This window comes from Atractosteus spatula, chromosome 10, assembly GCF_055471065.1.
Source record: "Atractosteus spatula isolate fAtrSpa1 chromosome 10, fAtrSpa1.hap1, whole genome shotgun sequence".
NCBI lineage: Eukaryota > Metazoa > Chordata > Actinopteri > Semionotiformes > Lepisosteidae > Atractosteus > Atractosteus spatula.
This window is the reverse complement of record NC_142715.1, coordinates 25,654,894-25,718,602: the sequence shown is the minus strand read 5'-3', so window position 1 is coordinate 25,718,602 and position 63,709 is coordinate 25,654,894. Positions and strand designations below refer to the sequence as shown.

Below are 63,709 nucleotides of genomic sequence, written 5' to 3'. Positions count from 1 at the left end.
GGTAACCGAGAATGAGCAAAGGGTGATGGCACTTTCTGCTTATTGCATGAAACTATCTCCAGGTTATAAAAACAGCTCAAAATTCTGACACTGAGGTCTGAGAGACAGACTATCAAAATCCTGAACTTCAGGAAATTTAACTGTACCATTTTTAAAATATGACCCTGTAAACATGGCATGTCCCTCCTTCCTCATTACCAAAACATCTTAAAATTCCAACACTAAGGTAAGAGAGACAGAATCACTCATCATGAACATTTGTAATTACGACACTTCACTGTTGCATTTCTGCGTTGTGACATTCTGAACATGGTATGTTAAAGTATATAGAATATCTAGATCAGGTCAATCTAATTGCAATACATAGTGATTTGTCATTGTCTTACTTCCTGAATGTACAAAACATTTTTTCAGTGATTATGACATAAAATACACTTCAATGTCAGAATAATTAATCATGGAAAAAATGCCTGCAGTGGACATTCATAGTTGTGATTATAGGAATGTTATATACAGTATCAAGTGGGTAGCTGTTCCTGCATGCGTAGGCTGCAAAGGAACAAGTAAAGGGTTATTCCATGCTGAAAAGAGAAGAAAAGAATCACAACGTTTTGGCTGTGGAGCCTTCTTCAGGTGTGAGAAAGACAGGGCAGTAAGCAAAGATAATTTTCTTTTTATCTTTGCTGACTGCAGTTTATCTTTGATGACAACATCAAAGACGTTAAGGAATTCTTACGGCTAACAGCTCCACATCAACTTCCTTTTATAACTAACCTCATCAGATCCCTCAACCCCCAACTCTTCCGGTTTCTCACTTCAGAGAAGGATAAAAAACTCAATCATCCTCTACAGAGAAAAACCATCAACACCCCTACCACCTCCACCAGTCCTAACCTTGTTGTTACTATACCCCCTGACCTTTCCCTTTCACCCCTTTGCATCCTCAGCTAACATATTTTAAAATTACAACAAAATTACAATAGATTCTACAGTATTTATGTTTAAAATTAAGATACATATGTCAAAATATCAAAACTGCACAGTACTAAGGTAACAATGCTTGTCAGGTTCTCAAACAAACCTGCATTGTATTTTTAAAATATTTCAGCAGAGGATTCAACGGGAGTATAAATGACGATTCGACGATCATTTTTCTTGGGTGAATATGGTTTTCTGGGGAGTTGCGATGTTGCGCATTATTGGACATTTCCCGGTGATCCTGACACGTGTTAAACACTCGCATTTCCTGTAAATATTAAAATGGTTAAGGTTTCGCTGAGAAATGCAATCGACCTTTGCGAAGACAATGCTTACATCGCAAAAGAAATCCATCCCTGGGTGGACTTAAACCACCAACCTTTCGGTTAACAGCCGAACGCCCTAACCAATTGCGCCACAGACACTGACCGGTAGGGGCTTCTCTCGAATCACACGTTTCCGGTTAAAAAAAAATCTCTTACCGTTTTTTTTTGCCAGCCGGTAATATTTCTTCTGCACTGATAACCAAGAATTGAATTTCATTTTTCGCAAGCTGTGTGAATTTCTTGAAAAACAAGTTTTCCAGAAAGGAACTGAACACATGCATTTAACGAAATCAAGCCCTTTGTGATTGCCCGAAATGGTACGTTCTGTACCACAAGATAGGAAGAAAGACACGGCTAGGATTTGAATCTAGATTCTTTTGTTTAATAAACAGGCGCTTTAACCAACTATGGCACGGTGACAGGATGACCATCACCTTTTAGAGCCACTTGGACACACCGCTCTGAGACATCTGCATTCAGTAAGCGCTGAGCCTGCTCTCAGACCAAATTGCCTCTTTTACATAGCAGCCCAGACACTGAGAAATGAAGAGAACTGGCTTTTATCTGGCATTTTTCATGTCCAATGCGTTTGACATCTCCCAAGGGTTCTTTTGCGACACTACTACTTCTTCTTTTTTCTTTCTGTGCGCTTTGATAGAAAAAACGAGAAATCGTGCAAGGGAAAAATGTCCTTTTTTCATAGAGAAAACGTGCACCAGGAAATGTGTTGAGAAGAAATCATTTAACACGATATTAACTTACCAGAGCAAATGCTCACCCGTCGAGGTCTGCTTTACTACAAGAGTGAAGTAGAGTGAAAGATTTGATAATTTCTCGGCGTTGTGGAAGAAAATAGTCTTTCTTTGAATTCTAAATCAATCGGAATTTCAGTGCGATACATAAACCCTTTGTCTGATTTAAAGAGATTATATTTTAAAACTCATAAAAATGTAGAAAACACCTGTTTCTCACTTTGAAATTTTAGACGGGGCGGTGTATTACTAGCAGCAGCGCTGAGCACACTATGGCGCAATTCAGGTTATGTGATATACTGTACTAGTGGTTTAATAAATAACGCGTCTGATTTCGGATCATAAGATTGTAGGTTCGACTTCTACCTGGCTCGTGTAAACTTTATTCAGGCTCCGCAGTAATAGATGTCTATTATGTAATGAACTGCACCTGAAAGCAAACGTTGGGTCTGTTTCCTTTTTTTTTCCAGCACGAAATAGCAAATCGTTACAAAAAGCACCAGCTAATGCCCAATAGCGGTTTTTTTTTCAAATTACATTTACTTCAGGCTTCAGACACTTTTTAATAAAACAAAAGTGTCCTGAAACTCCCTAGCAGGTTTGCTTGAACCTGTAATAAAAAAAAGTTATCTGAAACTTCCAGGATTCCATTTTCTGATGTAGCTGTCTCTGAAGTCGGACGTGATGTTTAACAGATGTGAACTGTGCCTTTTCTCTTGTGTTCAATGATATTCGCTGTGTGAGCTCCACACTGCGTGTCCTTTTCTGCTCTATTTTGTTTAGATTATCTATGTGGTGTACACACAGAACTCAACTGTATGGTGTGAATTCCGTGTTCAGGACCAGCAGAACCTGAAAAACTATGAGCTGACCCCGACGTGATTTGAACACACAGCCTCCTGATCTGGAATCAGACACGAAACCGTTGCGCCACGAGGTCATAGCTGTCGGCGCATTTGAATACCCCAAAGGAGAAAAATTAGCTTCACAAAAAAAAATTTTTTTTTTCCTCCTGTGAGGACACCGCTCTTCTGAAGAGAGTCTCTTCTTCCCAGACCACATTTTTTCCTGCGCAGCTGTTGTGCAGGTGTTGTTTTCGATAACAGATCCAGGAACACTGATTGTTTTTCCATTTCTTTAAGTAAGTACCCCATGGTGCAACTGTAACACGTCTGACTCTAAATCCCGAAGTTAATTCTCAAAGTATATCGGAGTCAACTGATACTGATCAGGTTCTGATGCTGCTGAACCCACAGCTTTATTCATAATGTCCATCCCTTCTCGTCAAAACTCGTATTTTCACAGGGTACCGTTCAGAAATCGCAGTATAGAATGAAAAACTCCAGTAGATGTTGGTGATTTTCCTTTAAAAACAATTGAATCTCTGGAAATTTTACGGGGTGTATCACTTTTACTGAGACCGAGGAGTGTTAAGCTGTACATGAGTATTTGTGGGTCGGTTGTTAACCAAAAGGGTGGTGGTTTGAGCACTCCCAGGGACGCTATGAGCCTTTTAATGATCACACCCTCTTCACTTCATTTCTCCATGGCCGGTCTTGTACAGCAATCAAATACAGAGCCCGTAGGGGGCAGTAGGCTCGCAAATATAGCTCACTGTGTACGTAATGAAGAAGCAGAGGTTAGTTTCTTATCTGCATGTTGCAGAGCCTTACGCGACTCGTACCAACAGTTGGGGTTTGATCCCTGCACGGGCTCTTAGTTGAAAGACCATTGTAAATGACGTGTAACAGCTTTATCCAGCTGGCTTTTATGTTTCATACTAAATTGCTATCTTGAAACCAAAATAATTAGAAATATGGAACACAACCGTTGTTCCCCAAGAAGGAAAGCTGTTTTACACTGACATCACTCCTTTTTATTTAATCCAGATTTTAAAGACAACTCCGCCCTCAAAGGAAATCAAAGGAAAATGTTGTATTAGCACGAGCTGCACAGGCTCTGAATCAGACCATTTCAATTAGTCTGATCAGTGCAGGGCAAGTTAATGTAGAATTATTGCTTTGTTTGTCTCTTGTTTGTATATAAATGAATGTCTCTGAAAACTTAATGTTAGTTTTTAATTTAGTTTTAGTTTTACGATGTAGGTCATGCATTGACATATGCACAAACACACGAAATGTCTCATTCCTGATTCAGCTCATGCTCCATAGGAGAGAAAAGATTCCTCCTGTTTCTCTTCAACATTTTGTTTTTGATCATTATTTTCTTAAGTTATGATCAATATTGAACTTTTTCGAAATAAAACAAAAATAATCAAACATGCAGGCAGATTTTTTAAAAGTATTAGGTGTTGACAGGGCGCTCCTTCGGAATAGTCGTCAGAAAATGTGAGAAAAGGAAAGTTACGTAAACTCTCACGCACACCATTAAAGATTGGAATCTGATCGTAAAAACACTAGCTGTCTCCCCGTCGGTAATCAAACCCCAGTTTCCCGAGTGACAGGCAGGGACACAAACAACTTTACGAACTAGGAGCGCTTGCTTGCTATTATGAGGAATTTACTCATAAGTATGTTACTGTTTTGGGTTTGGACTTTAATTTTCCCAATACCAGTTTTTTACAAAAGTAAAGGCACATGGCACATGTGTGCCACATCACGTCCGGGTTTAGTGACAGCTACCTCAGAGATTGTAAGCTGGGTAGTTTCAGATCACTTTTTTTTAAAGGTTCAAGCAAACCCGAATACCTTTGCAAGAGACATTTCAGAATCCCAGTCAAATCCAGTACAATTGCTGGATCCCTCGAATTCGACTGAACTATAACACAGATCTGCAGTCCATGATTAGAATACTGTGGGTGTGTTGTATAAGCCATACCTCCCAAAATAGTTCGAAGACAGGAGATGCATCCTCGTTTAGGAATGTGGTATAAAGTGAAATGGTCTGGGAAGAGTCCTACGTTTGAACAATTCAAAATAGACGTAAAGGGGTATTTACAGACTCTTTCTAAATGTAAGAACAAGCTGTGCTGACCTTATCTTTATTTACCTTGTGTAATCGTTTTTCATAAAGTGTAATTGTATTATAGCATGTGCCCCTGACGATTTTCTTGATACGTTATATGTGCTCTTGTTTGTATTGTATGTAGTTTTGTTGTTCAAATACAACGTAAAAGACACAACTTTCCGGATGCGGCTGCTGTAAAAATAAAATGACATCAAGGGTGCTGTACGCAGAGGTCCGAAACCTGCTCCACAGAAGATCTTTATCCAGAGGTGTTAAAGAAGTCGAGATCTTGCCATGAGAGGGGAAGCACCTCAGAAAAAGCAGGCACAGTCGGTTCCACAGTCATAACGCCACTAAGTCGGGCGACAAGAGCAAAAGCCACCCGGCTTCCTCCAGGCAAGTAATGAGACAAAGAGAGAGGGCACAGCGGGTAGTGTGGCCGAGTGGTCTGGATTAAGGCTCCAGTCTCTTTGGGGGCGTGGGTTCGAATCCCACCGCTGCCAGGTGCTTCTGTTGAGACCTCCTTTCAGCTGACTTCTGACAAAAGGGAGAGAGCTGCTTTTGTGCAGTCTCTCAAGAAACTAAGCAAAGTGTTCAAAGATACTTTGTCAGCTTGACATCAAGGCAGAAAACAAAAACTTTCTTGCATCCGCTCAAACCAAATGCGCTTTGCAACCTTTTGCGTTATGCAGGGAACGACGTCTGCCGAGATCACTTTTGAGTCAATGCAAATTGTAGTGTGCCCTCCGTTTTAATGTTGGTTGTACTGGCGTGCTGCTTCTGTCTGTGAAACTCTGTGGGAGCCTCTTGACTCCCCGTGTCATGCTGCGTTTCTCTCTCATTGTACTGGGAGTGGTACCGTTGCTTCTGGATAAAGTCTGTCTTGGGTCATTCCAGACAAGTCAGGTATGACTGTGCTTCACCACAAGAAGAGACACTTCACTTGCGAGGATCCCAACAGTATATTTCTCCTTTCAGAGCCCATGGGAGTGAATTTCATACACAATTAAAAAAAGGCTAATTTTATTTAGAGGCTTCAGACACTTTTTTAATTAAAAAAGTGACCTGAAACTCCTTAGCTTTCAGGTTTTCTAGAACCTTTAATAATAAAGTGGTCTCAAACTTTCATTGTCTGATGTAGCTGTCCCTAAAGTTGAACATGATGTTTTGGAGATGCTGAGATATTGAGAAGAACTCAACTACATGGTGAAAAGTCTGGGTTCAGCACCAGCAGATGGTGAAGAACTCTTAGCTGACCCCAACCTAATTTGAACTCACAACTTTCAGAGCAAGAATCATCTACACTACCACTGTGCCACACCCTCTAGTCTTCTTTAGCTCCCCAAAGGAGAAAAATCAGTGTCCCAATGTCTTTAACAAAAAGGAAAATTTAGACAGGCTTTCATTTCTGCATTAAGAACTGTTTGTGCTGTCCTGTAATTGAGTAAATTTACTGCCTAAATCAGCAAAGAATTCTACGTTTGAACAGTTCTAAATAGACTTAAATGGATATTTACAGACTTTCGAAATGTAGGAACATGAAAGCTGTGTGGACCTTGTTTTTATTTACTTTGTTTAATCTTTTTTTTCCATAAAGTGTAATTGTATTATTTATGTGCCCCTCACGAGTCTATTAATACGTTATATGTGCTCTTGTTTATATTGAATCTATTTTGTTGTTTCCAGAAAATTCCGGATGCGTGCTGCTGTAGAAATAAAATGACATCAAGGGTGCTGTACCCAGAGGTCTGTAGCCTGCTCCACAGAAGAACTTTATCCAGAGGTGTTAAAGAAGTCGAGATCTCGCCATGAGAGGGGAAGCATCTCAGAAAAAGCAGGTGCAGTCGGTTCCATAGTCATAACGCCACTGTTGGACAAGAGCAAAAGCCACCCGGCTTCCTTCAGGCAAGTAATGAGACAAAGAAACAGGGCACAGTGGGTAGTGTGGCTGAGTGGTCTAAGGTGCTGGATTAAGGCTCCAGTCTTGTTGGAGGTGTGGGTTTGAATCACACTGCTGCTAGGAGTTTTTGTGTTACAACCACCAAATGGAGCAATGTGTTAAAAGCTACTTTATCAGCTTAACATCAAAGCAGGGAGAAAAAAGTGTTTCTTCTTCTCAACACAAATTCTTGTTTCCACCTTCAGCAGGGAAGTTTGTCTACCAAGATCACTTTTGAGTCAGTGCAAATCACAGTGCGCCCTCAATTTTAATGTCGGTTGTGCTCCTTTTATCTGTGAAACGTTAATGTTCTGCATTTTCAAGTTGAGTCTTCCTTAGGGGTAGAGCTGATTAAGTCTTTCCGCATAGTGCTCCATCAGAAATAACTTGTTTAAGTTCAATAGAGATTGTGGGTTTCACTTCAAGCAATCACAAAGCATACATAGATGTCAGATCTAAATGGGGAATTTGTTGGTTACAAAGCTGAACGTTTTTCCATGTTCTGCTAGAGTATCTACTGGCTTGCCTTTATCAGCTGTCTTGGAAAAATAAGCTGTGCTTCCTCTCAGGAAAAATCATCAGTAATCATCAGTAATTTTATTCTGTGCGTATGGCCTTTATTTAAAGTATATGAAAATCACGAGTTCATAGATTTATCCAAATATCAGCGGCACCTTGTAAACCTGTCATAAGAATTCCTTCAATCCAATAGTTTCACTCCAGGGAAAAGGCAGGGAAACATAGAGAATTCTTATTTAAAGACAACATTTGGATTGGATTGCATGTAAGCAGGCATCACTCAGAATTCCTAATATGATTTTAAATTCAGTTTTGCAGTGCTTTAGTGCGTTACTACTTTCAGAGAGTCTTTTATTGACCTTGCTGAAGCAGAGAAGCGACATAATCACAATTGTGACCAGTTTTTCTACTGTTTCTGGTTAATAATGATGATTATTTTGTATTTTGATTAGTATTTTTTGTAGCATTCTTCCTCAGCTTTTAAGTTATTTGGTGAGCAAGAACCACTGAGAACGAGTCTGAATCAATCAAGAACACATATGGTGTCCTGTAGCGGCGTGGCTTATTAATAAGAAAGAATTAAGTGTTCTGAGCCTTCCCAAATGAGGCCTCATCTCTCTGTTCATCACTGTGGTGCAGCCACAGAGAAACTATTCATGCAGGCTGATTTAAGGTTCCTTTGATAAGGTTTCCTAGGACAGCTCCCAAAGGGGGATGCACTTAGCTAAGCCTGGCTATCATGATCAATGGTCATCCATTGGCGCCTATCTGTCTAGGGAGTGCCAGATGGACATCTGGACTGCATTCCCAAGTGTCAGGAGTAAGTGACTCATATCTCACCTTGATCAACCAATCAGGGACTGGTAGTGCCGAGTAACCCACGTGGCTCTCTGATGCCCATGGAACTTTCAGCCAATCAATGAGCTGAAGTTCCTCCAGGTAAAAACAGGCAACACAGAGAGCCTGTGAGATTCGTGAGATTCAGTGGAGAATTCTGTGGACAATTCTAAAGGGAATTCAAAGGAGAATTTCAAGGCAGGACGGCCCAGGAGCAGAAGGCTCCCAAGGGCAGGACATTCTCGCAGCGCGCCTCCTGACCATCCTGAGACTCAGCCCGGACAACCACGGAACGGCCAGTGGGTCCGAGTGCCAGAACTTTCCTTTGTTCTAAGAGTCTAGAGCGGAGGTTGCCAGAGAGTAACCAGAGGATCCACCCGAGGTTAGCACCAGCAGCAGGCCTCGTGAACAGGTCGGAACTGTGGACAGCTGAATCACTATTCAGAACTAGCTCTCCATCAGGAACGAACCGGTCCTCTTCCTGACTTGCTGGGACCCACAGTCATCTTTTCTCCTGTGCACAAACTTTGCTAGTTAAAGCCAACACTAACTAGCTGGTCAGTGAGCATCAGCAGCGCACCGTCGCAAGCCGCACAGCACAGCCTGGCACGGAGCCAGAGAGCGCGGATTGGACAGCAACAAGCCTGCAACTGTTTCTTTGTGCCCGCAGAAGATCTGAATCCCCAGAGATTGGATGAGTATTCAACTTCAATGCATTACAGCTCGAGAATTCAATTGTTATCCCAACCAGTTGATATCAATTTAATTCCTAAGAGTTATGTACTTGTTTTGAGTATCTAATGTAGAAGTTATAACCAAGTTCATTTACGAAACGGTCTAAATGAATGATATACTGAACGTATGTCCTCTTGATATATGTAACACTTTGTAACTGATTGAATATACATCTTTTGTATTCTGATAACCCTCTCGATAAGATCTGTTAGGTTTACATGCATATTCTATGTATTAATAAATGTATCCTTATGTATTAGTACCTGTGTGTGTGCGTTGTTTGAGTTATGTCGCATGGTTGGATTCTAAAGCCATCAAAAGAATCAATTTTGTGATTTACTGCTACGATTAATAATTGTCCCAGTAAATGCCCAAACCCTACAGAACTGGTGCCTTCAGAGAGCTACATTACATTTAATTTGGCTATGGCAACGTTACAGTCCTGTGTACAACTGCTTAGCCCGAATTTAGCTTTTCAGTGTTGAAGAAGACGTTTCCAATTTTGATTGCTGGTTTCAGAGGATGTGCTACAAGATCACAGATTCATTTGAAAAGATTTGGAGATGCATTGGCTGGGACTCAAACCTGGCTCAATTGCATGAAGGCACCTATACTCAGCAACGAGAGGGAAGGAGAAGGGGCCAGAGGTAGTGTGGCTGAATGGTCTAATATGTTGGATTTTAGGCTCCACTCTCTCAGGGGTGTGGGTTTAAATCCCACTACTGCCTAATGTTTTAAGACCTTACTTCCTGTGATTTGTAATATGGTCAGTAAAAGTACTTTATGTAAGTATCTCTTACATCAGTGCTACAAGTCACTTACTGCTCCACAGGTCCGGGGTTCAATCCCTGGCATCTTCAGGTGTTTTATATTACTGTACTCACATCTCAATCTTCTGTTGAGTGAGAACTCTTTGCTCGTGTTCATAGAGAGCCAGGTTTACCTTTTGAATCTCACCCGGGATTTCCTGAGAGATCATTCAGCGAGCGAGTCCTCCCTCTGGACTCGGCACTGAGCTGAAAGCTGCACGAATTCCTCACTGCGTGTCCTGTACTGTTACAGGTGGTCCAGAGTTAATGTACAGCACAGTGACATGAACACCTTGAACTTTTTCTGTATGTGAAGGAAAATGCAAAAGAGCATGTAAAGTATTGATCATATAAAATATCCATGGTACAACTCGAGAAAAAACTAAAGAAAAAAACAACGACTTTTGATGATTACAAGAGATTCAAGAAACACAACCGTCCGCAGATGGGTTCGGATCCTGAACTCTTAAGTCAAAAGAACAAAAGCGAAGTAAACTCTCTTCATTGTCTTATAGTTTATGAAATAAAACAATTTCTTACTTTCTCAATAATTTCTTACCGTTGATAGACGATTTATTGAATTTTAACAGAATCACAATTACAAACATTTTGGGTTAAACTGTTATTCACATACTCTTAACAAAGAGAAACATTAGTGTCTTCCGGTGTGTGAGCCCATTTCTCAAAAAAATAAAAAATAAGTTATATAAATTGAATTGTTCTACTTTTTAGGCTTGCATAGTCTTATTCATATTTCAGTTAAACCTTTTCTTCTGTAGTAATTTCATTCGATATTAAAATTAGTCCTGATTTACAATTTTTGGACATGGTTCATCTTAAAGAATTTTGTAATAAGTTTCAGTTTAGGAAAATCGTGCCCAGAAGCTACCAAAACTGGTAATGTTCACATAATGTGTAATGCAAAAGCAGCAGTTGGGGTGGGAAACAAAAGGCATTTCTTGGTATGAATCCTAAAACTTCATAGATGGTGTTCTAGGACTTCTCGCTTCAGATAAAGCTGTCAATACATCATAGATTTCTACTCAATCAATATCAGCAGTGTTATCACTACCGAACGCTAAATATAGATCCTGGCAATAATTCATGAGTTGTTCGTTAGAAAATTGTTTATGTTTTTTTAACATATTTTCAATACCAGACAAAAAGTCGGAAGTTTCAATTTCATGCAACTGATGAAATCTCTCTTCGATGGAAGTTATAAGTACAGTACATCCAGAATACTGCGGAATCAATCAGATTTACATGTTTCTTGTGGATCCAGAAGATCATTTTGAGACTCAAAACATGCCTGTCTTTTCTTTTTTCGAGGACGAAGGAGCAGCAGCAGGAGTAGCAGTAATGGCAAGAACGTGTTTAGAGTTCAGCACTTCTCATTTCTAATGCAGAGCCATCGACTCGGAAGCACCACCCGCGATAACAGAAATTGCAGAATTGGTCTGTTCATGCTGCTTACACGCTTTGAATTGCTGGCATTTTTTGCAAGTTCCTTTTTGAGGGTTCATGAAATTCCTCACATTTGAGCCAACACTAAAATATTTCATTCGGGGTCGCCTAATTCATAGTGCAAACCGAATCTACAGGGGAATGCTGTGGCACATGAAGCCGTTTGTTATTCTGTTGTGAGGTATGAGGGGCGGAATGCAAATCGAGTTGGTGAATAGAAAATGAAACAGGAGTCACTTCTTGAGCTACGAATTCCAAAAAGTATGAAAACCTGTGCATTTTAACAGTGCAGAATACTCACAAATTGCACTGAGTTGCTTGCTTTCTTCTGCTGCTTTTATATTTCAGTCATTCACTGTCAGCTAGCACTGGAACAATTCAAGAGAGGTAAAATCAAAAGCTGTCAGGAGTGGGATTTGAACCCACGCCTCCATTTGGAGACCAGAACACCCAAGCCAGCTGGAATGACACATGTCCTTGAGTCTGGCACTTTAGACCACTCAGCTACCCTGACAAGCAAGAGCAAATGCTGTGCTGAATGCACCAGTAGTTGACTAAACTGAGTTTCTTCCCTGAAATTATTTGCTTGCGAAGAGCCAAGTTGCCTTGAATGGATCTTGAAAATCAAATATACGGATGGATTGTTATTCGGTTGTGAGTTTTGAGGGGCGTATTATAAATTGAGTTGGTGAAAAGGCGCTTTTTGTTAGTCTGTCGGGAGGCTGCACAAGGTGTTTAGAGGGAGAACTTCTAAAAAGCAGGCTCTCTATGTTTAACATCAAGGCAGATTTTTTTTTTCTCAATGGAAATGCTCTTTGGTGCTTTCAGCTTTACGTAGGGAACAACGTCTGCCAGATCACTTTTGAGCCAGTGCAAATGGCAATGTGCCACCAAGTACATTTAATATTGGCTGTGGTAGCGAGCTGCTTTTGTTTGTGAAGCTTTTACTTCTTTAAGCTGAATCATCGGCAGGAGTAGCTTATTAAATCTTTGCTCATAGCGCTCCATCAGAAATACATTGGAGGTATTGGAGACCCACGTGGTGTTACCACCCCCTGCCAATCCCTGATTGGTTGATCAAGGTGAGATATGAGTCACTTACTCCTGACACCAAGGAATGCAGTCCAGATGTCCATTCGGCACTCCCTAGACAGATAGGCGCCAATGGATGACCATTGATCATGATAGCCAGGCTTAGCTAAGTGCATCTCCGTTTGGGAGCTGTCCCTTATCAAAAGAAAACATCTTAAATCAGCCTGCATGAATACTTTCTCTGTGGCTGCACCACAGAGAGGGAGAGTGAGAGGGGGCCTCATTTAGGAAAGCACAGCAATGCTTAATTCTGTCTTATTAATAAGCATTGCCGCTACAGCTGTAAAGTTATTTGGCGAGCATGGACCTCTGAGAAGGAGTCTGAATCCATCAAGAAGACAGGAATTCTAATATCGCACTGCCGTCTTGTGTACAAAATATTTGTTCAGTTCTAATGTCTGTGTGCATTGACAAGGCATCTCAAAAGGACATATTAAATAAGAAAATGATCCTTTCTGTTACCATTCCTGTGGTTGGAGCGTTGTTTCACCCTTTTACGTTCTACAGTATTTACAGACAAGGTTTTATCACTGGAGTTGTACAGAACAAGTGTGCATCAGTCCATGAAAATCATCAGTACTGCTGTTTTTCTATGCATAGTTTAATCAAGAGCACTTAAAAGAGTGCACATCTCTAAGTCACTTCCACAGCCTCCTGTGTTGGGGATGTAGCTCAGTGGTAGAGTGCATTCTTTGCATGTATGAGGTTCTGGGTTCAATCCTTGGCATTTCCAAGTGCTTTATGTTACTGTGCTTACATCGCAGTCTTCTGTTAAGTGAGAGCTCTTTGCTCGTCTTCATAGAGAGCCAGGTTTACACAATTAAACTTGAAGTGCTGCAGTTTTAAATGTACCTCCAAAGCATTTAGTTCTGTTAACTACCAAAGAATGTGAACTAAGAACTTAAAGTCACATTCAGGAAATCCAGAGAACGTCTTCACACTTGTCGTGGCTGTTGCAGAAAAACCTCACCCGGGATGTTGAATCTCACCCGGGATTTCCTGAGAGATCATTCACCGAGCGAGTCCTCCCTCTGGATTCCGCATTGAGCTGAAAGCTGCGCGAATTCCTCACTGCGTGTCCTGTACAGTGTAGTACAGTGACAAGAACGCCTTGAGTTTTTTTCCGTATGTGAAGGAAAATGCAAAAGAGCATGAAAAGTATTGATGGTATAAAATATCCATGGTATGACTCGAGAAAGAACTGACGGACAAAACAATGCCATTTGATGATTACAAGAGAAACACAACCGTCCGAACATTGGCTTGGATCCTGAACGCTTGCGTTAAAAGACAAAGCAAAGGATATAACCTGTAAATGTCTTCATGTCTTACAGTTTATGAAATAACACAATTTATTCCTTTCTTAATAATTTCTTACTATTGATAGATGCTTTTTTGAATCAGAATCACAATTAAAGACATTTGTGGTTAACTGTTATTCACATATTCTAACGAAGAAAAACGTTAGTGTCTTCCGGTGTGTGAGCCCATTTCTCAAAAAAGAAAAAAATAAGTTATATAAATTGAATTATTCTATTTTGTAGGCTTGCATAGTCTTATTCATATTTCAGTTAAACCTTTTCTTCTGTAGTAATTTCATTTGATATTATATTTATCCTGATTTACAATTTTTGGACATGGTTCATCTTAAATAATTTGTAATTAGTTTCAGTTTTGGAAAATCGTGCCCAGAAGCTACAAAACTGGTAATGTTTGCATAATGTGTAATGTAATAGTAGCATTTTGGGTGGGAAAACAAAAGGTATTTCTTGGTATGAAGCCCAACACTTCTTAAGCGGCGTTCGAGGATTTCTCGCTTCAGATAAAGTTGTCAATAGATCATAAGTTTTTATTCAATCAATATCAGCAGTGTTATTGCGACCGAACGCTAAATATAGATCCTGGCAATACTTCGTGAGATCTTCGTAAGAAAATCCAAAAAAGTACAGAACCAATCAACGCTTTTTTTGGATCGAGAAGAGGATAATTATGAGACTCAAAATATGCCTGTCTTTTCTTTTTTCGAGGACAAATGGATTATTGAGGTGTAAAGATATGTTCAAAACCAAAATCATCTGCTATTGCTGCTGTTTCTTTGATAGTTTCTTCAAATCCTTCAATTGATCATTGATATCGAGGAATAATATAATACAAATTGTGGTTTTCTGTGAATTGCCAATTTTATTGTAATTACATCTTCGTTTACAGATGTCTTGCATGTATCACAAGGTATAATAGTTGCCGTGTGTCCTCAGCTAAAATGTTTTAAAAAGTACGACAAAAGTACAATATGCTTAACAACATTTATGGTTATATCTATATTAAAATGAAGGTAAATATACCAAGATATTAAAAAACAATTTAACAGTCCTAACCTCATAATGCTTGTGAAGTTCTCCAATAAATCTGAACTCTAATTTTGAAATATTATTGCTGAGAATGCAAAGAGAATACAAAGATCAAAGATCAGTGAAAATACAAAAGTACAGATGCAGCCATTCAAAGTGCGCGGTACAGACACGTACCGCAGGTAATTGGCTGTGGTGTCGCGTATCATGACGCAAGATGACGTTGGGTACCGCGGTACGTGATTGGTTGACCGACAGGGGCACTCGTGGTCTGTTGGTCTGTCGTAGAAAGACTTACTGTAAACGTCTTTACTGTGCCCGTTGTAGATATTGAATTTTACCACTGAAGGGAAATCTTAGTAGCTGAGCATAAAAAGAATAGGAGCATACTGTAACGTGTGTGAAGCCATAAACGATATTAAATAATTTTGGAACATAAACATACAGTATATAGCTGGTCTTGGTACTTTAAAGAAAAAAATACACACCAGTATTCCATTTCTCCCTAAACATTTTAAGCATCGAAGTCTTTAACTAACGTGATACCGGAGTCAACAAGCATACTTTTAGAATTTGATTAATAGGGAATATAATATGGAATCGCGTATCTAAAAAATTTAATAACGGTATGATTATATTCGTGTACTGCGACAGGGCTGTGTAGGGCTGTTTCGCCTCCCTGTTCATGTGAGCTGTCTTGTAGCCTACTGGTCTACGTGTGTGACTAACAACTGGCAAGTTGTGTGTTTGAATCCAGCTGGTGCTGGACTTTTCTTTTAACAAACGTTTCTTTGAAAAAATAGAATAGCGATATTATGAACAATCAATTGACTTTTATATTTCAAAATATCGCAACATGATTGATTCTAAGTCATTTTTGATAACAATGAATAGTCACCTTCTTCCCTTCTGACAACGGTCCCTGCTTCTGCTTCCTGCTTCTATTGTGTGTGTGTGCAACAGAGTAAATTTTTATAGAGAAATGGAGGCTGGACAGTATGCGTTACAATATAAACATTTATATTGATTTAAATCGTGTTCTGATTTAAATCGCAAACACGTGTTTAATTATGTGTTTTTTAATCATAATCAGGCTAATGCAACATAAATTGATAAAGTATCATTGTCTTCTAAGTATCTTAATAAACTTTCAGCATAGCTTTCTACCCGTCAAGATTTATATTTCTTGGGATTTTGGGATCAAACGTGGAAGGATTAGATTGTAATTGTTTTTATTTGTCAAATACGTGATTGTATTTCTGAATGTTATGTAACACCTACAGTTGTTCACTGCTTTAAATACATCGAATTTAGAAAGTTATGTGTAGCACTTTAGATCTTTTTTCTAAACCAGGGAAAATCTGATCATGTTTCTCTATAACAATAATAAAAAACTTTATTTTACATATCGCCTTTAAAAGTGGCATCTCAAAGCAATACAGTAGATCGAAAAACAGTTAAAAGGGACCAAATTAAATACCAGACAATCGCAAACGTGTTTTCAATAAAATTATTTTATTCATTCAGCAGATAGTGAGAGGGACATCCAGCAGAGAGAGACACACACACCGGTTTTCATTGACAAAATTGTTTTTTTTCAATTCCTCTTGTCTAACAGGAATGTTTTGTTTGTGGACAGACTGTTAGACTAGAGGAAAAGAGCACCTCCTCCTACGAAGCATTTCGTTGATCCGATCACGAATTCTTTTCCAGTCGCACGCAGCAAGGGTTGAGAATCTCCGATTCACCATCCTACTAATGGTTTCCCGGAGATTGCAAGGCAAGGCACTTTTGCCTCTGGACCCATCGAAATTTACAGACGTGGTCCACCCCCAGTAAATTTCAAAAGTCACAAGATTTCGAAACACGAGGGCAGCGTAGCGGTTGGCTCTTGCTTTCCCATCTATGCCGATGCACTGCAAGTACAACCCCCCCTCCATCTCCTGGGTGATGGGTAGCAGTTGGACATCTGGGAGAATTATTCGTCCCACTGGCGTCTGTGAATTCCGCTGTGCTTCCTGGGGGGAGATAGACGGCGGGGACGGCATCAACAGATTCCTGCGCGGTGGTGAACGGAGAGGCCGGGATGGAGTGTCCTGAGGCGGTGTGTGCTCTGCGGGGGGCAGAGTTTCCGCCAGGCATTGCAACATGCGCGGCGGGGAGAGGCACTTTTCGGGAGACAGCTGCTCAACTGTTTGACTGCTGGAACATACTGTCTCCTTCCTCTGCATTTTCAGGAGTGTCTCTAGCCTCCCAATCCTCCCCAGTAATGCATCGTACTGCTCCCGCTGCTGCCGAAATGTCTCCATACAGGTGCTGCTTCTACAGGTTGGCACCCTGGCCAGTGGCCGAGAGCAGAGACCCATGGCTGTTGGCAAAATAACATAATTCATGTAAGAAATAAAGTCACACAGTAGTATTCATCAGTCGCGGAACAGAAGTCAAAATAAACTTTTCTTTTTTTCCGTCTTACCGCTTTCTTTTTTACTGTCCTGGTGGTAGATCGTTTCGCCCGTGCGGTGTTTTCTTGAAGAACAGGCTACGAAGAAATAATTATAATTGAATTTAAAATTCAAAACGGCAATAATACCTTGTAATATGCGCTGTAATCGCATATTTCAGATGAAGTCTGCTATATTTGCTTACCCTTCGCTCTTTGGAAGCTGGGGCGGCAGAAGCACCCCGTCTCTTCCCGTAAATGGTCTTGGTCTCCATACTGTACTATGGTCGCTGTAGTGCAGGTTCACAGTTTTTTTTGTGATGGGAGCTCACCCAATCCCTTGGTGTATTTATGCTATATTCACGTGTACGGCTAGAATGTTCATTGTCTTCCAATGAAAGGCGGGTGCCTTTTGCCGAAGTCGGGAGACATTAGAGGCTTGCCACACCCGGACTGTTAAACCAACGCATTAGCACGTCAAAGCCCATTGAGGACCCGGGTGCAATAGTTGTTTTGTCCCTTGATTTACTGATCTGCATTAATTAAATCTTGTCAGTCAGGTCTTTTTTTCTCTATTTCAATTGTCTTTTACACATGCACGACTTTAAAAGCTAGCAAGACAGGTTTCGATTCACATTAGCTGGCGAGCCTTGTTAAAAAAACTAATAATAATGTAACATGCCACTGTTTGTTCATGAACAAAGTTATACTGAGATTTCCTTAGATACGCGATTAAAAAATAAATAAATAAAAATTTGAATCTCCTGCGGAACACATTCCATAAGAATCAGCGGTTTTACAGTATATATCGCCTTTAAAGGTGGCTTCTCAAAATGCTTTACAGGAAAAAAACAACCAGAACAGCAGCAACAACAATATTGTATTTCATTGCACTTTGAAAACCAGGTAATAACTTAACTATACAGTACGTGCAAACGTTTCGTATGTTGCTGTCGTGAATGCCTGTGTACCCATAAGTATCTTATTTGCCTTGAGTCCTGTCTATCTCTGTCCCCCTCCCCCCCTCTCTCCCTCAATTCAATTCAATTCAAGGTGTTTTATTTGCATGACAGATGGGTACAATTTTTGTTGGGAATGTATACTTTGATATTTACACCCGGCGCGGCACCGAGGGAGCGTCTGCATTTATAACTTAGTTTTTAAAATTATTCAAGCAATATGAAGCATCTCCTTTTACTTTTAAGTCCCTTAAATACATTGAGCACAGCTTTCTCACCATCCTTACACAAAGCAGAAACTTTCCGATGACTCACAGTACAAGTGGAAAGATTACAGATTTTAATCGTCTTTAATTTTGTCTTTAATTTTGCCTGTGGAGTGTATCTTATTAAGCTCTAAATTGCATTTTGAGCACGGTTTTTGACTTTTTTTAAATTGCATTTTGGGCGCGGACAGCACATACAAGGGTTAATGAACTGCGCCAAGAAATTTAAAATAGTATTCTTTAGGTGTGAGGGTAGGAGTGGACCGCAGCAGGCATAATCAGCAAACCAGGAAAACAAAGAACAGGACAGGTGAGATGTGTATCCAGAAAGCGAGTGATCAGAAAAAGGAAATGGTGTTACGCCCAGGTTTTCGACCCAATTGTTTTAACTTGCTAATGCATCAGACACATTTCCTGGCGTATTGTGTTTTAAATAAAATAGGAGTGCCTTTCCCTGGCTGCTGTTCTGGTTGTTTTTATCCTGTAAAGGATAACATTAGAACACGATTTAAATCAATATAAATGTTTATATTGTAACGCATACTGTCCAGCCTCCATTTCTCTATAAAAATGTACTCTGTTGCACACACACACACAATAGAAGCAGGAAGCAGAAGCAGGGACCGTTGTCAGAAGGGAAGAAGGTGACTATTCATTGTTATCAAAAATGACTTAGAATCGATCATGTTGCGATATTTTGAAATATAAAAGTCAATTGATTGTCCATAATATTGCTATTCTATTTTTTCGAAGAAATGTTTGTTAAAAGAAAAGTCCAGCACCAGCTGGATTCAAACACACAACCTGCCAGTTGTTAGTCAGGCACGTAGACCAGTAGGCTACAAGACAACTCACATGAACACAGAGGCGAAACAGCCCCACACAGCCCTGTCGCAGTACACGAATATAATCATACCGTTATTAAATTCTTTAGATACGCGATTCCATATTATATTAGCAGAAAAGCTTAAAACTACCACTTTTTCACACGCTATTTCACATGCTAGTTAAATACTTCAATGCTTAAAATCATTAGGGAGAAATGGAATACCGGTGTGTATTTTTCCTTTAAAGTACCGATTCCTGGAATCTGACTGGCTGACACCCTTCTGAAGTGGTTCCATAAAATCTGGTATACGGAAAAGAAAGCGTTGATAAATACAAGTGTCTTTTAATGCACTCTTTGCTGTGCTCTTGAGGATCCTTGTGATATTTTGAGCTCTAGTTGAATGATAAGTGTCGCATTTTAAATCATTTTCGTAGTTAGAAATTATGATACGCCCTGTTAAAAGCAAGGAAGTTTTTATGCCCGTTGAAGTAAAACAAAATGCCTGACAAAGTATGGCTTGGACAGATTCCAAGTGCTTGTACAAATTGCTAAAGAAATTATACTTTGAGTATACAGCTTGTCCGAAGTCATCCATTAATAATACTATTAGTAATATCTTCAGTAAAGGCTTTGATGCATAAATATTTCTGATAAAGGTAGGTTGTGTACTTTTGTCCAACTGAGCAATCTTGCTTTCATAAAATATACCAACATTTTAATGACTGATGATTAACATGCTGTAATACACAGTTCAAAATTAAAGGCTCAAATGCTGTACATGAGAGGTTAAGCTCCCCCTGGCGGTTTTACAAGGTGACACCGGATAGTTTCCGGCAGATCGTCAAATGACGCGCGATTAACCGCGTGACACTGCGTGATACCACGTGATACCGCGACACGCCCACTGGGGTATGCCGCGAAATACCTCACCCATTTTGAATGGCTGCATCTGTAGCAAGTACTGCACTGTCTCTTCACATTACAGTATCTGTCACTCATACTGTCAGTTCTGTCTCTCTGTATTCTGGATGTGTAGTTCAGTATTATAGAATGGTCTAGGGTCACACATGAGAAGTGCCTCTCTGTATGACAGTGATATTGGACTGTATTAATATAGTACACAAATATGAATTTAGAGATTCAAAGTTAAAAAACTCCTGGTGACTGTGTTGTCTACAGACTAAATAACATGACTTACTGCTTCATTCCCAGGGAGAGAGATGCTGAGTAAAAAAGTCTCAGTCCTCTCAGTGGACAGTGGAGACTCAGGTGAGACTCTGCTGAAAGGGGGAGGGTGATGGGAAGGGTCTGTGGGAGCTGTGATGGCCAGTGTGTGTCTGTATTTGTTGGTGGTCAGGAGCAGGTGGCTGTGGGAGCAACGATGTTCAGCGTGTGTCTGTTGTTGTTGTTCAGTAGTCTGTGGCCAGTCACTGGAGTGGTGATGGCCAGTGTGTCTGTTGTTGTTGGTCAGTAGTCGATGGCTGTGGGAGCAGTGATGGTCAGTGTGTCTGTTGTTGTTGTTGGTCAGTAGTCAGTGTTTGTGGGAGTGGTGATGGTCAGTGTGTCTGTTGTTGTTGTTGGTCAGTAGTCTGTGGCTATGGGAGCAGTGATGGTCAGTGTGTCTGTTGTTGTTGGTCAGTAGTCAATGGCTTTGGGAGCAGTGATGGTCAGTGTGTCTGTTGTTGTTGGTCAGTAGTCGGTGGCTGTGGGAGCAGTGATGGTCAGTGTGTCTGTTGTTGTTCGTCAGTAGTCGATGGCTGTGGGAGCAGTGATGGCCAGTGTGTCTGTTGTTATTGTTGTTGGTCAGTAGTCAGTGTCTGTGGGAGTGGTGATGGTCAGTGTGTCTGGTGTTGTTGTTGGTCAGTAGTCAGTGTCTGTGGGAGCAGTGATGGTCAGTGTGTCTGGTGTTGTTGTTGGTCAGTAGTCAGTGTCTGTGGGAGCAGTGATGATCAGTGTGTCTGTTGTTGTTGTTGGTCAGTAGTCAGTGGCTGTGGGAGCAGTGATGGTCAGTGTGTCTGTTGTTGTTGTAGGTCAGTAGTCGATGGCTGTGGGAGCAGTGATGGTCAATGTGTCTGTTGTTGTTGGTCAGTAGTCAGTGTCTGTGGGATTGGTGATGGTCAGTGTGTCTGGTGTTGTTGGTCAGTAGTCAGTGTGTGTGGGATTGGTGATGGCCAGTGTGTCTGTTCTTGTTGTTGGTCAGTAGTCAATGGCTGTGGGAGCAGTGATGGTCAATGTGTCTGTTGTTGTTGTTGGTCAGTAGTCGATGGCTGTGGGAGCAGTGATGGTCAATGTGTCTGTTGTTGTTGGTCAGTAGTCAGTGTCTGTGGGATTGGTGATGGTCAGTGTGTCTGGTGTTGTTGGTCAGTAGTCAGTGTGTGTGGGAGCAGTGATGGCCGGTGTGTCTGTTGTTGGTGGTCAGTAGTCGATGGCTGTGGGAGCAGTGATGGCCAGTGTGTCTGTTGTTGGTGGTCAGTAGTCGATGGCTGTGGGAGCAGTGATGGCCAGTGTGTCTGTTGTTGTTGTTCAGTAGTCAGTGTGTGTGGGATCGGTGATGGCCAGTGTGTCTGTTGTTGTTGGTCAGTAGTTGTGGCTGTGGGAGCAGTGATGGTCAGTGTGTCTGTTGTTATTGTTGTTGGTCAGTAGTCAATGGCTGTGGGAGCAGTGATGGTCAGTGTGTCTGTTGTTGTTGGTCAGTAGTCGATGGCTGTGGGAGTGGTGATGGTCAGTGTGTCTGGTGTTGTTGTTCAATAGTCAGTGTGTGTGGGATCGGTGATGGCCAGTGTGTCTGTTCTTGTTGTTGTTCAATATTCAGTGTGTGTGGGATCGGTGATGGCCAGTGTGTCTGTTCTTGTTGTTGGTCAGTAGTCGATGGCTGTGGGAGCAGTGATGGCCGGTGTGTCTGTTGTTGTTGGTCAGTAGTCAATGGCTGTGGGAGCAGTGATGGTCAGTGTGTCTGTTGTTGTTGGTCAGTAGTCAGTGGCTGTGGGTGCAGTGATGGTCAGTGTGTCTGTTGTTGGTGGTCAGTAGTCGGTGGCTGTGGGAGCAGTGATGGCCAGTGTGTCTGTTGTTGGTGGTCAGGAGTCGGTGGCTGTGGGATCAGTGATGGCCAGTGTGTCTGTTGTTATTGTTGTTGGTCAGTAGTCAATGGCTGTGGGAGCAGTGATGGTCAGTGTGTCTGTTGTTGTTGGTCAGTAGTCGATGGCTGTGGGAGCAGTGATGGTCATTGTGTCTGTTGTTGTTGTTGGTCAGTAGTCTGTGGCTGTGGGAGTGGTGATGGTCAGTGTGTCTGGTGTTGTTGTTCAATAGTCAGTGTGTGTGGGATCGGTGATGGCCAGTGTGTCTGTTCTTGTTGTTGTTCAATATTCAGTGTGTGTGGGATCGGTGATGGCCAGTGTGTCTGTTCTTGTTGTTGGTCAGTAGTCGATGGCTGTGGGAGCAGTGATGGCCGGTGTGTCTGTTGTTGTTGGTCAGTAGTCAATGGCTGTGGGAGCAGTGATGGTCAGTGTGTCTGTTGTTGTTGGTCAGTAGTCAGTGGCTGTGGGTGCAGTGATGGTCAGTGTGTCTGTTGTTGGTGGTCAGTAGTCGGTAGCTGTGGGAGCAGTGATGGCCAGTGTGTCTGTTGTTGGTGGTCAGGAGTCGGTGGCTGTGGGATCAGTGATGGCCAGTGTGTCTGTTGTTATTGTTGTTGGTCAGTAGTCAATGGCTGTGGGAGCAGTGATGGTCAGTGTGTCTGTTGTTGTTGGTCAGTAGTCGATGGCTGTGGGAGCAGTGATGGTCATTGTGTCTGTTGTTGTTGTTGGTCAGTAGTCTGTGGCTGTGGGAGTGGTGATAGTCAGTGTGTCTGGTGTTGTTGTTCAATAGTCAGTGTGTGTGGGATCGGTGATGGCCAGTGTGTCTGTTCTTGTTGTTGGTCAGTAGTCAATGGCTGTGGGAGCAGTGATGGCCGGTGTGTCTGTTGTTGTTGGTCAGTAGTCAATGGCTGTGGGAGCAGTGATGGTCAGTGTGTCTGTTGTTGTTGTTGGTCAGTAGTCGGTGGCTGTGGGAGCAGTGATGGTCAGTGTGTCTGTTGTTGTTGTTGGTCAGTAGTCAGTGTCTGTGGGATCAGTGATGGCCAGTGTGTCTGTTCTTGTTGTTGGTCAGTAGTCGATGGCTGTGGGAGCAGTGATGGTCAGTGTGTCTGTTCTTGTTGTTGGTCAGTAGTCAGTGTCTGTGGGATCAGTGATGGCTAGTGTGTCTGTTCTTGTTGTTGGTCAGTAGTCGATGGCTGTGGGAGCAGTGATGGTCAGTGTGTCTGTTGTTGGTGGTCAGTAGTCGATGGCTGTGGGAGCAGTGATGGTCAGTGTGTCTGTTGTTGTTGTTGGTCAGTAGTCGATGGCTGTGGGAGCAGTGATGGCCAGTCTGTCTGTTGTTGTTGGTCAGTAGTCGGTGGCTGTGGGAGCAGTGATGGTCAGTGTGTCTATTGTTGTTGGTCAGTAGTCGGTGGCTGTGGGAGCAGTGATGGTCAGTGTGTCTGTTGTTGGTGGTCAGTAGTCAATGGCTGTGGGAGCAGTGATGGCCAGTCTGTCTGTTGTTGTTGGTCAGTAGTCGGTGGCTGTGGGAGCAGTGATGGTCATTGTGTCTGTTGTTGTTGTTGGTCAGTAGTCAGTGTCTGTGGGATTGGTGATGGGCAGTTTGTCTGTTGTTGTTGTTGGTCAGTAGTCAGTCTCTGTGGGAGTGGTGATGGGCATTATGTCTGTTGTTGTTGTTGGTCAGTAGTCAGTGTGTGTGGGATCGGTGATGGCCAGTGTGTCTGTTCTTGTTGTTGGTCAGTAGTCAATGGCTGTGGGAGCAGTGATGGCCAGTGTGTCTGTTGTTGTTGGTGGTCTGTAGTCGATGGCTGTGGGAGCAGTGATGGTCAGTGTGTCTGTTATTGGTGGTCAGTAGTCAATGGCTTTGGGAGCAGTGATGGTCATTGTGTCTGTTGTTGTTGTTGGTCAGTAGTCAGTGTCTGTGGGATTGGTGATGGGAAGTGTGTCTGTTGTTGTTGTTGGTCAGTAGTCAGTCTCTGTGGGAGTGGTGATGGTCAGTGTGTCTGGTGTTGTTGTTCAGTAGTCAGTGTGTGTGTAAGCAGTGATGGCCAGTGTGTCTGTTATTGTTCAGTAGTCAGTGTCTGTGGGAGTGGTGATGGTCAGTGTGTCTGTTGTTGTTGTTGGTCAGTAGTCTGTGGCTCTGGGAGTGGTGATGGCTGGTGTGTCTGTTGTTGTTGTTGGTCAGGAGTCGGTGGCTGTAGGAGCAGTGATGACCGGTGTGTCTGTTGTTATAGTTGTTGCCAGTGGTCAGGAGTCGGTGGCTGTGGGATTGGTGATGGCCAGTGTGTCTGTTGTTGGTCTTTCAGGTGTTTCTTCACACATCAGTTTGGAGGGGAGTACCAGTTCCAGTGTGACAGATAGAGGAGCTTGCGATCAGGCTGAAGAATTTGACCCCATGCTGCAACCTAAAAGCCAGAAGCTAAACAGTGATGTTGAGACAAAGCAAATAATGCTGGAATATAATTTGTGACCCCTAGTTCACACAATATAATGTCACAGGTGTTTTATACACACTGACCTACACAGTTTCACCAGTGTCTTGACTGCAGCATCAAGAAGCAGTGAAACACAATGCTTAAACACACACTCAGCTCCTCCAGCACTGAGAGAAATGTGTGCCAGAGCAGAGAAGCAGGTTTAAAGTCAGCTGTGCCGAGACATTTTCACCAGTAATCTTTTATGCCCTCCTTCACTTATTCTGCTTGTTCTTTAATGTTTGTTTTTTTAGGCCTGTGATTGTATCTAGGTTTCTGGGTTGTATTGTATCTGGGTGACTGTCTCAATGAGATATGAAACTGGCATAGTTGCTTCAGGCTAATTATCCTGATATATCTGAGACACTGCGCTGTTCAGGGCTCTTCCTCTTGGAGGCACTGTTGTGACAGGAAGCGGTCAATAATCTGGGAACAGAGACAAGACAGGACTAGGGGAACAACCTCCCCGTCTTCCCTGCACCCCAAGAGGAGGACATAAGGAGATCAGAGAATCGGAGGATTTACAAACCAGCCAACAGCTGATGATACTGGAATCCAGCTACAGTGAGACTTGAGTACTGGGACTTGGTCATTGTTGCACTACTGAAATTTGAATTTAAAATCAAAATATTAAATTTTCTCTTTTCTTTCTGGGTATTATTTAGAATACGTACTGTATTTGACCATGTTTGAAGATAATGTGCAATAAGTTGACAATGGTATAGTGAGTGTAACATTGGAAAACCATGTTTGCACCTGAATATGCTTTTCATTTTATATTAATTAAATCACATTAAATGCACCAAATGCACATTAAATGCACCAAGAAGAGAATCTGAGAACTAAATGCATGTTTCTCAGCTCTCAAAAGCCTTTCTAGTCTGTCTGTTTTGATAATTTTGCAGGAATATGTTTTGAAACTTTTATTGTAATACTTTTTCTAACCAAGGTCTTCAATAAAATAAATCAGACTTTAATATTTGAGGCTTGCAAGCAATGCTGCATGTTAATGACTGAGTAATGGTTTACTAGATGCTTCTCTACTTGCACTATGAACCTCAGGGGTGAAGACTTGATTTAAAGTGTTTGCTGTTGAAAGGGAACAGTTTAAAGTGAAGAGTGAACAGGGTGCACAGTGTTTTGTTTGATATGGCAGGTTGGTGATGGGAGAGAGGTGGAGGTGGGGCGGGAAGTTTGGGTGAGGCTGTGCAAGTACTGAGTGCCCTGTAAACAGATATCTGAGATAGCTACTGTTGTGGAATTTTATCAAAGAAGAGCCAGGAGAGGTGTTCTCATTCACTCAGTAAGGTCTTTATTCATATTTGCAATATGGGAAAAAGCAATCACTGGTCTGTACAGAGAAGTGAAGGCTGATTCAAAAGCAAGCAAGGAGAACACCTTGTTTTATATCTTTTGTTAAGCTGACACAACACTTCAAGGACAGGCGAAGCAGTAATTTCTGCTTTAAGCAAAGAAGAGCAGTTAATAAAATAGTTTATCATACTCCCTTCTTCAAGCAACAGAGATAAACATTATTAAAACATCCAGTGCCCTTGATGAGTTTGGTGCTATCACACTTTGTTCTAAGTATCTAGCTGCTTCTGCAGCACAGCTCTGTCCATAAACAACATTTTTAGGATAAAACACTTTTTCTCAGTAACTTTCCATTACACTACAGCATGCAACTGGGAGAGAGTCACTGTGCCAGGGCTCTGGGATTTAATATAGGTCTCAATCACAGAAGAGAAGTAATACATTTTACCAGGTGAGAGAGTCATTGTCTTAAGGTGAAACTGTCTTCAAGAGTAGTTGCATCCAAAATACAATGGAAACCATCACATTTAAGCTTTTTTTTTGGATCGAGAAGACGACCATGGTGAGACTCAAAACATACCTGTGTTTTCTTCTTTCGAGAATGAGTGGATTATTGAGGTGCAAAAGTATTGGTTCCAAATAAAAAATCCACTCCTGTCACTGTTTATCCTTTGATAGATTCTTCAAATCCTTCCTCTGAACGTTGATATTTAGTGATAATATCATACAAATTGTGGTTTTCTCTTATTCACCAATTTTATTACAATAACAGCCTATGTTACAATTGTATTGGATGTTACAAAATATTGAATAGCATTTGTCTTTAGATTCACATTAAAATTAAGATAAATATGCCAAAAGATTATAATAGAACTCTACAGTCCTAACCTAATGACACCGGCGATCTGTCGTTTTTACTTGTCAAGTTCTCTAACAAATCTGCACTGTATTTTTAAAATATCTTAGCTGAGGAGACAAAAGGAGTATAAATTAATTCTTCCGCCACCCACTCAATGAATATTTGCATTAAACTATGACCTATGTTGTCCATGATGATAAATTCTGTACAACAAGACAGAAAGAAAGGCACCACTGTAAGTGGAGTTTCACTTCATGACATCATAAGTAGGCAGTGAGTCAATAGAGGGGGAGTCGTCCCACTGTTATCCTTATCCATGATCAAGAGTCTCACCCCCTGCTTTACGCTGCACCTAGTGGTGATCTGTAGACAAGTGTGTCTTCCACCTCACCCACCTCCTGAGGCAATAATCTTGAATAAACAGAGGGCTGGAGGCCCAGCCCGGCTCCTGTCTCTCTCCCCTTGGGGACGGGAGATTTTCTCAGAACCATGTTGAGGTGAAATGGGAGTGGAATGGGAGAGGTGAGTCGCCCCAGCCCCTGCGTACCTCAGTGTGATTCAAGCAAGGGGGAGGGGTTTAAGGGACTTACCAATCCCGCGTATGCACCCTCTGATTCAAAGTCAGGCAGGACTTCATTGTACAGCGCCAGGCAGTCCAGCTGGATAGATGATATCATGTTCTGAGCCCAGGTCCGCACCCGGCTCTCCTCCTCCTGGAGCAGCCCCTCCAGCTCGACCTGCAGGCCCTCCCTGAGCCGCCACAGGGCCGCTGGGGTCAGGCCCGGGTGAGCGGGTGTACCAGGGGGTGGGTGAGGGGGTGTGTGAGGGGGCGAGCAATGGGGTATGTGGGCTGCCAAGGAGGAGGTCCATGCCCTGTCCTTCTGCAGATCCCTCTCCGGGCCCTTAGGGTAGTTCCACAGCTGGGTCTCAGTCTCCTGCCTGGTGATTGGCTGGCTGGCCTGAGGGGACAGGGGCACAGGGCACAGAGAGGGCATGAGGAGGACAGAGAGAAAACTGAGAGGGTCTTCTCCAGGAGGACCAGGCCCTACCCCTGGTCTCCCAGAAATCACAGTCATCATCATTGCAGCTGAAACCAAACTTTCGATAGACGTCACAGACATATCAGGCTCACAGACTTGCAGCTCTCGGCTGCCTGGGGTGAGACGCAGGGGTAGTCTGCTCCTTCTTCCTCTGATAATCCTATCAGATGACAGCGGCAGACCTGATCCAACCCCACCTTCCCTTTCACACACAGCCACACACAGGCATGACTGTGTCACCATCATCACCACCTCCACCATCACAATCTCCACTATCTTCCATTACCATCATCATCACTTCCACCATCACAACCCCTACGATCTTCATCACCATCATCATCACAATCTCCACTATCTTCGTCACCATCATCTTCATCACATTTCTAATAAATGATCTCCACCATCTTCATCACCATATCCTTCTTCATCATGACAATCATCATGTCCACCATCATCATCATCGACACCTTTCCATCAACATCATCATCATAACCACCTTCATTATCTACACTACCATCTGCATCACCATCATCATCCTGAGCAGAACACATTGGTTGTCTTACACTGGAAGAGTCTTTGCTCAGAGCCTCAGTATCGGTTGCCCCTCTCCGACCTTTCACGGTCACGTCCACCTCTGTCAAGACCTGTCAGCAAGTTGACTGCTTTAGTCTCACCAGTAGAAGCTGACCAACTTTGTGTCTCAGTACAGGTTTATTCTTAGTCTAACAGTATTAATACAGTATTCTTTACATAGAGGAGGGTGGGGGTGTGGAACAAGCTGTCTAGCCATGTTGTTGAAGCCGATACCCTGGCTTATTTTAAGAGAGAGCTGGATGAGACCCTACAGTCAGGACAGGAGGCACTACTGTACGTAAAGGGTGGTGGGTGTGTGGAACAAGCTATCCAACCATGTTGTTGAAGCCAATACTCACGTTCCTGTGAGATCTGCCCCAGGTATCGGTGTGACACCCTTCTCTCTGCTCGGCCATTCCTCTCTCGACTTGAGCGAGTTTCTCCAGGCGGTGCTGGGGAGGAGAAAACAGAGTTACCAGCCAGTCACACAAACACACATCATCATCATGGGCCAAGATGACCCTACATGACAGTGGCCTGTCGTCCTCGATCCAGAAGCAGTGTCCAGCCCTCAGCTATCCAACTTCATGATCCCCAACATCCCTGTCGAGACCTGTTGAGGGGCCAGTTCTGCTAGACCAGGGGTCTCAAGCCCAATCACAATCCCTGGAGAGCCAGGTGCATCTCCAGGTTTTCTTTCCAAATGGGGCTAGCCAATTAAACAATTAATCTAATTATTTTCATAAGAAGATGTGGAAATAATGTGTTTAATAATATATTTTGATGTCTCTCACTGTTGAAGACTTAAAATATTCAAGGCACAGTTGGATATTTAAGGTCTGGATACAGGTACAGTATTAGAATATTTTTTGTTTAATTAAAAAATTAGATCAACTTTGTAACCAAGACCTCTGGGCAGGAAACCAGATGATGCACCAGACCCTCTAGGAATGGAGTTTGAGACATGCTCACCCTCTCTCACACACAACCTCACACACACTCACCCTCTCACTACTACTACTACTAATAATAATAATGCAGAATCGCTGTTCTTGGGTTCTTGGGTCTGGCTCCACAACCTGTGTTGGCTGAGTTTCCTGTTACCTCTTACCTGATCTGGGGATGTCAGACACAGTTCTATTAAAGACACGGGCTGGACTAGACTCACAAGCACAGACACACACTCCCACACACTAACACACACGCAGATGCACACACTGTCAGGTAGAGTCTTTCTCCTCCTCAAGAGAAGACAACAGAACCCTGCTACTGTGATGAGCTTTAATTTCAGGAGGAGGAAGAATCACAATATGAAGAAGACCAGCAGTGGACTCACAGCTCTCTGGGTCTGGGGCCTGACTCTCAAACTTGTCTCCAGTCTCTGGTGGGTTTGGACATCTTCTCTGTTCACCTCTGTTGACATCTGTGGACAGGACAGTTCAGTTAGACAAACAAGTTCAACCAGACTTCACTCTCATAGTCAATCAATCAATCAATCAATCAATTTTTTTCTTATATTTTGCCTTTTAATCCAGAACATCAAAGCACTTTACAAAACATACCTGGAAAATAGAGTATAAATGTGTAATACTGTAGTTCCTGGAGTAAGTGCTTGGATAATCCAACTACCACTGTTGTTATGTCTGCTGCTACTACTATGACCATGACTACAAATTCTAATACTAATTCTGATATTAATTCTACTACTGCTGTCATTACTAGTAATAGTGATAAAAACAGAGCACGCACAGCTCTCTGGACGTGGGTCTGGAATCTAGAAAGTGGTTCCATTCTCAGGCGACTCTGGACCTCAACACCTGTTGATGGGTCACTTCTGTCAGACACACGAGTGGAGCCCAAGCCCACCTACACACACATTCACACACACTGACAGATATACACCCACACAATCACACACATTATCACACACTGACAGACACCCACCCACACATATTCACACACAGACAATCACACACACTCACAGACACACATTCTTACACTGACAGACACACACACATACACTACACACACTCACAGACACACATGCACAGACACACACATAGACTACAAATACTTATAGACACACACCAACACACACACACAGACAAAAACACACACACTCATAACTACAAATACAGTATAACTAACACTAACACAAATGCCACTAACATTAACACAGTAACACTATCACTAAGAATTACACTATCATTATCACTGACACAAACTACTACTACACTACTAATGCTAATAATAACAGTAATGCTATCACTAAAACTAACATGACTACTAGTGTAAATACTCTAACAGTAACTCTATAATTATAACTAATATTAACATGAATACTGGAATCAAAACTATCAGAAGCACAATCACCATTAATACTGACATGAACACTAGCATTAATATTAAAGCTACCGATTGTACTCTCACTAATATTAAATATGAATACACTCGCATTAGTATTAGTCCGTGACGTCAAACCACTCTTTGTGACGAAGGTGAGACACCTAGCTGGGCACAGTGACGTGGCACGTGTCGCCGTGGTTACCATACTTAGAATTTGTAAACAGTGGAAAAATGCATTTAAACTGTTACCTACACAAATTTATCAACTTGGAATATAATTTTCAAGCTCTAGAATACAATTTCTAAACAATCATTTGAATAATCATTCTTTAATTTGGGATTGAACATTATGAACACTAAACGCACTATGGTATTTGATCGATACAGGCTGTATTGACTGTTTTCTAGATATTTAAAGAATTTAAAGAAAGAAAAGAATCAGTACTCACCAATCGGTGAAGTTAATCGATGATTCTAAGGTTTTTTAGTTGAATTAATTGGTTGTCGATAGATAAGTGATCAATATCTCTCCTCCGAGCGCTCAGCGCACCTCCCTCGGTCTCGCTCTCTGATCCCGGCGCTCTGGCTGGTGTCTGTGACGTCACAGCGCTCTTTCTGACAGAGCAGAGCGCGTCTCCGCTGGAGGAGACTCCTGTCCGGAGCCCGGGGGGCTTTTCTTACAGATATACTGTAACATCTCCAAAAGAAAAAACACCAGGCTGTGAAGAGAGGCGATTCATAACAGCTGGAGAAGGAGACCGACAAACCGAGGAATACAATTTATTAAACAAAAAAAATAGTTTACTTCGCAGACTAATGCGTTGTATAGCATACTCCCGTAGAGCAGAAGAGAAAGGGCACAAGTCCCTGTAATAAGCGCTTTTAAGCGTTTTACACGAATCTCCACAGAACAGAAGCCAGGAGGATCAGACTCCTGATCCTGGAGGTTGAAGAGCATCTCCTGGTTTTATTTCAACCCAAGCTCTCAGTTCCTCAGCCCGTTTGATGATTGAATTAACTGTATAACTGTTATCAGACTCTGTTTAACTGTATATTTATAAGACTCCGTGAGAGATGTGTGGGAGATGCTGTATCCCAGGGCTGGTGTGGAATCACACACAGACAGGTCTTCTGTGTGATCTGAGTCCCACTGCTCAGAGCTACAGACTGGTCAACTGGTCACTATTGTAGACAAGACCATCATTCTGCTGCTGCTGATAATCATATTACACTTATAAGAGTAGCAATACTGCTGTTCATTAAATCAGTAAAAATAATAATAAGAGATAAACACATATTGCTCAATTTTCAGTAAAACACTTCTGACAGAGGGTTGGAGGAGTGACTTACAGTGAAGACAATGAATCAGGACAGTAATACTGAGGGGCTGGAGGTCCTGGAAAGGGTTAATAGAAGCCTCTTGCTCCTGACCTGGAACAGAACCCACAGCTGCCAGATCAGTGAGCCCTGAGCCCAGTTCACAGAGAGGAGAACCAGGAGCTCTTCTCTGTCTCTAAGAGGCTGTGAGGAAGGAGAAAAGGGGGAGATGTGACCTGAGTCCAGGCTGTTCTGTGTGATATTATTCATGTGGCAGCACTGATTGTCTGATTGTCCTCTGGTTCTGGATTGTGAGGATAAAGAGAAGGATGGAGATGAGCTTCTGTCTGTTCAGGAGGTAGGAGTTTGGGTAAAGTACTGAGGGACTCAGAGCTCTGTGTGTGAGTCTGAGCTGTGAATCTGACTGAGAGGAGAAAAATATTTCTGTTTTATTCTGAGAAGTCTTTTCCTTTGCCAAGCAATGTTCCATCCCCTTCAGATACTCTGCACAGACTGTCAGAGTAAGCAGAGAGGAGAGAGAGAGATGGACAGATAAGAGCACACACTTCGAGAGAGACAGAAAGGGGGAGAGAGGAGAAAGAGCAGGAAGACAGTGCAGGTGTTCAACCACACTGTGAGCACAGGAGACAGGAGGCTTTTCTCAGCTGCTGAGGAGCTCAGTGCTCATGGCCACTCAGGCTCAGAGGCTCTGGCAGCAGTCAGGTCTGGGAGCTTCTCCTCATACTGAAACTAGAGCTCTGAGAGTCAGCCTCCATTCTGACAGGAATAGCCCCTCCTGTTCAGCCCTGAAAGACACACTGAGAGAGCTGTTAGAGCCCTGAGACAGCTGTGTGGGGAGAGGACCTGTCATCCTGTAGAGCTCTGAACACTGGACTCTCCTGTGTCTCCCTGTACAGCACTAGAGCTCTGAACACTGGACTCTCCTGTGTCTCCCTGTGCAGCACTAGAGCTCTGAACACTGGACTCTCCTGTGTCTCCCTGTGCAGCACTAGAGCCCTGAACACTGGGCTCCCTGTGTGTCTCTCTGTACAGCTCAGCTCTCAGCTCCCTCATCACACTGACACCCACAGCCTCACAGTACAGCCTGGCTTCCTGTGCTGGAAGAGCTCGGAGGAGCAAAAACCACAGACTCACTGCAGAGCCTGACCTGTAGCTCCAGTGAAGCTCTGCCTTAAATCACCGCTGTATTAACAAGGACTGAACTTTTTTTTTCATTATTTTGTTGCTTTTTCAAATTTGAAACTGACTCCTGCTCTGTGGCTCCTGCTGCTGCAGCTATTATGGTGAAGCTGTAGCACAAGAACTCTGCTATATTGAACAGGAGAGTTTAAATACAGCATAACTGCTAATACTACTACTGCTACCACAACTGCTGCTGCCACTGATACTACTGCTACTACTAATATTTTACTGCTGCTCCTACTGCTGCTCCTACAACATATAATAATAAGGAAGAGGATGTGAGCTGTGCCCTCACACTGTTCAGACTGGGGGTGTATCAGTGTATCAATATCAGTTCAGCTCCATTGTGCTGTTAGAGAGTCTCAGTCATGCAGTTGGCTCCACACAGAGAGACACTGGGGCCACAGCTGGAGGGGTTGGAACATCTGTGTGGACTGGAGCTGCGCAGGGACAGACTCAGGGTCTGAGGGAGTGAACTGGAAGAGCTGCTGTCCAACAGGCTCAGTACATAGGGGACAATCACTGCTGAGCTTTTCTTTCTTTTTCATTTAAATTATTGATCACAGTCACCGGACAGCCAGTTCTTATTCAGTCCACCTTGTCTCTGTATTCCTGTGCTGACCTGAATGACCTCACTGCCACCTTGAGCACAGGCTCTCCTCACACTGCCCTTGAAGAGGACCAGAAGACATTACTGTCTGGAGACACGACAACTCTGTGGCTCACTGTAGGACACCAGTCATTGGACACTGCCTGACACCGACAGCAAGACAGGACCATATTCAGGACACCAGTCACTAGTCACTGCCTTACACAGACAGAAAGACAGGACCACGTTCTAGACACTTCCTGATACAGACAGCAAGAATTACAGGACCATATATACATAATTAATTATCTTGATAATGATTTAAAAATATAATACTTGTCTACAATTTTTTTAGTTCAATATCTGATCTCTTCCTGCCCCTGCAGCACCTGCAGCCCTGCTGTCTGTATCTGTATCTGTGTTTCCTCCAGTGAGACACAGAGTTGCTCCTGTCTCTCCTCTCCTCCGCGCTGCTGGGAGTGTCTTCAGGGAGAGGAAATAGTGATGTGTCTCTGATATATATGGAGAAGACTGAAAGGGCCCTGTGTGATTGGCCGTCCCACCTGTGTGAGAGGTTCCTGCTGTCAGTCTGAAAAGGCAGTGCTGTGTGTGATTGGCGGGGCAGGGGGCTGTGTTGTTACTGGGGGTCTGGGGTGCGGAGCAGCAGCTCAGTTGCCCTGTGGGCTTAGGGGTGAAGACAGGGGTCTCAGCTGCGCTCTGTCCTGATGACAATGGAGAGCTGCCTGTCCATCTTCTCTCTCGCTGTCCTGGTGCTGCACAGCTCAGCCAGTAAGTGACCAGTCTTCTCCTGTCCAGACAGACAGACAACAACTGGAATTAAATTAAGTAAAGTTTTGTTGGAAATGTAGCAATAAGTGGGTTGAACAATTTTTAAATGTTTATTTTACATTCAGCTTTGTGGGTATTCATCAAAAATATTATAACTGTATTTTATCTTGGTCTGTAAGTAAGGAAATATAATTAGCTGTGTCTAAATATAATTTGTTGCTTTTAATTTTTATTGGATTTTTTTAAAATATTCTTAAGATTTCTAAACATTATATAATAATAATGTTATAGATGGATAGAGCAGAAGCTGGCCATTATCACCCTCTATTGATAATTTGTGAAAACATGGAGTGTATAAAATCTTTAAAAAGTTATTTAACTTACTCGTTACTGTAATAATAAACTTTATATATAAGTGATAATTTGAGTGATATGCTGTGACATGTGAAAAAGTCTTCATTTACTCGAAAACAAAAAAAGTGTGAGCAATAAAAAATGTTTCTAGAATAATATCATATTATACAGGATGATTCAGAAATACCCTGGGTTGTTTATTGTTTTATTGTGTTCAATTCTGACTCCTCTGTATTGTCTTATTACAGACTGGTGCATTAATAGAGATACACGTGTTTCTAAATAGTGAATTATTATTGAGACTGATATTAAATTATTACAGACTGATGTATTAATAGATATACAGTAAATGTGTTATAACCACCTAAAGTGTTTATGCTAGAGAATTAAGACTGGAGTTTTAATGCTGCCATTATATCTTTGGTGTATTCAGACAGTCCAGGTTTCTATCGTTAGGCTGTGTGATATTCAGTTGCTGTGAAAACAAGTAGTTCCTCTAGGTGTTATAAGAATATGTGTTCCAATATGATAGGAAGTTATGAGTGTGAATTCTTCATTTTAAAGACATACAATTACATTTTGAAAATGTAAAACATTTTCAGTCATAGGACAATTAGCTCTTGTATTTTTATATTTATGTGAAAATAAAATTTGTATACTGTATGTATAACCTGGTTCATAAAGACCAGGTTTGCTTGTTTTCACATTGAAAAGCACAGGCTGATAAAAGTTACATTCATTATTGGTTTAGAAGCTATAAAATGAAAAATATTAACAAAATTGTGGAAATTCTTAGTATTGTAGGTGTATTATTATTAACTGGGGTCTCATCAGAAACTGAGGTGTAACATTAATAATTTAACAGCTACAATACATTGTGGCATTACAGGAGGAATTAAAAATGGTTGTTGTGTTTTGTGTTTATACAGGATTTGTCTATTATTTAACAGCTAAATAATTTAATTTGTGTTTTTAGGTTAGTTATCTAATGACAGGGTTTTTTTGTAAATTGTGAAGTTTTAATAAGAATGCTTTATTGTTTTTGACTACATTTGAAATCTGAAATTATTATCAAATGCAATTATATAAGTATGAGTAATACAAATTAAATATTTAATTACATGTTATCATACAAATGCAATATTTAAAAAATAATTCGTAATCACAGGACTCAAGTTTTGTGAGCAGTTTCTTAGGACAACATCACAATAAATGTACAGTATCTGTGTCTATATGTTAAACCTGTCTGGTATTTTTTTTAAATATTGTTCTTTAATATGATTTAATCAGATAATCATGTGTTAAGACAATGGGAATATACACCTCACATACATTTCAGCACAATATGTGAAGCACATGTTGGCCTCTGAACACTGTAGTGACCACAGGTTCCAGTAACACAGAAACACTGGTCCCAGGACTTGGAGTTATTACAGCCAATGTCTAGTATAGTGACCACAGCATCCTGGAACCCAGGACCAGCCATCTGAGGTTCTACAGTCATTACAGCCACTGCCCACCGTAGTGATCACAGCATGCAGAAGTGCTTCTCTGTTTAATTTAAAACTCAGCTTTATGGATATTCCATAAAAATATAATTAAAATTATAATTGATTTTATTCTGGTGCTATAAATAAGGAAAAATAATGAGTAAACAATTTGTAGTCTTAACAAGAATTTCACCTCCACAATCTACAATTAATCATAATGTCAATTCAGTTTATATGTTTGTAAATTATTTTCTATTAAAGGTGTATTAATAGTGTTATATGCAGACATACAGTATTACTGTATAATAATGTTTTTGGTACTAACATATAATTAATTTAACAAATAATAGTAGATATTGATCAGCCTTTACAAAAATGTTATAAAACTTGACAACCCCTTAACCATAATAATAAAATTAAGATTATTGGCTGTAATTTGGGTCATGTGCTAGAACTTGTGGAAATTTTCTTACTTACAAAAATAAGTAAAAATGTTTCAACAATAATACAGCGTCTTCACTGATATTTACCAGAGGTTGTTTATTCCATTGTGTTCAATTCTGTCCTCTCTAAAGGGTATAATAACAGACTAGTGTGTTAACAGAGATCAGTGTGTTTTTAAACACTAATGTATTGATCAGACTCATATTTTATTATACATACTAATAATTATAGGTTTTATTAAAGGAATTAATGAAATAATTTATAAGTATTATTAAACAGTGGAGTATTATTGAGACTGATATTTAAACTGAGATAAGTGTGTTATTAAATACTGGAGTATTATTGAGACTCCAGTATTATTATTATTGACAAAGTTTATTTTTACTTTATTATTAGAGATGGAAATGTTGTTGTCTCTCTTATCTTCTTCATTATTAAAGATTACAGTATTTTGAGAGAAGTTGACATTTTAAGTGCAAAGAAAGCTAAAGGTATGTTTGAGACTGTTTCTGATTAAGAAATAATATTAGAAAGTGTGGCCCTATTGGAGGTGAATGTGCTAATACAAATGGGAATATTGAAGGCAAATGTATTGTTCAAATATTTTTTTATCCAGGGTTATTTATTACAGTATTTTAGAGACTATGGTTATTTTATTGCAGAATTATCTAAAATTGTAACATGACTGAGGACAAGACATATGGTTGTGTTTATTTGTTATAAATATTATACTATCAAGTTCAGGTGATAGGTATTTGTATTGCAGTGTGTTGTAGTTTTCTGACCTGAATCCATACTGGGTGCTTTTAGACAACAGTGTCCAGTTCCAGTAACAACACAGGAGTTCTGAGGCAAATCTTGTAGTTATTTAAACAACTGTTTTAAGATCTATTAACTCTGATTCTTGCTCCTGTGTTTTCACACAGCCCAAAGCTTTCTTCTCAAGCTGTGTGAGACTCAGTTGCTGTGAAAACAAGTATTTCCTCTGGCAGTTACTAGATACTGGGATCTGTTCAGACTGGAGTTTTATTAGAGAAATTGGTCTATTATGTCGGAAGAAATATGTATTTGACCTGGAAGTCCTTCATTTTAAGGAGATAAAGGTTTAATTCTTGTTCCATGTTTATTCTGCATTTGACTGATATTTCACAGGTAAATGAGTTGTTGTTTTTAAGTCTTAGATAACTAATAATAGGGGTCATTTTTCTTACATCATGGAATTTTAAAAAGAATGATTAATAAAAACAACCTTTAATTTTATCTGTGTGCTTTTAGAATATATTTTATTAAATGCAACTATAATTCAATCAGTAAATTATGTATTAAGATCTTGAGAGGTAAAAGCTAAAACACATTGTTCACATATTTATCATGTAAGCATAGCTAAAAACATGTATAAATAAAAAGTAGTGTTAAAATGAATTTAAGTGTGTAATGAAAAAAAATATTTCACACTCCAAACTGAAGGTGGATGAACATTTAATCAAAAAGAACAAATCTAGTTACTGTAAATGTGCCCTGGACAGTAAGTATACACACTTCATGTACAGTCTGGGCTGGGACTGACTCAACAGCAACATTCCCTCGAGCGCTCACCCTGTCATTCAGACTGGGTCAGGACGTCTTTCAATCAAACCTTCAGTCTTTCATTCAGGCTCCCAGTCACACTAATCACCTCTTTATTTGAAACTGTTCAGAACACAGAATCTCCATCGTTAGAGCTAAACCTTGTGAACCTAGCGATCGCATTCCTCTCATAGTCAAGTTTATCACTCGGTTATTTTAATTTCTCACTACTCCTGCTCTTCAATCCTGAAATATTTTCTCTGTTTTAATTCTTTCCTTTTCCTCGCTGACTCTCCAGCCTTTCTTTTCTTTATTTCAGCTGGGAGACAGGTGTCCCTCTTTATTTTTTCTTTCCGCTCACCTTTTTCATTCAGCCCAGCAGCCAGCATAATAATTCGATCTGTTACTCCCTGATCATTCAAACTCTGAAAGAGCTCAAAGTCCTGCGGCTGGGATTCAATTATATCTCCTGCTGCAGATTTTCCAACTTTTTGCAGCACTACACTTCAGCACAAGTTGTGAAGCATCCATCTATTAAGAAAATAAGATTCTGTTTTGGATTTTATAACTTATTTTCAAAGTAGACTGTTGAAAAGACTTATTAGTGTTTAAATCTCTTACTTGATACAGACATGCGGTCAGTGCCCACTGCTAAGTACATGTGGGGCCTGAGACCCAGATACACCAGATACACCAAACCTGGTTTCAGTCATTCAGCCTTCTGACAAACACAGGAACATGATCATTACAGCTACTGTCCAATGTACTGACCACGGCTTCCAGAAAGACAGGAACACCATCATTACAGCCACTGACCACTTTACTGACCACAGCTTCCAGAAACACAGGAACATGATCATTACAGCCACTGTCCACTGTACTGACCACAGCTTCCAGAAATCCAGGAACAGTCATTACAGCCACTGTCCACTCTACTGACCACAACTCCCAGAAACACAGGAACACACTCATTACAGCTACTGACCACTATACTGACCACAGCTTCCAGAAACACAGGAACACCATCATTACAGCCACTGACCACTATACAGACCACATTTTCTAGAAACAGAGGAACACAGTCATTACAACCACTGTCCACTCTGACCACAGCTTCTAGATATGAGGAACATAGTCTTTACAGCCACTGACCACTGTACTGACCACACCTTCTAGAAACACAGGAGCACAGTCATTACAGCCACTGTCCACTGTACTAACCACAGCTTTTAGAAACACATAAGCACAGTCTTTACAGCCACTGTCCACTGTAGTAACCATAGCAGAACAGTCCTCTGCAGTCACACAGTGATATGGACAGAGAGATATATAACAGGATCTGGACACAGGTGTGTGGAGGGAGAAGTAAGATGGCTGCTGGTGGACTTCCTGTCACTCCACTGTCTCTTGTTCCCCATGGGAGAGACTAGCAATCCAATCAAACAGGTAAAACAAAATAAAAATTCCAGGTGTATTTCTAAAATGTCTTAATATAAAAATATCCTGTAGACATGGTGATAGGTATTGTTTCTCTCTCTCTGCAGGCAGTGCTGATGTGAGGCTGGTGAATGGTGCCAGTCCCTGTGAGGGGACAGTGGAGGTGTTTCATGGTGGAGAGTGGGGGACAGTTGACGACTCAAACTGGGATCTGAATGACACTATGGTGGTGTGCAGACAGCTGGGCTGTGGATCTGCTGTATCAGCACCAGGAGGAGCTCACTTCGGACCAGGGTCTGGATCAGTCCTGCTGAGTGGGGTTTCCTGCAGGGGGTCAGAGGCTGCGCTGAGGGACTGTGGAAAACGTGGAGTGAAACAGTATGGCTACTCTCATGCCTATGATGCTGGAGTGAGGTGTTCAGGTAAGAGACAGAGACTCTCTCCAGTCTCCAGCTTGAGGACAATGAAAACTCCTCCACTGATCTAGAGTCCATCATCATGATCAATTAAATTAAAATTAAATTAATTAAAATCTAGTATTGATAATATGATGATAATAATAATTCAAAGCAATATACATTATAAACATAATATATTTAATTTGATTGGTGTGTCTTGTTTCTGTGTTTCCTCTGTGTTTATGCAGTCTCACTGAGCCTGTAGCTCATCCTCTGTCTCCAGGCACTTCGGTGTTGTTCTGTTTAAATAGGCAGGCTGTTCTCAGTGAGTCTGTATCTACTTCACTGCGCCTTTACTGTTTTAGCACTGGTGAAGTGACAATCTACTGTGGTTCCACTGTGCTGTTGGGTGAAATGCCTTTTCATTTTCAGGTGTTTTAATGGTATGTTGGTGTCAGTGTCAGTGGATCTGGTCAGTCTCAAGTGTGTTTTAATGGTATGTTGGTGTCAGTGTCAGTGGATCTGGTCAGTCTCAGGTGTGTTTAAATGGTATGTTGGTGTCAGTGTCAGTGGATCTGGTCAGTCTCAGGTGTGTTTTAATGGTATGTTGGTGCCAGTGTCAGTGGATCTGGTCAGTTTCAGGTGTGTTTTAATGGTATGTTGGTGTCAGTGTCAGTGGATCTGGTCAGTTTCAGGTGTGTTTTAATGGTATGTTGGTGTCAGTGTCAGTGGATCTGGTCAGTCTCAGGTGTGTTTTAATGGTATGCTGGTGTCAGTGTCAGTGGATCTGGTCAGTTTCAGGTGTGTTTTAATGGTATGTTGGTGCCAGTGTCAGTGGATCTGGTCAGTTTCAGGTGTGTTTTAATGGTATGTTGGTGTCAGTGTCAGTGGATCTGGTCAGTCTCAAGTGTGTTTTAATGGTATTTTGGTGTCAGTGTCAGTGGATCTGGTCAGTCTCAGGTGTGTTTTAATGGTATTTTGGTGTCAGTGTCAGTGGATCTGGTCAGTCTCAAGTGTGTTTTAATGGTATTTTGGTGCCAGTGTCAGTGGATATGGTCAGTCTCAGGTGTATTTTAATGGTATGTTGGTGTCAGTGTCAGTGGATCTGGTCAGTCTCAAGTGTGTTTTAATGGTATTTTGGTGTCAGTGTCAGTGGATCTGGTCAGTCTCAAGTGTGTTTTAATGTTATTTTGGTGTCAGTGTCAGTGGATCTGGTCAGTCTCAGGTGTATTTAAATGGTATGTTGGTGTCAGTGTCAGTGGATCTGGTCAGTCTCAGGTGTGTTTAAATGGTATGTTGGTGTCAGTGTCAGTGGATCTGGACAGTCTCAGGTGTCTTATAATGGTCTTGTGGGGCTCAGTGCTGTAGTGGAGTTCAGCTGCACTACCAGCTGTCCAAAGGGCTGATCCTTGGTGGTGGAGGGACTGTCGGTCTGATTCTGATGAGCCCAGAATTTAAGAATTCAAGAAAACAATGCAGCTTTGGATATAAATAGAGAAGAAACAGTTCTGTTGGCTCATTTATGTAAATTAATGATTTCAGGTTTGATATTTCAGACTAGACCACTAACATCTAAACTGCTCTGCCATATTTTGACTTCTTTAAGGCACTGATGGTCATGTATTTTCTTGTGATGCACTGTAGCCTGTTACGATCCCTGCCTCCCGGCAACGGAGGAGGCAGAAGAAGGCGTAGCCTTACTTCATCAGTCTACCTATCAGTTTACTTATTCACCACCACACCCCCGTCTCATCCTGTACTTAAACACCTGTCTTTTCCTACCTCTTGGCTCAGTATTGGTTTTCCTTTCGAGCTTCCTAGTTGCGCTACTCCTTCTTCTGCTTTGTGTCTTTCTTGGTTTTCGGATTACGGTTTTTCCCCCTTTGATGACGGTTTTCCGATCACGGCTTGGCTTCGGTACTCACTCTCTGTTTTGGATCTCTGGCTTCCCCTGGACTCTCGGCTCGTTTCTTCGACTACGGCTTTCTTCGGATCACAGCTAGGCTTTATCAGCTCCTGCAAGTGGGTTCATTCACTGGTTTCGGTTTCTCTTACTGAATCCCTAACATAGCCAGGAGCTGACTGCTAGACCCAGCTGTGTGTACGTGGAGCTGAACTCCATGAGAGTGTGTCATTCTCTGAAATCTGCTTTCATGTGGAGAAGGACAACCCTGGATGTGTCCAGAGCGTCTGTCAGTGCCCAGGTCAGACAGTCCTGCTCCAGCAGTGCCAGGCTGTGACAGTCCTGGTCTTGTCCAGAGTGTCTGTCAGTGCCCAGGTCAGACAGTCCTGCTCCAGCAGTGCCAGGCTGTGACAGTCCTGGTCTTGTCCAGAGTGTCTGTCAGTGCCCAGGTCAGACAGTCCTGCTCCAGCAGTGCCAGGCTGTGACAGTCCTGGTCTTGTCCAGAGTGTCTGTCAGTGCCCAGGTCAGACAGTCCTGCTCCAGCAGTGCCAGGCTGTGACAGTCCTGGTCTTGTCCAGAGTGTCTGTCAGTGCCCAGGTCAGACAGTCCTGCTCCAGCAGTGCCAGGCTGTGACAGTCCTGGTCTTGTCCAGAGTGTCTGTCAGTGCCCAGGTCAGACAGTCCTGCTCCAGCAGTGCCAGGCTGTGACAGTCCTGGTCTTGTCCAGAGTGTCTGTCAGTGCCCAGGTCTGACTGTCCTGTTCCAGCAGTGTCAGGTTGTGACAGTCCTGGTCTTGTCCTGAGTGTCTGTCAGTGCCCAGGTCAGACAGTCCTGCTCCAGCAGTGCCAGACTGTGACAGTCCTGGTCTTGTCCAGAGTGTGTGTCAGTGCCCATGTCAGACAGTCCTGCTCCAGCAGTGCCAGACTGTGACAGTCCTGGTCTTGTCCAGAGTGTGTGTCAGTGCCCAGGTCAGACAGTCCTGCTCCAGCAGTGTAAGGCTGTGACAGTCCTGGTCTTGTCCAGAGTGTCTGTCAGTGCCCAGGTCTGACTGTCCTGTTCCAGCAGTGCCAGACTGTGACAGTCCTGGTCTTGTCCAGAGTGTGTGTCAGTGCCCAGGTCAGACAGTCCTGCTCCAGCAGTGTCAAGCTGTGACAGTCCTGGTCTTGTCCAGAGTGTGTGTCAGTGCCCAGGTCAGACAGTCCTGCTCCAGCAGTGCCAGGCTGTGACAGTCCTGGTCTTGTCCAGAGTGTCTGTCAGTGCCCAGGTCAGACAGTCCTGCTCCAGCAATGCCAGGCTGTGAAAGTCCTAGTCTTGTCCAGTGTGTGTGTCAGTGCCCAGGTCAGACAGTCCTGCTCCAGCAGTGCCAGGCTGTGACAGTCCTGGTCTTGTCCAGAGTATCTGTCAGTGCCCAGGTCAGACTGTCCTGCTCCAGCAGTGCCAGGATGTGAGATCTCTGTTCCTTAGGTTTATAATGCCTGGAGTGACACGCTGCTCTTCTTTTGTGAACTAGATGATAATGATCAGCCATTTCTTCTGTAGTTATTAGTTCCATACCTCTGGCTCCACTGAATTGGAAGAAGCAGAATTCATGGATGGATTTGTTATCACTTTCTGTTTTGATTGATTTCACAGCAGTCTTTGTGCAACATGTAGCACTACTGTCAGCGCTGTAGTAATAGTTATGGGCATGTTGAGCAGCTGGAATGATAGTGATAATTTGGGTACTTTGTAATGTTCCACAGACTGATCAATTTGGTGTCTGTGAGTTTTATTTGCCCCAGTGTACAGCTAATAATGCACTGAGTTTCTTCAGAGACACATTTTAGAGAACAGGTGGAGGTGGAGGTGGAGATTGGTGATTTAGCCTCTTTGATCTTAATATACATCTAAAATTATTAGATTAACATGTATCTACATTATTTCTGGAAGAAATTAATCAATTTTACATTCAGTTAAAACATTCAGCCACAAAATATTTTTTGGTTTAACTATTTGACATTGACCTTTCAGATTTTCTTCCAACACTCCTCTCTTTCATTTAATTTTTATATCCTATTATCTACTTTCTTATCTATATCTGTCCTATTCTATAATCTATATTCTTATTGAAAGCACTTTGCATTATTGTACAATTGATTGTAATAGTATATGCATTTATAAAATGTAATTTTCTACGCCTAATCATAGGTGTAAATCTATTTATGGATGGAACAATAAGAAGTCAAGATTTAAATTGAGAATCTATGATATCTATTTTTCACACGAAGGTAATTTATTTTCATAGGGTAGTAAGTTTAATTTTCACAGGCACCAGGTTCAATGACAGTGAGCAATGAGCTGCACTATGAGAGATTACCTGCTCAGACTGACAGCCTGTAGTTCTCTATTGCAGGTTTCCTGAGGCTGGTGAACGGACACAGTCTCTGCTCTGGGAGAGTGGAGGTGAATCTCAAGAACACCTGGACCTCAGTGTGCGACTCTGACTTTGACTGGCAGGATGCAGAGGTTGTCTGTCGTGACCTGGACTGTGGGGCTCCTGCAGTGATACACAGACGGGCTCATTTCGGACAGGGCCAGGGTGCAGTCGGGTCAAAGCAGTTCCAGTGTAGAGGACAAGAGTCCAAGCTACAACACTGCCCCACTGCAGCCAGGTCAAAGCAGAGCTGCTCCCAGAGTAGAGCTGTGAGTCTGACTTGTACAGGTAAGAGAGTCACATCACTGTCCTTAATGGAAACAATCGTTATAGAGTCGTAAATGATACATATTTTGATTGGGTGATTTCTGATGTAGACTGAGTGATCTCCAGGGGAGAGTGGGGGAGGACTGCCGAGTGGAGCAGCACGCAATCGGCATGTTCTAGGCAGAGTCCCAAGCACACACCCCACACACCAGACTTAATTTTAAACAATGATTTATTGCCTGGAACTTACAGTATATGACCTGGACCTGGCACACTAGACATAGGAGCTTGTTGTTTTTGAGGATGTTGTCATTTTTGCAGATAACCAGGGTGTAGCAGAGGGGAGTGAGTGACCGTAGGACAGTCCCTGTGGCTGTGTCGGTGTTCCCATCAGCGCCCGGTGTGGAAACTGCTAGGGGAAGAAAATAACACAGGTGGTTTAGTGTAACAACTGAGGGGATGGTGCTTTCTGCCTGGGCTGGTTTCTGAAATGTATATCTACCAAAACTTTCCTTCAGCCTTGAGGATGAGAAAACTTATCAGCCTATGCTGTGCCAAAGCCTGTTTTAATAGCAGCAACCTATCCTTCAGCTCTCAGACTGTGTGGGGAAAAAAGTACAGTTAGCAGGTAGTAGGTAGTTTTTTCAATTGTAACAAAGCTGCTCACCGATGAAGCTCAGAAAAGTAAGGTAAACAGCCTGTGATGACAAGGGCTGTTACAGGAATATCAACGCTATTCTTCGGGCCTAAGACTGGAATTGTAGAGATGAAAAATGTAAGTAAAAACCTTCATCATGGGGACAATTTATTGATACTTTATTTCAATATGTGCCAGGCTGAGGCAATTATTGTGGAATTTTTTTGTCTTCTCCAAGTCCTTCTTGGTTTTATGTGGCCTAGAGCAGGGTGCTAATTGTCTCCTATGAGCTGCACATCGTTATCTTACGTATGGGGAAAACTTGGAAAGATCAGTCCCCAGGGAAAGTAGCACCCTTTGAGGAAACAATCCCTTATGGCATCACAATATCTGTTCTTATTATATGCCTGCAATTGGTTTCTCAGTCACTATATACTGGATATGCTAGTTTTTTTCACTGTATTGGTACTTTATTTTGTTGTATTTCTTGTGGCCTGCAGTGGTGTCATGCTGGTGAAGTTCTCTCCTATCTGCAGGATACACAGGGTTCAGGCTGGCGAACGGCTCTGACTCCTGCTCTGGCCGAGTGGAGTTACAGTGGTTCTTCAAGGACTGGGGGACAGTGTGTGACTTGTACTGGGACCTGACAGATGCCAGGGCTCTCTGCCAGCAGCTGGGCTGTGGGGAGGCTGTAGCAGCACCAGGACAGGCCAGGTTTGGACAGGGCAGTGGACCAGTATGGGCTGATGTGTTTGAGTGCCAGGGCAATGAGAGTCGTCTCTCACACTGCGCTGTCTCTTCATGGGGCAGAGCAGGGTGCTCTCATGGACAGGACGCAGGAGTCATCTGCTCTGGTGAGAATCGTGTGTTTAAAACACAGTGACACTCCCTCTGCTTACACACAGAAGCACACTGTTTTCATGATTGAATATCTGCTCTGTTACACACTGCCAGTTATGTAAGAGATGCAAAGATGAAAACACATATTCCTTAAAACGTGAGTGTGTTTTTAACATGTCATATCTATCTCAAATATTCCCTCAAGGTGTTATTAGGTTGTTATTTTCTTTCTGATGGATAGATACACAAATACACTGAAGACTAAAAATCAGTTTTATATTTATACTGATATCACTAATGGCTCTAAAAGATTAAAGAAAGTTCTGTACCTCAGTATCCTGTAATTAACATCTGACCTGCTTAATTAGTTTAATTAATAGAGCCCAACTAAACAGGAGCCTGAAAAGAAAGTGAGTCTCAGAAAGTCAAGGTTTACAGATGTTATGTACACCTGAGCCCCACACGCAGCTAACACTCCACTGGTGAAACATCACTCCTGTGGACAGAAATGAGCTGCTTCCTTCTCTTTTACAGACTCAAATATGACCAGAGATTCACCTGGAGCAGGTAAAGAGAGAATGAGGACTGTCTTAATCACATCAGTGCTGTTTTATTTGTAGTTTCATTTCTGGTGTTAAATTGCTCTTCTCACACAAGGTTCACAGTCTGATTTCTCTCTCTCTGTTTGTTCCACAGGCTTCCCTTCTTCAGCTGTACCCTCTTCCAAAACACCAGGTATGAATTAGCCCCTGTTCTGTATCTCCAGGGCTCTCAGTGTGTGCTGATGTCTCTGTTGCTCAGCTGAATTCTAGATCAGTCAGTGAGGCAACAGCTGTGTGTGTGCAGTTTTTTCTGTGTGTCACAAACACACTCAGGTCTTTGGGATCTAAGGCAAACACATCTATCTGAATACTGCAATTTGACACTGGTGGAGCTATTGTCTCTATGCCCAACAGTGGGTCAGAAAAAATAACTTATCTGGTATACTGTTTATGAACAATGTGGAATATATTAAACTTACTGTATATATTAAATATATATATAATATAATAATATATATACATATATACTGCTTATGAACAATCTGTTACAATAAGTGTATATATTAAATTAATCAAAAGTCAAGAAACACTGTACTTGAACTGTATCTGCTGTGCCTAGTGGGCCGAGATAATCTTCAACTTGTAACAGCAGGTCATGGTGATCTCTTAGTACTACACTGACCTCTGACCCCTGACCTCTAATTCTCTGCTCCTAGATCAGCTGTCCCTCAGGCTGGTTGGGGGAGGAGATGACTGTGCTGGGAGGCTGGAGGTTTATCATAATAGCTCCTGGGGGACAGTCTGCGATGACTCCTGGGACCTGGCAGACTCTCAGGTGGTGTGCAGGCAGCTCCAGTGTGGGACGGCCCTCAGTGCCCCAATGATGGCCTCCTTCAGCCAGGGAACTGGTCCCATCTGGCTGGACGAGGTGGGCTGTCTGGGGAACGAGTCGTCTCTGTGGGAGTGTCCCTCAGCAGGGTGGGGACAGCATGACTGTGGACACAAGGAGGATGTGAGAATCCTGTGTTCAGGTAGGGGAGATAATAAAAATTAGAATGATTCAGATTATTTAATCCCACATTGTGGATATGGCTTGCATCTAGAGTGCCTAGATATGTTTGACTTGTGAGGATGTGAGAATCTTGTGTTCAGTAAGTTAACTAAATAAAATAATCCACATACTGGAATTCCACATTGTGGATATGGTTTGCATCTGGAGTGCTTAAATACATCTTAAATACAGTACATGAGCTGGATGCAGAATTAATTTTAAAATAAATATTTATATTGATGAGTTCAGGTGGGTAGCATGCGTAGGTTACAAAGGAACTAGTAATAGGTTTATTCCATGCTGAAAAAAAGAAGAGAGAAAATACAACGTTTCGGCCGTGGAGCCTTCTTCAGGTGTTTATATTGATGATACAGCTGGGAATGCACATATTCAAATCCCAGCGAAAATAAATAAAGAGAGAAAGAAACTCTGGCACTCAAGATAAATTCCCCTCCACTAGTGAATGGGGATAAATTCATCTCAGTCCTCCAGTAAACTCTAGGGTCCAAACTTTAAACTTCTCACATCAATAAGACCTGTTGTCTGTTTGGGTGTATTTGTCTTGGCCATTATATTTCATGATTTTCTGCCTCAAATGTTTCATTTTGATTTGTTCCAAGAATCTTCCAGTCAGATCCTGATGAACCACTTGGTGTTAATGTCACTCTGAGCCTCGTTTTCTCCACTCAAAGCGCTGCACCGCTCACACTGAGCCACGCGTTCTACTTTCATACTCAGTTCCTTAGTTGTGCTGCTGCTGAATAGCCAAGCTGATCAGAATGACGTTTTGGATCAGAACCTGATCTTCTAATGGGATTTTAAAGCTCTGTGTGATGCACTGTCCAGATTCTGAATGAACAGAACCACACACTCCTGTCACCTTCATGTCAACTGTGTTATTGTACAGCTGTCCTTGTTTCATTATGTGAGTCAGTTATAACTGGATGAGTACAGGAAATGAGACTGATTGCTGTTCACATTGTTGTTTTTTTTCTTATCAGTTCAGAATGAAACGTTGGGCTGTCTTGTCAGGGTTTGTTGCCTTTGACTTTCCCTGCTGTCTTGACAGATCACACTCTCCTGAGACTGTCTGCAGGCTGTTCAGGACAGGCAGAGGTTTACTACAATGGCACCTGGGGCAGCATCTGTGCCAACAGCATGACAGACACCACAGCTGCAGTGATCTGTAAACAGCTGGGCTGTGGAGACAAGGGCACCGTCAGAGAGACAAACTCCAGGCTGAGCCCTGATCCCAAATGGCTGGACTTTGTCTCCTGTTGCAAACACGACTCCACCCTGTGGCAGTGTCCCTCCTCCCCCTGGGGTCAGAATGACTGCACAGATCGGGAAGTGGCTGAGATCACCTGCTCAGGTACAGAGGGAAGAGTAATGCTCTGTGAATTAGTGTTTTGCCATATTTAGAACAGACAAAAGCTTAAAACTGAATTCTTATTAATTTATATCCAAACATGTATAAAATGAAATAATTATTATTAATCTTTGAAGGTCCTAGGAAAGAAGCTGACAGAAGCACTCCAGCCCCTCAGGAAGAGCAGCCTCAGCTGTACTGCCCAGGTGAGTTCAGTGTGTAAAACAGTCAGAGACACTGCTGTCGTGAGCTGAGGAACACTAACCATACAGCTTTCTTCTAGAGCCACTCAATACCTCACTAACCTCTACTACAGTCACTGAGCTGAAGACACTCAGTAACCTCTCTGCTCTCGTCTACAGTCACAGATCTAATGACACTCGGTAACCTTTCTGTTGACTTTCAGTCCCACTGGCTCTGCGCCTGGCTGGAGGCACTAACTGCTCTGGCCGGGTAGAGCTGCGGTATGAGGGCTCCTGGGGGACAGTCTGTGATGACTCCTGGGACCTGCAGGATGCCCAGGTGGTCTGCAGACAGCTGGGCTGTGGAGACGCAGTGAGAGCAGAGATAGAGGCCTCATTCGGACCAGGAAATGGCGCCATCTGGCTGGACGAGGTGAACTGCACAGGCAGTGAGGTTCACCTGTGGGACTGCTGTCACTCTGGACTGAATCAGAGTAACTGTCGACACAAGGAAGATGCAGGGGTTACCTGTACAGGTGAGGAGAGTCTTAGAACTGTAGATAAACAAGGTAGCAGATCAATGGAGAAGTTAGACTGATGTCACCCATACTCTATCACTGCTTAATATCTACCTAATCCAACTAAGATCATCAGTAACAAGATTTGGATGTTTTGTAGCCATGTGTGTGTGAACAGCACTAGGCTTTAATTCCGAACAAGACACCATTCATCCTGCAATCCTAGATTTGACCTCAAGGAACAAATGTAAAGATTTTTTTTTATTAAGACCACTCTGGATTCAACTTGCTTTAAAACCAAAGGCAAAATAATGACAGTTCTCCTATCTCTTTTACAGGTTTGTCAGAGACAACAGCCAGTCCAGCAACAGCTACAGGTGAACAGAAATCCTCCTTGTCATTGATAACTCCTGTCATTCTGTCTCTTCAGATTCCCAGTGTAGCTGTAGTGTCTCCTCTCCTCCCTCAGGGTGAAGATCAGTCTTTTCAGATTCCCAGTGTTGCTATAGTGTCTCCTCTCCTCTCTTAGGGTGAAGATCAGTGCCTCTTCAGATTCCCAGTGTTGCTATAGTGTCTCCTCTCCTCTCTCAGGGTGAAGATCAGTGTTTTTAGATTCCCAGTGTAGATATTGTGCTAGTGTCCTCTCTTTCCTCACTGATTTACTGACAGTCCTGATGGGTTAGATTGGGAATCCTTAACTTTTCTTCATTGATCTTAGGTTCACCCTGAAGCATGATACCCACATATGGGAACAGGAGGAGAACAGGACATGTGTGGAACTGTATATGAGCCCAAGAGCACCTCTCCTGATCCCTGTTCATCCATTGTCTCCCCCTCTCTCAGGCAGAACCAGGACAACACCCCAGACACAGCCGCTGGGAGGCCTGTCCGCCTCGCCCCTGGTCCTCCTGCTGCTGGGGGCTCTGCTCTTCGTGGTGCTGGCTCTGTTAGTGGGGCAGCTGATCCAGAACAGGAAGCTGAGGAAAGGTAGGGAGAGAACTCACCATCCACATAGTGACCTCTAGTGGTCATTTCTGTCACTCACATGGAACTGATATTTATATAATTCCCTTGAGGAATAAACCTGGTAGAGAAAACCATTTGAAGTTTAAGAAAGATTATCAACAATTAAAGATGGAGATATCAGGAAATTTGCAAATCCAGAAGCATAACATTTAGGTGCTCTAATGTCCAAAGAAGGTTTAGTAGTCAATGTTTGATCTTGTACTCTGCTCCCTGCATGTTAACCCTGAGTGTCTGTTTCCTCACACAGCCCTATCTAAGGGAGCACTCACCCCTTATCATGATGCTGTCTACGAGGAAATAGAGTACAAACTGGCCAGAGAGGGAACCTACAGCGCCCCCAGGAGAGGTGAGTGGAGAGAGTCTTCAGGTGTGATTAGTCTCCACCCTCGGAGGAAGATCTGAGGACTTACACTTGTAGAAAATCTCACTCAACTGGTTTCTGACAAAAAGAGTATTTTTTAGTTTTAAACCTGTAGGGTTTTTTCTCAACTGGTGTCAAACTAAGTGACGAAAATCAACACAGCACGAATCTGGATCTGCCTTATAAACACAAACTCACACCCTGGCTTCTCTTCCAGTAGAGGACACTGAGGCTGCTGTCCAACTGCAGGTATTACTGATCTGCCCTCCTGTTCACAGGGAGATTCCTCTCTGATGAGATGCCCTCTGGATATGACGATGTGGAGGACAGTGAGGGAGACCCAGTACCAGGTGAGGGAAGATGGAGTCAGGGGGCTCAGTGTGGGAGTGGGGATGTCTTCAGTCCAGTACTCACTCTCATCCCAAACCAGGCTGACATTTAGAGAACTTAAGTAGAAAATCCTGAATTATACAAATAGAACCAGATGTGTTTGATACCTTATAAAGCCAGCTCTTCAATGTTGCCTCACACTAGCCTTATCTCGGCAGATCACAGATGCTGAGCAAAACTATAGCTGGTCAATACTGGGGTGGTAAACAGGGTGCTGCTCTAATTGGTTTTGATAGAAAAGGAGACTGGGGAACAGCATGCTGTAAAAACTGCCTTTCAGATCAGATAAATCAGTGACCCCTGAGTTCTGGCTTAACTATACACCACAAAACATTTTAAATCACACTTTACAATAACTTTGCAGCTCTATGGTCAAACTAAGCCTTAGTCCGGAAGTGTAAATTCTCTGTCTCTCTCTGTGGTTCAGGAGACTCGATAACCTCTCTGAAAGAAGAGATCCCAGAGTACTATGATGATGCTGTAACTGTAGCTCAGAGCCCAGATGCCTTGTCAGGTTAGTTACTTCAGTCTAGTCACATGGGGAAACTCTGCACCAATCTCAGTGAGTCTGACTCTCTCTACTATGTCTTTGATCTCAGCTTCTGAATACGGAGTCTGTGTTATTCTGCACCAGTCACATGAATCTGACTCCCTCTCTCTCTCTGTCTCTCTCTCTCTCTCTCTCTCTGTGATCTCTGCCCTGCACACTCAGTCTGGGTCACTGTGCTGCCTGTGTCCAGCTCCTCTTCAGTTGCACATAGTGTTCAAATCACTCTCTGTCCAAATACAACCAACCTTTCTCTGCCCTGTTGTCCTTCAACATCTTATTTTAAATTTTAAGAATTGTTTTAAATTTCTTACTGAAGTGAATAGGACTAGAAATCAGGTTCCCTGATCTCCTGTACTTGTCTGGAGTTTTAGTTCCAATGTGATGTTCAGTTAATCAGTGTGTTCTGAGGAGCTCCAGCAGTCATGTGCTCTAGATAAATCAGTGCTCTGATATGCGTCACTGAATCTGTACTCTTTGTGGTTCAGGAGAGCTGATGTCCCCTGTGACGGAAGAGGCCCCAGAGTACTATGATGATGCTGTAACTTTACCTCAGAGCCCAGATGCCTTGTCAGGTGAGTTATTTCAGTCCAGTCCCATAGAGAAACACTGCACCAATCCCAGTGAGTCTGATTCTGTGCACTGCACGGCACATTTGGATTATAGGGCTCACATCACTGCTCTCTGTCCAAATACATCCGTACGTCACTGCCCTGTTGTCCCTCAACATCTTAATTCAAAACCTAGGATTAGTTTTAAATGTATGACAGACATGAATAGGAGAAGAAATCAGGGTCCCTGATCTCCTGTACTTAAGAGTCTGGTGTTTTAGTCATAAAGTGATGTTTAGTTAATCAGTGTGTTCTGACGAGCTCCAGCAGTTCTGCTCTTTAGATGAGTCAGTGTTCTGATGAGTGACAGTGACACATTGCTCTGTGTGCTTCAGGAGAGCTGATGTCCTCTGTGAAAGAAGAGGGTCCAGAGTACTATGATGATGCCATCACTGTGCCCCAGAGTCCAGACACTGTGTCAGGTGGGATATAATAAATAAGATTCATCAGTACCCCTGTACCAGCCCAAAGTAGCCTTTGTCATTAGAAATTAGTCTCAACCTAATTTCATATCTGCAAATAAACACTAACTGGAAATGAAGAGGCCAGTTTGTGTCAGAATGACAGAGACATTACTGACCTGCTCTTCTGTTTACAGGAAGACTCCTCCCTGATAAGACACCCTCTGGATATAGTGATGTGGGGGACAGTGAGGGTTACCCCACTTCAGGTAAAGGGGGCTACAGCCAGGGGGCTCAGTGTGGGTGAGGTAGTTCAGGGATGGGAAGATAACCTCCAGTAATCCATCTCTGTTGCACTCTCATCCAAGACAGGGGGGAATCAGGCATTTTGCAGTAGCAGTGGCTTCACTCTGTCATGTCCTACAAGGATCAATAACAGCCAATAAAGGCGGAGAGACCTGAATTGTACAAAGTTAGATCACAAAGATCACAGTGTCACTGAAACCCACCTACTGACACACCCAGCCAATCAGATGATTTAAATTGATCAGCAGCTGATCAATGATGAGGGAGTAAGGTCTAGACAGAGCAAAGCTTTAGATTCCCCAAGACCAGGAATTCTATTCTCTGACTGCAGAGAGAATTACTAGACTCAGAAATTACTAGGTCTTCCTCACTGTGGTTTAAGAGCATTGATACTTCATAAGTATAAGTGAATTCTACACTGAATCATCAAGTCTTCCAAAAAGATACAATTTGATTTTAAAAAATCGTATTAAACACTTTTGACTACAATATTGTAACATCTATTCTGTATACTATAACTGTTAGTCCACTAATAGCCATTGATATCAAAGCAGATTACTTCTCAGATATGTTCTATTATGCTTATTTTTTGTTATGCAAATTATCATTATATCAAAAAAAATTGTATATTGTTTGGTTAGAATACATGTGTGAAACTATAGATTATTATGTTTGATTAGTTCCTAGAAGTCTACAAGTACTCTAAAATATACTGCTATAATTTCTGATTGTCAGAGAAAATTAAAATCCCCATTCACTGCACTGCACTCACAACTGGCAACCCACTGAAGCTAAGCAGGTGTGAGCCTGGTCAGTAACTGGATGTGAGACCTCCTGGGAAAAACTAAGGTTGCTGCTGGAAGAGGCGTTAGTGGGGCCAGCAGGGGGTGCTAACCCTGTGGCTCATGTGGGTCCTAATTCCCTAGTGTAGTGACGGGGACACTATACTGTAAACAGGCGCTGTCCTTTGGATGAGACATAAAAACCGAGGTCCTGACTCTCTGTGCTCATTAAAAATCCCAGGGTGTTTCTGGAAAAGAGTAGGGGTGTACCCTGCCGTCCTGGCCAACTTTCCCATCGGCCTTTATCAATCATGGCCTCCTAACAATCCCCCTCTATAAATTGGCTTAAATACTCTGCTCTCCTCCCCACTGATCGCTGATGTGTGGTGAGCGTTCTGGCGCACTATGGCTGCCGTCGCATCATCCAGGTGGATGCTGCACATTGGTGGTGGTGGAGGGGAGTCCCCATTGCCTGTAAAGCACTTTGAGTGGGGTGTCCAGAAAAAGACAGTGATATTAAAACAGAACAAGAGCGTCACCTGCTGGATTCCTAGTGTACTGCTACACCCGAACCGTCAAATAGGTCTTCCCTGTGGTTCTTGAATCAAAGTCATTGCACAGGCGTCGCACATGAGCTACTGTTCCCCTGCAGTGTGACTCATCATGAAGCCTGTTCTGCAGTTTTCATTCAACACCTCAATATTAGGGCTGTCGTTTTTTTGTAAAGCGCTTTGAGTGGAGTGTCCAGAAAAGCGCTATATAAATGTAAGCAATTATTATGATTATTGTGACTATGTAAGTGTTTTAAAAAATCTAGGTACACCTGGGTAATGTCATCAATTCCAATTCCAATTCCAGTTCCAATTACATTACATGGCTAGGGGCTGCAAAGCAAGGAGATGTTTGCTGAGATGTTGAGGTGTGAGATTCAGTGATCAAAGCAACCATAAAGTTTAGTTAAGTTCTAAGTAAATGATTGTCAATCAACCATCCAGGAATGACAGAGCTATTTCTTGCTTCTACTGCTTGTCCAGATCAACTGGAAAGACCAGATTGGAGTTTAGTCTTTGACCCTCATAAAGAGAGCTTGCCTTTCTGTTGTTTTTAGAAACTTTAATTTCTTGTTTAGAGAATCCCTTGGTTAAAAAGTTCCTCTCCTGGCTAGTGGGAGCATCTTTAGAACAGGGAGATAGGCTCCCATTCATTTTGTAACAATTGGGTTCACAAAGAGATTTAACTGTAGGTTGTAATGTCTTTGGTTTAGAAGGTTTGGTTTCTCTTTCTTTTATGTAGGTGTTCTGTAAAAGCTGAATACAGATGCAGCCATTCAAAGTGCGCGTTACAGACACGTACTGCAGGTGGCGTCGCGCATTGTGACGCAAGATGACGCGAGGCACCGCAGTACGTGATTGGTTGACCGACAGGGGCACTCGTGGTCCCTTGGTCTGTCGTAGAAAGACTTACAGTAAACGTCTTTGCTGTGCCCGTTGTAGATATTGAATTTTACCACTGAAAGGAAATCTTAGTAGCTGAGAATAAAAAGAATAGGAGCATACTGTAACGCGTGTGAAGGCCATAAACGATATTAATTTTGGAACATAAACATACAGTATATGGCTGGTCTTGGTACTTTAAAGAAAAAATACACACCAGTATTCCATTTCTCCCTAAACATTTTAAGCATTGAAGTCTTTAACTAAAGAGATACCAGAGTCAACAGGCATACTTTTAGAATTTGATTAAAAGGGAATATAATATTGAATCGCGTATATATTTTATGAAAGCAAGATTGCTCAGCTGGACAAAAGTACACAACCTACCTTTATCAGAAATATTTATGCATCAAAGCCTTTACCGAAGATATTACTAATAGTATTAATAATGAATGACTTTGGACAAGCTGTATACTCAAAGTATAATTTCTTTAGCACATTTGTACACGCACTTGGAATCTGTCCAAGCCATACTTTGTCAGGCATTTTGTTTTACTTCAACGGGCATAAAAACTCCCTTGCTTTTAACAGGGCGTTTCATAATTTCTAACTACGAAAATGATTTAAAATGCGACACTTATCATTCAACTAGAGCTCAAAACATCACAAGGATCCTCAAGAGCACAGCAAAGACTGTATTAAAAGATACTTGTATGAGATACATGAGAATCCAGGCTTTTTTATCAATGCTTTCTTTACCGTATACCAGATTTTATGGAACCACTTCAGAAGGGTGTCAGCCAGTCAGATTCCAGGAATCGGTACTTTAAAGGAAAAATACACACCGGTATTCCATTTCTCCCTAAACATTTCAAGCATCGAAGTATTTAACTAGCATGTGAAATAGCGTGTGAAAAAGTGGTAGTTTTAAGCTTTTCCGCTAATATAATATGGAATCGCGTATCTAAAGAATTTAATAACGATATGATTATATTCGTGTACTGCGACAGGGCTGTGTAGGGCTGTTTTGCCTCCTTGTTCATGCGAGTTGTCTTGTACCCTACTGGTCTACATGCCTGACTAACAACTTACAGGTTGTGTGTTCAAACCCAGCTGGTGCTGGACTTTTCTTTTAACAAACATTTCTTCGAAAAAATAGAATAGCGATATTATGGACAATCAATTGACTTTTATATTTCAAAATATCGCAACATGATCGATTCTAAGTCATTTTTGATAACAATGAATAGTCACCTTCTTCCCTTCTGACAACGCTCCCTGCTTCTGCTTCCTGCTTCTATTGTGTGTGTGTGTGTGATAGAGTAAATTTTTATAGAGAAATGGAGGCTGGACAGTATGCGATACAATATAAACATTTATATTGATTTAAATCGTGTTTTGATTTAAATTGCAAACGCATGTTTAATTATATGTGTTTTTTTAATCATAATCAGGCTAATGCAACATAAATTGATACAGTATCTCTCTATTTTTAGTAAATAAAGTGCATTTTTGCACACTATATGTGCAAACGTTTTATGATATGTCGCTGTTGTGAATGTCTGTGGACATGTGCTGGCTGGACAGGAGGCTCCACTGTACACAGAGAGCTTAGAAGACAAAGATATCAATTTATTTTAGTCAAAAATTTATATATCACCTTTAAAAGTGGAATCTCAAAGCAAAGTAAATACCCAACACTGATTGAACCCATCTGCCATGCTAATAAAACACCTTGAATTGAATTGAATTGAGGGAAAGAGGGGGGGAGGGCGCGCGGCAAATAAGATACACTCCACAGGCATCCACAACAGCAACATATGAAACGTTTGCACATATAGTTAAGTTATTACTTGGTTTTCAAAGTCGGGAGACATTAGAGGATTGCCACACCCGGACTGTTAAACCAACGCATTAGCACGTCAAAGCCCATTGAGGACTCGGGCGCAATAATTGTTTTGTCCCTTGATTTACTGATCTGCATTAATTATGGAAATCGAGTTCCTGCTCTGTGCAGACGACCTGGTCCCGCTGTCGCCCACAGAACATAGGCTGCGCCAGAACCTGGCACTGCTGGAGCAGCACTGTCAGACCTGGGCGCCGACAGTCAATCTGGACAAGACCAGTTATGGTTTTCCAGAAAAAAAGCCAGACCCCAGGGAAACAGCTACAAATTCACACTTAACAACACATTAACACCTAACAACGGGAGCAGGGACGAATTAGGCCAGTACCCACTATTGTTAAACATACAGAAAAGGATATTAAAGTATTGAATATTAGTATTGGCTTTAGTATTAGCCATACAGAACATTAAAGTGCCCCTTTTCCATTCAGCGGGTGCCTGAGCCTCTGTGTCCTATCTTCTGACAGTCGCCGTTGTGAACAAACATTTCTTTGAAAAAATTAGACGTTTCCCTTGGTCAGAGATATAAATATATAATATATAAATAAATTAAATTTAACTAACATGTGAAATAGCGTGTGAAAAAGTGGTAGTTTAAGCTTTTCTGCTAATATAATATGGAATCGCGTATCTAAAGAATTTAATAACGATATGATTATATTCGTGTACTGCGACAGGGCTGTGTAGGGCTGTTTCGCCTGTCTCTTCATGCGACTGTACCAGGAAGAGGATTTCTTTCTATTCGAAACGTGTATTTTAAAAGTTTAAGAAGTAAAAACCTTACAGCGTACACAGATTTCTAAACTGATCAGGATCGTTATCTTTGTCTTATGCATAATAATGTTCACCGCTCTGTCCAGCAAATTAATAATAAACTTTATTTTATATAGCGTTTTAAACGAATAAGTAATTAGATTGCTCATAAACCTAATCACTTGCTTTTTCTTTTTATTTAGGCTCAGATTTCAACTATAGATCGTATTATTAATAACCATAATAACAACCAACCAACATAAACAACCATATAAACATAATACCAACCAAAAACATAGATAACGACCACAGGGTCGGGGAGGGGGGGAGGTGTAATTCGCTGGAAATCTCGCCTGCTTCTACTTTACGAGTACAACCCCCTCTCTGCAGGAGTCCTGGCTGTGACGAATTAAACCGGTTTCACAAGTATTTTTAAAGTAGGAAGTACAGTGTTAACTGGTAGCTGGGCACCTCAATTAAGTCGCTTTAACATACTAATGCGTTGGTGTAACAGTCCGGGAGTGGCAAGCTTCTAATGTCAACTCAACTCGATTGGAAGACAATGAACGTATTTTAGCCCTAAATGAATTAATAGCAAACATGGTTTACATAAAATACATTTTTCCAAGAAAGTTTATAATAATGCGATCTATAGTTGAAATCTGAGCCTAAATATAAAGGAAAAGCATTTTCAGAGAGCAATCACGCTGTGTTTATGTAGAAAAAGCGATTCGGTTTATGAGCAATCTAATTACCTATTCGCCTAAAACGCTATATAAAATAAAGTTTATTTAGAGATGAATGATCAGTGTCGCAGTTTAAATAATTTTCGTAGGAGGGCTTGGACAGATTCCAAGTGCATTTTTGCAATTTACGTTGTAATACAGTTTAGAATACAGTTAGTCTAAGCTTTATCAGCTTTATTTATGGCTTGCAATTTAGAAAAGGTCAAAAACCGCACTCAAAATGCAATTTAGAGCTTTCTGGCAAGGGGAGACACCCAAATTATAATGTAACATGCCACTGTTTGTGCATGAACAAAGTTATACTGCAATTTTCCTTAGATACGCGATTAAAAAAAATAATTTTTTTGAATCCCCGGCGGAACACACTCCATAAGAATCAGCGCTTTTATACAGTATATCGCCTTTAAACACATATATTTAAACACGCGTTTATGATTTAAATCAAAACGCGATTCAAATCAATATAAATGTTTATTTTGTAACGCATAGGTGACTATTCATTGTTATTAAAAAGACTTAAATTTGATCATGTTGTGATATTTAGAAATATAAATTTGTTTGGTGCGAGTGAGGTTTTATTTAATCTCTGACCAAGGGAAACGTTTCATTTTTTCAAAGAAATGTTTGTTAAAAAATAAAGTCATAGTTCCATGGGATTCAATCACAGACCATGTGACATGGGAGTCAGGAAACTAACACACAGCACCACCAGATTTGATAACGCTATAAAAACGCTATAAAATAATGTGACTAGGCACAGAACAAGTTTACAGCACAGTACAATAATAAATGCTGACCATGACTTTAGAAGCATAAATTACCTTACACTCAATTTAAACACAAGCTGTCTTTAGCCCTCTAAGCTGGTTCATACAGAAATGTAGAGATCCAGGCTCAGAACACACAGCTTCATTAGCGAATACATATGCAGGACAACTAGAGAAGACGTTTTACAGAGGATGGATTTTTAGAAACATTCCATCAGTGACATCACTGAAGCCAACTCCTACTGTAGGTAACTGTCGTGTGGATAGTTTCACAAGAATCAGACAAAGGTTTAAGCATTGCTTGTTCTAGATAAAACTGCAAAAAAAATCCACGGCGATATAGTTAAAGCAGTCCCCGCACAAAACGAAACTAAAACGCCCTGGGCATACCGTTTCACGCTTCTTATCAGTTGCTCAAAAGTAATTTGACCGTATGAAATGCATAATATAAACCTAGAAACATATACAGTATGTGAGCAGTACTTACGTAGTATCGGTGTCAAGACATACCTCTCAAATACTGTAAATCAAGTTAAAAATATCTCAAGACCGATTCTGGTCATAATGAAACCATGTTTCGTGTATGTTTTCTTTAAAGTACCGAGACCAGCCATATACTGTATGTTTATGTTCCAAAATTAATATCGTTTATGGCCTTCACACGCGTTGCAGTATGCTCCTATTCTTTTTATGCTCAGGCACTAAGATTTCCCTTCAGTGGTAAAGTTCCATATAAATATTCAATACTTAAACGGGCACAGTTAAGACATTAAATATACATATACATACTGTATACAGTACAGTTTGCATACGGTAATATGTTTATGTTCCTAAATCAATCTCTTTTATGAGCATGTGAAAGGCATGGTGAATCGATTCTCAAAAATTACTGTACTTTGCATGATTGGAAAAAAATGCGTGATTGCGAAATGCTGTGGTGTTACTTTTACAAAGACGGTCAATAATAAAAAGAATGTGGACCAGGGCAATACTTTGAGTTTACAGCTTGTCCAAGGTCATTTATTATTAATACTATTAGTAATATCTTCGTTAAAGACATTGATGGCTACAGCTCAAACATGAGAGGTTGAGCTTTATTAGCTCCACCTTGCGGAAATTCCGGATACTATTATTTTGCTAGCGGTATTTACCGGTAACTCGCGGTATTTACCGGTAACTCGCGGTAGACTGCGTACAGCGTACTGGAAAATATTGCGGTATCGCCCGTGCATTTTGAATGGCTGCATCTGTACTTGGTAGCAGTTTGAGGATTTTCTGGATGGTTAGGATGTAGGTGTCTAAAACACCTTGTTAGCAAATTTGTAATTGTGTGCTGTATGTTTATGTTGTGAAATTTTCTCCATTCATTGGAAGTTTCATTTCACACCTCTTTGCACCCATTCTGACTTCACACCTCTTGATTGGCCTCTCTTTCTGTCCCCTGCTCCCGCCTCTCACTCCTCCTCCCTCCGAGCCTTTGTTCTCCCGCTACTTTACCTTTGCCTACTGCCCTGTCTCTCTCACACCTGAAGAAGGCTCCACGGCCGTAACGTTGTGTTCTCTTTCTTCTTTTTTTTCAGCATGGAATAAACCTATTACTTGTTTATGTTGTGTGTAATTTCGTGTGTGTTGTGTCGTTAATAACAAATATTTAACTATTGGGAATATATTTGGCAAAATCTTTACAAGTTGGGGGCTTATGATTATGACTTTATGATTTAATTATTAATTTATCTACTCAGTCATTTCTGATATTCACCATTTTCATAATACTTATTTGTATCAGTATTATGTTAATAACTGAGTCATTTGTAAAAATATGAGTCTGTGTCTCTCTGTCAGGTGTCCCCCACGCTGGCCCTGGAGTGGACAGGGTCCTGCCCACACTGCCCTCTGAAGAAGGAGCCCCTGCCCCTGACAGGACTGACTACGATGATGTTGGGGACGAGTCTCAGGGAGAGGATGGGTGCTGTGAGACTGACAGGGCTGTCTGGGAGAAGCTCCTCCTGTAGGTCTAGACACAGAAGAGCTTCACCAACAGAGTCACACAGTCTTAGAACAACTCTGAGCACTGAGACTGTCTGTGACCTGAGTCCACGTCACTCCACTGTTTCCACACTGACACTGTCTGTGACCTGAGTCCACTTCACTCCACTGTTTCCACACTGACACTGTCTGTGACCTGAGTCCACGTCACTCCACTGTTTCCACACTGTCCTGCAGGTTGTGTTTTGCAAAATTGAGACTTGAACATTCCATTTCTGCTCAGCCTTTCTTTTAATACCTTTTGATGTTCCAGATATAGGAAATAAAATTGTTGATTGATGTACAGTTCTGAATGTACCACTTTTGATGGGAATATTTTTTAATATGTTTTATTAAAGTTTTGCTTTGCAATAATCTTTGGTTTTGTTATGCTCATTTCTAATGTATGACATTAAAGGTATCATTAAAAATTAAGGAGCCCTTGGTCACTCGCAATGATAAAATCATAAGAAAGAAGAAAGTTACTTGTTTGTTTCAAATCATAAGTATCAGTAGATCCACACAAATGACAAAAAAACAATGTACACAAAGATAGACACAACATGATACAACCTAAATGTTATTTAAATTTCCCTACAAATCAAGAGAAATCATGGGTCCTGCAAGAAGACACTGTACAGCATCACTAATCCAAAACCTACAGAAATTGTATAGCTACAGAGAGTTACAAAAGCATCTGGATTTAAATAACTGGAACACAGGAAAGCTAAAACTATAAACAGGAATGACTGACACTGTAAAACTCATGATCATAAAGGGTCAGGCCTTTTTAAACTAACTTGCTAAAATAATATCAGAATGTTTTTGGACTGTGGTAAAAAAATATAATTAATAATTGCTTGTACTTATATAGCACTTTTCTGGACACTCCACTCAAAGCACTTTACAGGTAATGGGGACTCCCCTCCACCACCACCAATGTGGAACCACAGCCATAGTGCACAAGAACGCTCACCACACATCAGCTCTCAGTGAGAAGGAGAGCAGAGTAATGAAGCTTAATCATAGATGGGGATTATTAGGAGGCCATGATTGGTTAAGGCCAATGGGAAATTTGACACATCTTTGTAGAACAGAGGGACAGTTAGTCCTCAGTAATATACTCTACTTTGGCCTCTACTCTTTTTGAAAGAAGTCCCGGCATTTTTAATGGCCACAAAGAGTCAGGACCTCAGTTTTACATCTTACCTGAAGGACAGAGCCAGTTTACAATATAGTGTCCCCATCACTATACTGGGATATTAGCACCCCCTGCTGGCCCCACTAACACCTCATCTAGCAGCAACCAGTTTTCTTTTTCCCCAGGAGGTCTCCCATCCAGGTACTGGCCAGGCACACACTTTTTTAGCTTCAGTGGGTTGTTAGTTATGAGTTGCAAAGTGATATGGCTGC

General features: G+C 41.8%; 1 protein-coding gene and 1 non-coding gene across 2 annotated transcripts; one reads left to right on the top strand and one right to left on the bottom strand.

The window, feature by feature from the left end:
• Positions 1-11,727: 11,727 nt before the first annotated feature.
• trnal-caa (transfer RNA leucine (anticodon CAA)) lies at positions 11,728-11,840 on the bottom strand. The gene is made up of 2 exons: positions 11,803-11,840; positions 11,728-11,773 (listed from the first exon to the last, which is right to left on the bottom strand). It is a non-coding gene; the product is annotated as a tRNA-Leu (tRNA).
• A 22,934-nt stretch (positions 11,841-34,774) lies between these two features.
• On the top strand, positions 34,775-62,283 carry LOC148826661 (antigen WC1.1-like). Its single transcript, XM_088926366.1, has 16 exons — positions 34,775-34,832; positions 40,231-40,545; positions 44,816-44,950; positions 45,425-45,448; positions 46,277-46,605; positions 47,844-48,153; positions 49,243-49,545; positions 49,949-50,260; positions 51,086-51,229; positions 51,516-51,614; positions 51,908-51,979; positions 52,447-52,533; positions 53,055-53,189; positions 53,513-53,599; positions 53,776-53,847; positions 62,114-62,283. Exons 1-16 carry the CDS (start codon positions 34,775-34,777, stop codon positions 62,281-62,283), a joined length of 2,652 nt encoding a protein of 883 aa, XP_088782492.1.
• Positions 62,284-63,709: the final 1,426 nt, after the last annotated feature.

What these genes read in the sequence shown, in the direction of transcription:
- LOC148826661 (XM_088926366.1), top strand. Translation starts at nt 34,775, where the DNA reads ATGGAGAGCTGCCTGTCCATCTTCTCTCTCGCTGTCCTGGTGCTGCAC. An exon ending in GGTGCTGCACAGCTCAGCCA is followed by an intron (nt 34,833 to 40,230) that starts GTAAGTGACCAG and finishes CTCTCTCTGCAG; the next exon opens with GCAGTGCTGATGTGAGGCTG. An exon ending in TCTGCTCTGGTGAGAATCGT is followed by an intron (nt 46,606 to 47,843) that starts GTGTTTAAAACA and finishes CTCCTAGATCAG; the next exon opens with CTGTCCCTCAGGCTGGTTGG.